Source organism: Papaver somniferum, chromosome 7, assembly GCF_003573695.1.
Source record: "Papaver somniferum cultivar HN1 chromosome 7, ASM357369v1, whole genome shotgun sequence".
NCBI lineage: Eukaryota > Viridiplantae > Streptophyta > Magnoliopsida > Ranunculales > Papaveraceae > Papaver > Papaver somniferum.
Genome location: NC_039364.1, coordinates 149,625,106 through 149,697,194, shown reverse-complemented (window position 1 = coordinate 149,697,194; position 72,089 = coordinate 149,625,106). Strand labels below are relative to the sequence as shown.

Genomic DNA, 72,089 nt, shown 5'->3' with positions numbered 1-72,089 from the left:
GTTGGAAATAGCATGTTTGCCCGTCCCTAGCACAGTTCATTTTGAGCTAGACCTTGTGCATGATGAACCCCCAAAACTGCGCGATTTTGTTTTCAAAATTATATCTTCTGTAAAATCCAGGTTTGGGGTAGCTCATTTTGTTCACAGTTTCACTTGCGTTTCTTTCCTGTTATTATTGTGTGAAGCTGTTGAAATGTCTACACTTCGTCTTTGGGTTGATCCTCAACTCTTTAGATTGTTAGTGTATGGTGAATTTTTTGTATGAATCCAGTAGATAAAATTTTAAAAAACCCTTTGTTCCTTTTGTATATATTTTGCTAATCCAATATGATCTCGGTTGAAATATGTTGGATTTTTGCCTTGAATAACGGAGTTTTATTCTGCTTTCGCCGAAATCGGGTATTCTCTCTCCTTTTACTCTACTCAGCATGTCCCTTTCCATATGTTGCATTTTAATTCTTTCCATATTTTGAAACATTGAGGACAATGTTTAGTTTAGGTTTGGGGTTATAGAGTAGATACCACGATAATATGCTATAATTAAAAACGAACTCCTTCCTTCTTCTTTTTGAAAAAAGTGAAAATTCCAAAAAAATTAAAAAACTCAAATTCAAAAAAATTAAAAAATGAAAAAATCATAAAAAAATGGAGCTCATTTACCTGAAATGTTGACTCTTGTGCAAATATGTATTATTAGGAGTCTTAGTCTAGATATTTAGGCACCCTGATTCTAGCACAATTCACATATGATAAGAAATTGCACGCGCACGATCTACCAATACATGTATGGCCTCGATCTTCAAGGTGTTGGATAGGAAGTTACGATTGCCAATCACTTTAGAATACTGAACGAAACTGGACTAGCTTGTTCTTTGGTTGGTTGGGATAGAAGGTGGAGGTTACATTAAGAAAGACAACCATCGAATTTAACTGGGTGCATCAAAAAGGGCTACCTCTTGCAAAGTGTCATGTAATTTTTTGTTTCTCTTGTTATGTATCAAAAGTGTTCCTTGTTCAAAAAAAAAAAAAAAAAAAAAAAAAAAAAAAAAAAAAAAAAAAAAAAAAAAAAAAAACGATGTATATATTCAGAAAAAAAAAAAAAAAAAAAAATCAGAAAAAACCAAAAAAATCAAGTATTTATCAATTCCATCATCTCTTGTTCCAAAAATAAAAGAGATTTGTCAATGTAAATAAGAGTCATGTAAATAGTCATCTTTTGTTGTTTCTTTTGTAATAAGCAAGGAGGGTGTATGCCATTGATGTACAACGCGAGAAATTGTGAAATACCTCCAACTCATTCACAATTCTCGTAACGTCCGGACAGCTAGCTAGATTTCGACCTCAGTTCTTAGCCTGAGAAACTATCTCTTGGTGATTAGTAGTCATAACTTCAGATCTTTCTTTACACATGTGTAGATACACTTTACACTCTTATCACATGTCCTTATTTGTTATCAGTGCTAGGATTGTGCCTTCGATAGCTAGATTGACATCTCCATTTTGCTGTGAGCTTAACTGTTTTGCACATGTCACGTTTGATGGAATATGAGCTTATATTTTGTCCTTAGGTTTTGTAGGCACACCTCTGGTAAACCTTCACGAGACTTCAACTCGTCCACTAGGGACACTTAGTGGTTTAAAAGGCTTAGTGCATACGCTAAATGCATTCGAGAGACCAGCGACAGTGGTATAGGTAGGTTTCCTTAGTTTGTTTTTACTTGAGGACAAGTAAAATTCAGGTTTGGGGGTATTTGATGAGTGCTAAATAGTGCATATTTATATATTTTTGTTGGCATTTAACTCATCTTTTGTGCATTAATTCTACATTTTATCCCATATTCTGTATTTTCATTGTTTTCAAGAATAAATATTTTTCTTACTTAATTTGCATTCTTAGGTAACAAATAAAATCTGGATGAAGTGCGGAGCAAAAGAGCAGAAAAGTAGTGAAAAGCCGGAGGAATTACGCAAGGAAGCCGCGAAGAATGTTGCGCGCAAGACCAAAAAGCTAGGAATGGGCTCAAGAAGGAAGAATTGTTCTTAAAGAAGATATGGGCTTGGCATACCCAAGGCCCAAAACCCTTACCCAAATCCATTTCCTTTATCCTACCCATTTCCATGAGAGCCGTCAGATTGGATCCATTTTGTCATCCAGCGGTCACCTCATCACTGTGCATCAAATCCCGATGATTCCGCCCAACACACACAGCACCTAACCTAATCTAGCACCGTTGACTTCGTTGTGTTACACATCCAACGGTCGCTACAAACTGCTTCTCTCTTAGCCGTCCGATCTACCTACCATCTCCATATCCACCAGCAGCTCAGCTCGCCAAACATCGAACCAGATGCTCCCGCTTCACACCCTAGCACCAAACCCTATACTACCACCCAAACACTCCCTCCTTCCCAAAACATCGAACTCATCTTCTCCACCCGACCATTTCCAGAACCACCATCGCCTGCAACTCCACTGCCACCACCAGACCTCGAGCTCCACCACCACCACACAACCAGCCGACCAAGAGACCTATCGAACCCCCTAGTCTATCTCTCTCCCTCGTAGCGTCTTCTCACATAGGTGCTAAGATTAAGAGAGGCAGGCTTAGGGTTTCGCTCCAAGATAGGGTTGCAGTGCAAAGAAGACGAAGAATAGGGGATTTCGAGCAGCGTAAAGCCAGTACAAAGCATGGGTTGGGTCGAAATTATCCAATTGGTATGTCAAATTTGATTTTCCCCAAAATCAATTTAGGGTTATCAACATTAGGGTTTGTAGAATTTTAGGGATTTGTAAAACTATAAAAGGGGATGTGTAGGAGATGTAAAAACTGTTCTTGGACTAGCCAAGTTTCCACCCAATTTGGGTTAGGTTAATTCCAATGTTAATTGCACTGTTAGTTTTTAATGTGATGCTCCTGTTAACTTTCATTGCTCCTGTTAGTTGCATTTTCACTCTTAATTGCATTTGTTGTCATGTTAGTTTGCCATGTTATGTTAGTTTGCCATGTTACTCAATGTTACTCACTGTTACTCACTGTTATGCTCACTGTCAATTCTTGCACTGTTAATTTGTCATGTTAGCTCACTGTGTGTTGTCACTGTTAGTTAAATGTTCATTTGTTGTTCCAATTCACTGTCTTGTGATGATTAGTTTGATGGAATGCTAGGCTAGAAGCCTTTAAAGCACTGTTTTGATTGAGCAGTGGGGAGAAATTAGTGCTCATAGCAAGCTAATTTTCTTCCCAATCCATGTAATTGCTTAACTCTATTGCATTGTGTTATTTGAGTAGTGGGGAGAAACTAGTGCTCACTAGTGACAATGAGCAAGCTAGCTCTCTTCCCACTCTAAAAGAGTGCCTTAGTTTAGCTCCATGTTAGCTTAACCATTTCCCCTGCCTTTGTGTCATTTTTACTTTGCTCCTTTGTGTTGTGTTCACTGTTTAGTTTTCATTAGCTTTGTTTTCTTGTTTTGCATTGTTTTTGCCTTGTTATTTGCTTCCCCTCCTGTTGCTGCCAATCCACTTCTGTGACTGTTGCATTGCTGCTGCTTGCTTGGCTCTCCAAGGCCTAACCAACTGAGCCCAAGGATCAGTTCACTTCCAAGAGCCCAGAGCACAATTTGAGCCCAAAGCTCAGACCAGTTTCTAGAACCAAAGCCCATTTACACTTCAAAGATAACTGAGCCCAAGCTCAGTTCATTTTATTTTTGACAAATCCACTAAGCCCAATTCATTCAAAGGGCATTCAAACCCATTAGTACTCAAAGCCCAATTTAAGCCAAAAGGCTTCTAAGCCCAAAGCAAACTAGAAACCCAATTAGCTAAAACACTTCCGAAACACACCCAATCTCTGTGGATCGACCCGTACTTGCACGAGCTATAACTGACGACCGTGCACTTGCGGTATTACTGTAGGCCCGCGTTTCATTACGCTCAATTTTATACACATCTCCGGGCCCACCAGCTTTGAGTGTGAAAAGGAATGATCTTCCAGAAAATTCTGTGACTATGGAGAAGGCAGTATCCATGATTTTGGAACTTAACAAGTTTTTTGGAAAAATGGAATTGGATGTGAAAGGCTCTAAAAGTGATCCCTTTCATGATAATCCAAAGGTAAATTGTGGTGAACAAGACATTGTTCACCCCAACACAACTTGATTGTGTTGTAAGTGCATCCTCACCAAGGAATGCCCTGCTATGTATACGGTGAGGGAAGCACGAAAATTGGGGAGCATAGATTATGTTCGGTAAGGCTGTAGAATTCAATTGGATTCATCTAAAAAGGTATGTCTATAAACTTGAGCAAGATTTGTGCTTTTATTCGTTTAGAGAACTTATAATGATTCACGTACCTTTCTTATCGTTCTTTTCTACCTAACTTGATCTGTGTTTAAGGTTCTTAAACGTTTAGGTTTGAAAATAGTAGTTCGGGATGTTTGGACTTCATGATACACCTACCAGGTATGCATGACATCTTTTAAAATCAAAATCCAGGGGTTTAAGTTCGCGGACTTGAAAATTCGTTTGCAAACCCGTATGCATACTTGACGTCGATATTCGGTAAACTTGTTTTGGCCGTAACTTCTTCGTCCGAACTCGGAATGACCTCATTCTTTTTGAATTCTCTTCATCTTTGAATTCTCTTAAAAATGGATATGAGAACTATTATATTTGGATGAGTTAAGATTGGAATTTTTCCTGTCTCTTGTTTTGAGTTTTTTGCTCAGTTTCGTTGCTCTTGTTCCACTTCTCTTGGACTTGGCACTTGTATTATTGGAGCACTACTATTCTAAGATCATTTGTAGATTTTACAAGAATGTTGTTGGTGAATCACAAAGAAGGAACTTCAAGAATAGGCAGTAGTACGCATTACTATGGGATTCTTGAATGTTCACAATCATTTTATGTGAACTATGGTGCATGGTATTTAATGACTTTGTATGTTCTTCTTTAAAGATATTTTTATACGCCTTTGGTAGCTATTCTGGGTATAAATCCGGGCGAAAAAGATTGATTCTACTCTCTAAGGACAAATCATTTGTGCATTACGAGTTTGTCTTGATGCCTAGGAAACTTCTTATGAGAATTTATTCTTGTTTTTGAGAAGGATTAATAGAGTTTGGAATAGCAATTATTGCGATTACACATAGCTATGTCCTACGTTTTCATCTTCATGTTTTTAGATTTATTGGTTTAAATTCTAAATTTATTTCGAAGATGATCTTTGCAGTATTAATCCTTATGTTTTCGTATATTGCAATTCTTATGGGATATGTGTGTTTGCGTCCGTGAACTATGATTGTCCCATACCTTGTCAAAACTAAAGTCTTTCGTATGTCGATATGCATGTATTGATAAAAGAGTGAGTAGACTTTTGACAAATACAAAAGTTAAGCCTATATTGTCAATTCTTTGATGGAAGATAGGTTAAAATCTTTTGTTTTCAAGGGTTATGTCTATTAATATCGTTATGCAAATAGTGGTGGAAGATAGAATGAATCCTTGTGTATTCTGCAGTATTGATCATCCCTGATCCATATTTTATGTATTACTGTGAGGCTCCGTAATATATCTTATGTTGAGCATTATACAACCAAGTTGATTTTCTTAGCTTAGTTGTTGTTCCGTGAGATATGTTATGTCGATCATATTGAACTAAATTAATCATCTTGTTTTGTTATTTAGTTATTGCTCCGTAAGTTTTCTTATGTCGAGCAAAAAAAATGACAATTAAATTGATTACTTTCGTGATTAGTTTGGTTGTGTATTCCAATTAGATTAATTATGGGTTCTCTTGTAATTAATCTATTTCAGTATTTTCATGTCTCCATAAGTTCTCTTATGTTGAGCATAATCAATTGAATTGATCACTTTTTGTGTTTAATTTGGTTGTGTATTCCGATTAAATTAATCATTGGTTTACTTGTGATTAATATGATTGAGTTTTTGGATATAGAAAATCATTCTCATGGTTTTTGGTTTCCAATAAAAATCCTTCTTTTCTTTCGAAATTAAGGTCGCTCTTGTTATTCTTTCGGGAATGACATCAAATGGGGGAGAGTTCTTTTGAACTTGTGCTAAATGGTCATATCTTAAGGGGTGTGCGGCTGTGGAATTTTAGAGGGGTTATCTTGTATCTTTAAACTCCTTGATGAATGCATTTAGCATCGTCTTTATGATTGCATCTAAATTAGTTGGTATTGATTTTTCCTTTTGTCATGAAATGTCTCTCTCAGAAATTTCATTATGATCCCGTTCTTGTACCTTTGCTAATTTTATTGACAAAAAGGGGGAGAATTAATATGTAATTCACACTACAAATATATATGGTTTTCGGATCATTGTGTAAGGGGGAGTGGTTTCCATGTGAGATGGAGTATTGACTAAGGGGGAGTGATACATATCACCATAGTATTATTGTTGAAGTTATGATACAATTGGACTTTGACACTGTGTAATAGTACTTTGACACTGTATAACAATGATCGAGACCGATGCTTTCTCATTGTTATAGATACGAAACTTCAACAACGGTGATGCTAAACTTACAACCTTTGGGATCATTGGAGTACTTGGAAGTGACGAAGATTTCGAGGAATGATGAAGATTATACATGTGGAATAGGAGCTACTAAAGTTTCTTTATCTTTTTTGTATTTCATATTTATTGATAGTTTTGTCACTAAAAGTGACAAAGGGGGAGATTGTTAGAGCATTTCTCGGTCGAACTCGCATGCGTTGCTATCTCAAGCATGTATGTCAATGTTAGTGATCAAAACTATAAGTCTTGATTTCTAGTCTATTATAGCTAAATCTCGGACTAGGATAGAAAGTGTAGTTGAGCTCAAGTACCGATGTGATTTGTAGATAGTGGTAAAAGTTGTTCGATTCTCATACTTGTGAAGGATATTAATTAGACTTAAATTCTAATATTAAAATAGAAAACTCACTAAAAATTATAGCAAACTCAATCAAAGATGATATCAATACTAAAAGAAACATTGAGGCTAAGATTCCACTATTTTCCAAGTTCAAAGTGATTAAACCAATACTTACATTTATGCAATTTTCTTGTTTAATTTGATTCTAAAATATTGCAACAAGTAGATTTTCAAAAGTAATAATTATAAATACCAAGTATGAAGCATCAAAAGTCTTAAAACTAAGCATACTCCATCAAAATAGATCACAATCACTCAAAAAAAAATCATATTCAATAATAGTTCAAGGCAAATAATCATATAATTATTGCAAATAAAAAGATAAAATAGAATATACCACTTTTTGTTGGAAAAATAGCTTCCTCTATCGCCTCAGCAATGGGGTTTAACTCCTCATATTAATCATGATCTCAAAATATGTGTTTGTTGCTCAAAAGATGATTAAAAGAGTGAAAAGTAATAACACAGACTGTTTGCAACAGTGTATTGGTGTTGCAAAACAGCTGTTACAATGGAACTGTTACAGAAAAACTGTTGCTTTGTCGCTGATTTTAAGACCCTAGAATACGACTGCCCTGACAGCTTAATGTTCTTCAGCTGTTAAACAACACTGTTCTGCGACTGTTTCCGAGCGTCAATGTTCTTCGCGTTCTTCTCTTCAGCAGCAGCAGCAGCAAAACAGAGTTTGGTAAAGCTCTGATTTCTTCTTCTCTCTCTCTCTTAGGTTCCCAAACTCTCGACACCTCTTCTATATGACCCAAGACATCTATTTATATCAAAAATACCGATTAAATCTCTCCCAAATCTTCCAAAATCTCTTTCCTTCTCTTCACGGCCAAGTTGCGGCAATTTCTTGTTTTAGGATTTCTACGCGTTTCTGAGCTTTCCTTTTTATTCTAAACTCTTCCTTAGATAGATACAAATCTTTGGGAAGGTTTACAGCGTTTTAATCTCTCTAAAATTCCCTAAAACAGGTCACACACGTGACTTTCCATATTTTCTGTTGTGAGAAAAATCCGTCGATTGAGCCCAGTCTAATCGATTTAAACACCCATATCAGATTCCTAGACCCATAAGGAGTCTATCCTATGAAAATCAGAGGTTTAATCGACCTCAAACTCCTCTCAAATCACGATTGCCAAAACTGTTCTTCACTGCACTATTTTCCCGCCAAAACCTTTTTTGAATGTTGAAGATGGTTGCCCCTTATCCAGAGTAGGGGTGCGATTAGCAACTGCCTGGAAATGGGATGCCCCTTAGTAATTAGGTTACCCCTTATCCAAAGTGAGAGTCCGAATAGCAAATGTCCTCCGGGTGCTTTCCGACAACTTTTCGAGCCAATTTTTTCCAAAAATGTTTATTGCCAAAAACCTACAAATAAATAAAACACCATAATAAGTACAAAAATGAGCCCTAACAATATAGAATCGAGACAAATCGGACACAAAAATGTGTCTATCAAATACCCCCAAACCTATTATTTGCTAGTCCTCGAGCAAAAATAAAATAGAAATAAAATCCTAACTCACTGTCGCAGGCATCGTCGATTGCATTTAGCGTATGCAATAAGCCTTTAAACCCCTAGGTGTCCCTAGTGGCGGAGTGTTGTCTCCGGAGGGCTTACCAGAGGTATACCCACAAAACCTTTATACTCCAGACCCTAGCTATCTACACAGAACCTTGGAAGGCACTAAAGAATCTCCTTGGTTGGCATACTTATTGACTACAGGAGGAAGTACCCTGATGCGAAATTCCAATTGTTGTACACGAGTTTGCACTCAAGCATACTAAAATTCATATGAAGTGACAGAGCTCTACTCAGATAGTCGCACTATGGACATCAATATCCGGAGTCAAAACTAATCACATGGATAGATCAAGAAGATGGATATAGAAAAACATAGATGGTTTTGATGTTTACTAGGTGAACGGTGTTTCTCATATCTGTCTGAAGGCCTCCGCCAAAATGAACCTATCCTAATGGACTGAGATACGTCTGACTAATATCAACACACTGGCATATACAAGGGAACCAGTGATTGATAATCCTAACTCTAGGTCAACACAACTGGCATATACAAGGGTTCCAGTGGTCGACTTTATTGAATTTATTCCAGTTGGTCTGATGGTCTGGTCCTTTTTTTTTTTTTTTTTGTATCTCAATCACTCTAATTCACCCTAGCATTGGTAACAACTTGAATCGTGAGCCCCACCTAATCACTTAGAGAAACATAGTTTAAAAACAAAACAAAATAAAAACAGAAGTGAAAAGGACTCAACGAGATATGGTGAAACTATCATGTTATTTCTAACACCTGAGCTCTGTGCTTTTATGAATAGACTCTTTAGATGTTGCCATCTAGTCAGATTGGTTCCTCAACTCCTACAACCAAAATGCTTCCATCCACTTAGATTGGTTAGTGCCATCCTTAATAGGGATAAATTTCTAGGCTCTGGAGTTTATTTATTGCAACGAAAAGGTAACAAAAAGTTCTACCCCACCCCCAAACTTAAATCTAACATTGTCCTCAATGTTTCTAATCAAAGAACAGTACCAAAAATATAAGTAACATGAGGAAATAGTAAAGAGAGAAGTCGGAAAGATAGTACCTGGGTGAAGTGTAACCAAAAACCTACAAAAATATTATACAACATACAAAATCGCCTCGATGGTCAATCAAGGTAAACAGGGTCCTCCAGAGGGACCTCCTCAACATCACCTGTAGGAAAAGGCTCTAAAAAGGCTTCAATCGCTGACCGTTAACCTTCGAAGAACTACTACCATCTGGTGTCTCAATCTCAACAGCGCCATGAGGAAAAACAGTACGGACCACAAAAGGACCGGTCCACCGAGAGCGCAACTTCCCGGGGAATAGATGCAAACGAGTGTCATACAGAAGAACTTTTTGACCTGGAGAAAATGACTTTCGTAAAATATTCCTATCATGCACAAGTTTCATTTTGTTCTTATACTCCTTAGCACTATCGTATGCATCTCTACGAATCTCGTCCAACTCATTGAGCTGGAGCTTTCTTTGAGCTCCTGCCTTGTCAAGTGAAAAGTTTAAGTTCTTAATAGCCCAATAGGCTCGATGCTCTAACTCAACAGGCAGGTGACATGCCTTGCCAAACACTAAACGATAAGGTGACATTCCAATGGGTGTCTTAAACGCAGTACGGTAAGCCCATAAGGCATCAGTAAGCCTCGACGACCAGTCTTTCCTATTTGGATTAACTGTTTTCTCTAGAATACGTTTAATTTCCCTATTGGAAACCTCTACCTGACCACTAGTCTGAGGGTGATATGGGGTTGCTACTTTATGGGTAATACCGTATTGTTTCATTAAAAGAGAAACGGTCTATTACAAAAGTGTGAACCTCCATCACTAATTATAGCTCGCGGCGTACGCTCTTTCAAAAACTGGACTACGACCCTGTGGTCATTCGTTTACACGGAACCGCCTCAACCCACTTAGACACATAGTCTACAGCGACAAGTATGTAAAGATAACCAAACGAAATAGGAAATGGACCCATAAAATCAATGCCCCACATATCAAAGACCTCAATCACTAAAATAGGGTTCAAAGGCATCATATTTCTACGGGAAATGGTTCCTAACTTCTGGCAACGCTCACAAGAAACACAATGACTATGGGAATCTTTAAACAACGAAGGCCAGTAAAATCCACACTGCAAAATCTTAGCAGCAGTCTTCTTAGCACTAAAATGACCCCCACATGCATGTTCATGACAAAAGGAGATAATACTAGACTGGTCACTCTCAGATACACATCTCCTAATAATCTGGTCCGGACAATACTTAAACAGATAAGGATCGTCCCAAAAGAAATGCTTAACCTCGGCTAAAAACCTAGAACGATCTTGCTTACCCCAATGTTGAGGGGTTCGACCAGTAACAAGATAATTCACTATATTTGCATACCAAGGTGATTGGGAAACAGAGAACAATTGTTCATCAGGAAAGCTATCCCTTATAGGAAGGGAATCACTAGGGGAACTAACAACTAGCCTAGACAAGTGGTCTGCTACTACATTTTTGCACCCTTTTTGTCTCTAATGTCTGGGGAAAATTCCTGTAACAATAGGATCCATCTAATCAATCTAGGTTTGGTATCCTTCTTAGATAAAAGGTATTTCAAAGCAGCATGATCTGTATAGATTATGATCTTAGAACCTAATAGGTAGGACCTAAACTTATCCAAGGCAAACACGATGGCTAAAAGTTCCTTCTCGGTAGTTGTGTAGTTCATTTGGGCATCATTCAGAGTTTTGCTAGCATAATAAATCACATGAAGTAATTTGTTTTCTCGTTGTCCTAAAACGACGCCTATAGCATAATCTGAAGAATCACACATAATCTCAAAGGGTAGGTTCCAGTTAGGTGCCTGGACTATCGGGGCAGTAGTGAGTAAAGTTTTAAGCTTCTCAAAAGCCTCTAAACAAGCATCATCAAAGACAAACTTAACATCTTTTGCAAGCAAATTGCAAAGAGGTCTAGAAATCAAGCTAAAATCCTTAATGAATCGACGGTAAAAACCTGCATGCCCTAGGAATGACCTAATATCTTTTACGGTTTTTGGGACCTGTAAAGTCTTAATAAGGTCAACTTTGGCTTTGTCTACCTCTATACCCTTTGAAGAGACGATGTGCCCTAATACAATTCCTGATTTAACCATGAAATGGCATTTTTCCCAATTAAGCACTAAATTTTTTTCCTTACACCTAGTCAACACTAATGTCAAATGATGCAAGCACTCATCGAAAGATGAACCAAACACTGAAAAATCATCCATAAAGACCTCTAAGAACCGTTCTACCATATCAGAAAATATGCTCATCATACAACGCTGAAAAGTTGCAGGGGCATTACATAGCCCGAAAGGCATGCGTCTATACGCAAAGGTACCAAAGGGACAGGTAAAAGTGGTTTTCTCTTGGTCTTCTGGGGCAATAACGATCTGATTATAACCGGAGTAGCCATCTAAGAAGCAATAGTGACTATGTCCAGCTAATCGCTCTAGCATTTGGTCGATAAAAGGAAGGGGAAAGTGATCCTTCCTTGTGACCTTGTTCAATTTCCTATAGTCAATACACACACGCCATCCCGTGGTCACTCGGGTTGGGATTAATTCATTATTATCATTCTGGACTACAGTGATACCTGATTTCTTGGGGACAACCTGAACAGGGCTGACCCACTTACTGTCTGAAATTGGGTAAATAATACCCGCATCTAACAACTTAAGCACCTCTTTTCGAACTACCTCTTTCATGTTAGGGTTCAGTCGACGTTGCATCTCCCTAGAAGGTTTGGAGTCTTCCTCTAAATGAATCTGATGCATACACACAGTAGGACTTATACCCTTAATGTCTGCTATAGTCCACCCTAAAGCTTCCTTATTGTCTTGAAGTACATTTACTAGCCTACTTTCCTGATCACTATCCAAATTGGAAGCTACAATCACAGGTAAAGTCTCAGATGGGCCTAAAAACACATACTTTAGAGTATCGGGTAGTGGTTTAAGGTCCAACTTTGGGGGCTCTTCTAAAGAAGGAATTAGGGTAGTCTCAGAAACTGGTAACGGTTCGAACCTAGCTTTCCATCTATCAGTGTCTAACACAGGGGTAGAATCTAATAGAGCATTCACCTGTTCAATAGTGCTATCGTCGTCAAAATCTAAACCAAAATGGGATAGACAACTTTCTAATGGGTCTTCAGACAAGATGTTTGGTAATGACTCCTGAACTAAGGCTTCTATCATGTTCACCTCCTCAACACATGTGTCATCTAGCTCATGAGGTTGCTTACTGACATTAAAAATGTTCATCTCCATAGTCATATTACCAAAAGATAAACTCATCACACCATTTCGACAGTTAATGATCGCATTAGACGTAGCTAAAAATGGGCGACCTAAAATCACAGGTATCTGGTTCTCTGGGTCAGGGACAGGTTGGGTATCTAGGACCACGAAATCCACTGGATAAATAAACTTGTCGACCTCAATAAGAACATCCTCGATAACACCTCGAGGGATTTTAACAGACCTATCAGCTAACTGCAGTGTCATCTGAGTAGGTTTCATTTCACCAAGTCCTAGCTGTAAGTATACATGGAATGGCAGTAAGTTCACACTGGCTCCTAAGTCAAGTAAAGCTTTTTCTACCCGGAAGTTACCTATTGTGCAAGCAATGGTAGGAGAACCTGGGTCTTTGTACTTTGGAGTTGTGGTGTTCTGAATGATTGAACTTACGTGACTAGCTAAAAAGGCTTTCTTATGGACGCTAAGTTTTCGCTTTCGCGTACACATATCCTTAAGGAACTTGGCATAAGCAGGAATTTGCCTAATTGCATCTAATAAGGGAAGGTTTATGGTAACTTGCTTAAAAACCTCCACTATGTCATTAAAGTTCGATTCCTTCTTTGTTGGTACTAATAGCTGAGGAAATGGGGCTCTAGGCCTAAAATCAGACCTTTCAGGAACCGAATTCACATCATCAGAAACTTTATCAGTCTCTTCAGCTACTGGTCCTGAGAGGTGAGATCCTGAGGGGTGAACTACAGTATGTTCACTATCGGGCATGGTTACCTTATTGTCTACAACTCTACCACTTCTAAGGGTTCTAACAACATTCAATTGATTCGATGGTTTTGCACCTAATTCATGAACTCCTCTAGGGTTGGGTTGTGTTTGACTAGGAAACTTACCTTTTTCTCTCAAAGAATCACTTATCAGACCAACCTGGGTTTTTAACTCGGAAATAGCCTGACTATTTTCTTGTCCTATCCTGTTACTAGCTTGTAGACTCTGTTCTACGGATAACTGGAATTTTGCAGTTTGCTGAGTTAACAAGGCGAGAGATTCCTCTAAACTTAGGATTTTCTTATCTGACTGATTCTGAAACTGAGCTAGTCCTGAAGGATTCTTAGTATAGCCAAAACCTGGGGGAGCATTAGAATTACTAAACTGACCTTGACTTTGGCCCTTAGACCACGAAAGGTTCGGATGGTTTCTCCAACCAGGATTATAGGTTTCTGAATATGGGTCAATCTTTTGACGGTTATCAAATCTAGTGTTATTATAAAGAGCATTGGCCTGCTCTTCAATATTCTGGCCTTCCCAAAAAGGCTCCACTCTACCACTAGTCTGGCCCACTTCTAAGGCTTCTAACCTTTTTGCTATAGCAGCAATTTTGGCATCTGATTCATAGCCTCCTTCTACCCTATTAACGTTTCCTCTACTTAAAAGAATTGTTTTCTGGGGTGCCCTACTATTTTCCCATTGCTGGGTTTTTTCGGCGATTTCATTAAAAAATTCCATCGCCATCAACAGTTTGGTTTTCAAATCCACCAGTGCATAGAGACTCAACCATGGTCGTTGTGGAATAATCTAAACCCTCATAAAGGATCTGAACTAGCCTAACCTTTTCTAAACCATGATGAGGACACTGGGATAATAAATCATTGAACCTTTCCAAATACCTATATAAAGATTCTCCCTCTTGTTGTGAAAATGTGCATATTTGCGTCCTAATAGACGATGTTTTGTGCCTAGGGAAAAACTTATTGAAAAAGGCAGATGTAAGTTGTTCATATGTCTCAATTGACTCGGAGTCCAAACTATACAGCCACGACTTGGCCTTATCTTACAGGGAAAATGGGAACAACCTAAGTTTCAAAGCATCATCATCTAAGCCTCTAATTCTTAGAGTACTACAAATTTCCTCAAAATCCCTAACATGGTAATAAGGGTTTTCATTTTCTTTCCCTAAAAACATTGGGAGCATCTGTAAGGTCCCAGATTTCAGTTCATAGGGTGCCTCCGCTTCAGCTAACTTAATATACGAAGGACGGGTAATCCTAGTTGGATTCAACAAAGCTTTCAAAGTTGCCATTTCTGGCGCTATCGGAGCAACAAGGATTCTCTCCTCAGTCAAAGGACGTTCAAAAACAGACTCTTCAAAAGCCGGACTTTCTAGATTAAGGTAATCGAGACGCTTCGAACTACTAGGTTTCTCTTTAACAAATCTACCTAGTGCGTCTCTTTTACGTTCAGGCATACAATAGAATTTCTAAATTGGAAGGGTAAGCAAACACAGATTAAGGCCGACTCAACCAAATCAAACCTATTGTTTTCTAGCAAACAAAAAGCATGATGGCTCCACTTAGATTGTTTCTAGACCATCTTCTAATCCTTCGAGCGGGAATTCGTTACAATTTAAGCAAACCCCTCTGGAATAAATCCGAGTTAATGTAAGTTGAATAGAGGCGAGGGAAACTCGGTGGAGCTTTGATACCCAAGGCCTCACCGGTATTACAAGGCGGCGCAGTCACGCATTCAACTTACAGAAACCGTCTAGAACTTCGAAGTATGCTTAAAAGAGTAACCAATATTTTTCGAATGACTTTCCTGTTAAGCTCGTTACCCTATCGGTCTCGTTCTAGTCAAAATTTTAGGCTTAGGTTCGCGTAGGTTACGTGTTCCTAAAGCGGACAAGAAGAGAACGGTGATGAAATCCGAACCCTTATCTTGTATGGCCAGGCCTTGCCCTTTACTAGAAAAATAAATGTCCGTATTCAGTCCTCAACATATATGCATACGAAGGAGTCCAGTAACTCGCTGACAGGGGACTCGTGAGTGTTTATAATCTTACCTCCCGTTCCAGACGGGGGATGAATCGGTTGTAGTCGACTCGGGCCACTGACTCCGATGTCTAGTGTACGAACCCAAGGTGCAGAGACAATATCATAATTGTCCTCCTTCTCTGCAAACAGTTTATATTTAAAGTACCCTTCCGTAGGGTAAAAAATAATAATGTCCCAAAGTCCAAAAGTCTAAAAGTCCAAAAAAAATAAAGAAAAATTACAAAAATAATAAACCCTAATACAATTTTGTTTGTTTTTTTTTTAAAATAAAATAAACAAACCCTAAACTAAAATTGTCTAAAATAAAATTGTCTTCTTTTCTGTTCTTTTTGCTTTAATCTTTAGCTCCAAGTCTTTATGAAATCACCAAACTCCTTGGCTCAATTTTCTTTATGATCCAGAACCTGTAGACACAAGATAAATACCCAAAAACATAAAAAAGGACAACAATAATAATAAATAAATAAATAAATAAATCTAAAACCCTAAAAACAAGTCCGAGTCGGCGGCGCCAAAAATTGATGTGATTTGTAGATAGTGGTAAAAGTGGTTCGATTCTCAGACTTGTGAAGGATATTAATTAGACTTAAATTCTAATATTAAAACAGAAAACTCACTAAAAATTATAGCAAATTCAATCAAAGATGATACCAATACTAAAAGAAACAATGAGGCTAAGATTCCACTATTTTCCAAGTTCAAAGTGATTAAACCAATACTTATATTTATGCAATTTTCTTGTTTAATTTGATTCTAAAATATTGCAACAAGTAGATTTTCAAAAGTAATAATTGTAAATACCAAGTATGAAGCATCAAAAGTCTTAAAACTAAGCATACTCCATCAAAATAGATCACAATCACTCAAATAAAAATCATATAATAGTTCAAGGAAAATAATCATATAATTATTGCAAATAAAAAGATAAAATAGAATATACCACTTTTTGTTGGAAAAATAGCTTCCTCTATCGCCTCAGCAATGGGGTTTAGCTCCTCATATTAATCATGATCTCAAAATATATGTTTGTTGCTCGAAAGATGATTAAAAGAGTGAAAAGTAATAACACAGACTGTTTGCAACAGTGTATTGGTGTTGCAAAGTAGCTGTTACAATGAAACTGTTACAGAAACATTGTTGCTTTGTCGCTGATTTTAAGACCCTAGAATACGACTGCCCTGCACAACTTAATGTTCTTTAGCTGTTAAACAACGACACTGTTCTGCGACTGTTTCCTGTGCGTCAATGTTCTTCGTGTTCTTCCTCTTCAACAGCAGCAGCAGCAGAAACAGAGTTTGGTAAAGCTCTGATTTCTTCTTCTCTGGCTCTCCTTAGGTTCCCAAAATCTCGACACCTCTTCTATATGACCCAAGACATCTATTTATATCAAAAATACCGATTAAATCTCTCCCAAATCTTCCAAAATCTCTTTCCTTCTCTTCACGGCCAAGTTGCGGCAATTTATTGTTTTAGAATTTCTACGCATTTCTGAGCTTTCCTTTTTATTCTAAACTCTTCCTTAGATAGATACAAAACTTTGGGAAGGTTTACAGCGCTTTAATCTCTCTAAAATTCCCTAAAACAGGTCACACACGTGGCTTTCCATATTTTCTGTTGTGAGAAAAATCCGTCGATTGAGCCTAGTCTAATCGATTTAAACACCCATATCATATTCCTAGACCCATAAGGAGTCTATCCTATGAAAATCAGAGGTTTAATCGACCTCAAACTTCTCCAAATCACGATTGCCAAAACTGTTCTTCACTGCACCTATTTTCCCGCCAAAAACCTGGTTTTTGAAATGTTGAAGATGGTTGCCCCTTATCCAGAGTAGGGGTGCGATTAGAAACTGCCTGGAAATGGGGTGCCACTTAGTAATTAGGTTACCCCTTATCCAAAATGAGAGTCCGAATAGCAAATGTCCTCCGGGTGCTTTCCGACAACTTTCCGAGCCAATTTTTTTCAAAAATGTTTATTGGCCAAAAATACCTACAAATAAATAAAACACCATAATAAGTACAAATGAGCCCTAACAATATATAGAATCGAGACAAATCGGACACAAAAATGTGTCTATCAAGGAATTCATGGCGATTCATCATACAAGTATAAGAACTACTCAAGTAACCGGTGGAACTTCTCGACAAAAAGGTATGTGAAGACTTAAACTTATCTGTCACTCAAAAGTCTATCTACTCTATCTCCTACTCTTTGAGACAAGAAGTCGTATGCTATATATATAGACTTGGATTATACACATTTGGTATTTTGAGCCGAGTATACCTCGCCTATCGATATCTCGAAATATGTGTTGGTAAGCTTTTCTCTTTAACCAAGTTTATCTTTACCATGTGACGAAAGTCATAATATGTTTCAATCATCTTGAAAATTGCTTTGACGAGAAATGGTGTAACAACTATATAACGTCCTCTAAGAATGTTTCAATTATTGGAATGAGAGTTTAGATTACATAACCAATGGTGGAAATAAGCATTATTGTGGAAACACATTTATGTATAAGTCATATTCCTTGAACCAAAGTTTGCGAACTTTGTTGATCAAGGGAACCGGAAGAATGTCGTGAGCCAAGTACGCGAACTGCCTAAGTTCTCAAACCCGCGAATTTCTGCTGGAGTTGACAAACTACTTGCGTGAAGCTAAGTCCGTGAACCCAGTCCGCGAACCGGCGAAGTTTTCAAACCTGAGAATTTCTGCTGGAGTTTGTAAACTCTATCCGGTAACTAAAGTCCGCGAACCTAGTATGCGAACTTGAGAAGGTTATATATCTGAAGATGATTTCTGAACTTAAACTTAAAAAGGCCAAGGAATGCAGTTTGCAAACCGTGGCTATAAAAGTTCATGAACCGATTCAAATGAATCAAATCATCTTTTCTTCAATTGTGTCTTGTGTAGTACATGAGATTTCCTTGAAATTGAACAACTCTCTAACTAGTTCATTTGAAGTCATTTGAACTAGTTATGGTGAAGAAGAACATGGTTGATATGAAATGCTCATATGGCTAACCATTTGGTTAACTATTATTGAACCAACAAGTGCATACGTTTGGGTACGGTTAACAAACCTAGAAGCATGCATTGTCAAGTGTATATAACAAGATAAGTTTTCTTTCTAACGGTTGAGAAATATTAGCTTGAATCTAAATCAGGTTTTCATCTAACGGTGGATATTGATTGCTTTGTTACCAAGGTAACCTGATTGCAAACCCTGATTTGAAAGACTATATAAAGGAGACATCTAGTATTGTGCAAAACTAATCCCCACACCTTACTTGTGATACTAGTTTGCATACTAGAGTCGGTTCTCCTTTAACCTTTGGTTTTCTTCTTCAAAAACCAGGTTAACGACTTAAAGACTTCATTGGGATTGTGAAGCCAGACCGATACTACTTTTATCGTAGTTGTATGATCTGATCTTGCATCTTCTATCGTACGAGTAAAATCAGATTGATTGGATTGAGATTGATATCTCCGAAAGGCAAGATATAAAAAGTAATCACAAACATCTTTGTCTTATTGTTTGTGATTCCGCAACATCTTGTTTTGCTACCATACGATTAAGATTGTTGTGAGGTGATTGATAACTCTAGGTTGTTCTTCGGGAATATAAGACCGGATTATCAATTGGTTCCTGTTCACCTTGATTATTATCAAAAGATGGAACAAAACCTTTAGGGTTTATCTGTGGGAGACAGATTGATCCTTTGATAGACTTGTTTGTGGGAGACATATTTGTTTATTGTCGAAGCCTGCGATTTTGGGTCGTAGCAACTCTTAGTTGTGGGTGAAATCAGCTAAGGGAATCAAGTGCGCAGTATCCTGTTGGGATCAGAGGCGTAGGGAGTACAACTGTACCTTGGATCAGTGGGAGACTGATTGTGGTTCAACTACAGTCCATTCCGAAGTTAGCTTAGAGTAGGCTAGTGTCTGTAGCGGCTTAATACAGTGTGTGTTCAATCTGGACTAGGTCCCGGGGTTTTTCTGCATTTGCTTTTTCCTCGTTAACAAAATTTCTGGTGTCTGTATTATTTCTATTTCCGCATTTTATTTTTTTATATAATTGAAATAATACAGGTTGTGTGTTTGAGTCAATCAATTGGCAATCCGACCTTTGGTTGTTGATTGATATCGATTGATCCTTGGATATTGGTCTTTGGTACCATCCAAGTTATTCCTTGTATTTGATTAGAACTCCTAGTTCTTGCTTGAGTAAATCAAATCAAGAAGATAGATATAAACTCGTTGATATACTTTTAATTGATTGAGTCTAGTTGATTGTCTTAAAAGTATATTCGAGTTTGTCCATACAGATTGCTAAGTGAAATATTGGGTGGTGTTGTTAGACCCCCGTTTTTTTATTTACTTTTGTCAAGTAATTTTGTGTCCTTTAGTGCTTTGAAAGCAACATCCTTAGATTTGGGTGAATGCTCGTGATCAAAGATCTTAAGCTTCCCAACCAGCGTATTTCTGGAGAGATTATCAAGGTTATTTCCCTCAACGATGGCATGCTTCTTAGAGTCGTATCTAGATGGCAGCGATGTGAGAATTTTCATCACAATGTCCTTTTCAGGAATAGTCTTACCCAATGCAAAAGATGCGTTAACAATTTCATACACTCTGTGATTAAACTCATCAAATGTATCTTCATCTGTCTTACGAAGGTTTTCCCAATCGGAATTAAGGTTTTGAAGCCTAGCTTCCTTTTCACTGGAGTTACCTTCGAATACGGTTTCTAAAATATCCCACGCATCTTTAGACCTGGTGAAATTAGACACATGGTGCTGAAGATTTGTGGTAATGACATGTATAATAGTATTCAAACCTTCAGAATTTTTCTTTGCAGCAAGTATCTCGGCAGGGCTGTATTCACCAATGTCCTTGGGAACGTTTACATCTCCAACTGCCACAACCGGAGCATTATAGCCATTAACTACATATACCCATGATTGAAAATCACGTGCTTGAAGAAAAGCTCGCATAGCAATTTTCCACCATAAGTAATTAGAGCCATCGAAGACTGGTGGTACGTTAATAGAGATGGCATCTCTGTCCATAGAGTCAGATCTCTACAAAAACAGACTTGAAAGGTCTTTAAACGTGTTTGCCTGCTCTGATACCAATTGAAAAAGCGGGGGTACAACAACCACACCCAATATTTCGCTTAGCAATCAGCATGGACTAACTCCAATATACTTTCTAGAGAATCAACTAGACAGTCAGACTCGATCTAGATAAAATTATATTAAATGAGTTAATATCTCAATCTCTCGATTTGATCTATACTCAAGCAAATAGAAATCTGCGAGTCTTTATCAAATACTAGAGAGATAACCTGGATGGTATCAATATCCAAGTGTCAATCAATTTAAATCAACAACCAAAGATCGTATATTCTAATTGATTGAACTAACTGCACAACATGTGATATCTCAATTATAAAGATAAACGATATAATGCGGAAATAGAAATAACACAGACACCAGAATTTTGTTAACGAGGAAACCGCAAATGCATAAAAACCCCGGGACCTAGTCCAGATTCAACACACACTGTATTAAGACACAACAAACACTAGACTACTATAAAATAACTTATGTCTGGACTGTAGTTAAACCCCAATCAATCTCACACTGATCCAAGGTACAGTTGCGCTCCTTACGTCTCTGATCCCAGTAGGATACTAAGCGCTTTATTCCCTTAGCTGATCTCACCCACAACTAAGAGTTGCTACGACCCAAAGTCGAAGACTTTAAATAAACAAATCTGTATCACACAGAAAAGTCTACGGTAATAGATAAATCCGTCTCCCACAGAATTACCTACAAGTTTTGTTCCGTCTTTTGATAAATCAAGGTGAACAGGAACAAATTGATAACCCGAACTTTTATTCCCGAATAATAGCCTAGTATTATCAATCACCTCACAATAATATTAATCGACGCGGCGAAAGAAGATATTATGGAATCTCAAACGATGAGATGAAGATGTTTGTGGCTACTTTTATATCTTTCCTATCGGAGATATCAATCTCAAGCCAATCTTTGCGATTGTACTCGTACGATAGAAACAACAAGATCATATCACACAACTACAAGAAAGTAGTATCGGTCTGGCTTCACAATCCCAAAGAAGTCTTTAAGTCGTTAACCTGGTTTTAGAGAAGAAACCAAAGGTTAAAGGAGAATCGACTCTAGCTTACACAACTAGTATCACACGTAAGGTGTGGGGATTAGGTTTCCCATTTCCTAGAGTTCTCCCTTATATAGTCTTTCAAATCAAGGTTAGCAATCAATGTTAACTTGGTAACAAAGCATTCAATATTCACCGTTAGATGAAAAACCTGATTAGATTCAAGCTAATATCTTTCAACCGTTAGATAGAAAACCTAGCTTGTTACACACAAATGAAACGCACGTTTCTAGGTTTGTGTAACCGTACCCAAACATGTACATTTGTTGGTTCATCAATAGTTAACCAAATGATTAGCTATGTGAGCACTTTCATATCAACCATATTCTTCTTCACCATAACTAGTTCAAATGACTCAAATGAACTAGTTAGAGAGTTGTTCAATTACAAGGAAATTTTATGTAACTACACAAGACACAATCGAAGCAAAAACGATTTGATTAACTTGAAAGGGTTCATGAACTTTATAGCCACGGTTTGCAATTAACATTCTTTAGTTTATATATACATAAGTTCACAAACAATCGTCTTTAGATATAACCAATTTAATTTCGCGGACTGGATTCGCGGACTTAATTACCTGGAAGGAGTTCTCAAACTCCAACAGATTTTCTCGGGTCGAGAACTTCCGCCAGTTCACAGACTGGGTTCGCAGACTGAGTTCACGGATCTTGTTCTGGTTCTCTTGATCAACAAAGTTCGCAAACTTCGGTTCAAGGAATAAGGACTTATACATATATGTGTTTCCACAACAATGCTTATATCCATCATTGGTTATATAATCTAAACTCTCATTTCAATCATTGAAACATTTTTAGAGGACGTTATATAGTTGTTATTCACAAACCATTTTTTGTCAAAGCCATTTTCAAAGTGATTGAAACATAACATGACTTTCGTCATTAGGTAAATATGAACTTGGCTAAAGTGAAAGCTTACCAACACATATTTCGAAAAATAGATAGGCGAGATAAACTCAGCTCGAAATAACAAATGTGTATAATCAAAGTCTATATAGCAAAACGACTTTTGTCTCAAGATAGGAGATAGAGTAGATAGACTTTTGAGTGATAGATAAGTTTAATTCTCCACATACCTTTTAGTCGATGAAGTTCCACAAGTTCCTTGAGTAGTTCTTCGTCTTATATGATGATCCTCCATGGAGTTATTGAGCTTAACTACACTTTCTTTCCTAGTCCGAGACTTAGATATAGTAGACTAGAAATCAAGACTTATAGTTTTGATCACTAACATTGACAAACATGCTTGAGATAGAAATGCATGCGATTTCGACCGAGCAATGCTCTAACACTATGCACATGTGCAACAAGTTCTTAGTATTGAGGGGAACCGATCCTATGCACATGTGCACCAAATTACAGGTAGTTACCATAATATGTGGGGAACCGATCCTAGTACCTAGTCAACCGAATTTTGCTAACTAGTGTGATTATGCAAAGTACTCACATGGAGGTAGAACCGAAACTTTTTTTGGTAGAACCGTGATACCCATGATTGGTGATTTTATAGGAAGATCAATCACATGGTTCTTGTAAATCGAATGCTTTCGTTTCCAAGATTGTAATTATGAAAGAGGACTTACAAAGTAAGGATGTCTTCATTCTTTAAACACGAGTTGTAACTCTTATCATTAATTGTTCAAAGATATTCCTTGATAACTAAGAAGAATTCCAGGATCGAAATTAATTGAGAATCTTTTTTATTAAAGGTTTATGGATTTTATATGGTATTTAATATCCAACAATTAAAAACATATCTTTGGAGAATAATAATTAATAATGTGCATTTACTGATTATAGATTTTTCTAAGTGAATTTCGGTCAATATTTGGACAAAGCATTTCCAGGAATTATGAAAACCGATTATGTGTTTACTACATATCTTTGAGAATATTCGGTTTTGGAAATTCCTTGGTGTCCAATCTTCCTTGTAAATAAATACTGAATTTTGCTTCTCTTGCAAACTAATCCTCAGAGCCATCAAAACTACCTCAGTTGTGTTTTTACTGGTGGATCCTCCTACTGGAGTGGAGAGTACCCTAATTAGGAGACATCGCTTATGGCCGATCGGTTTAAAGACTTCTTTGGGATTGAGAAGGTCTATTAGTACCGTTGGTGGGAAACTAGATAATTGTGGTTCATTATTAGTTTTCAATTGATTTGATTTACTAACGGTGGTTGAACTTTGATTGCACCTAGTTTGTTTATTCTTGAGAATCTTCTCTTCTGATATAATATTCACTCAAACTAGATCGAAGTTTCGACGGGGATCTTTAGAACTGTTTGTAGATCTAAAGACGTCTTGTGATAATCCAACGTTAACAGACTTCGTTCTGTGTGTGATTGATCACAAGAGATTCAAGTTGATTGTGTGCAGGTGTTTATTGAAGATCAAAGAAGATTTGGAGACAAGAAGACCTTTTGGGTTCATAATCTTTGGTGCGCACAATACTTGTTTCGGCTGGAAAGGGATCCGACTACAATCCGATTTATCCTTGTGATAATCGATTGATAAGATAGTTGTGTAGATCGGCAACAACAAACTTCTTTGTGATTAAAATTGTTGATTGCTTAAGTCTTACAATCACTGTGGTGATTGGTAAGAAAGAGATCTAAGGACCCGACAAAGGTGTTTATGTGATAAACGAGAGAGCCTTTGTCAGACTCATATCACTTGGTTGAAAAGAGTTGTTACCTAAAAGATTTGTTGTTCCTTTACTGTCTGGAATACGAACCAAAGGAATTGTTCCACGTGTGTGACTTATTGGAAGTTGGAGGCGCAGGGATACTGAGGAAACTAAGTGAAATATAGGGTTAGTTGATTGGTCTCAACTATACGAAGTTGGTTTAGATTTTATATATCGGCTTAATTCTGAGAGTATTCAATCTGGACTAGGTCCCGGGGTTTTTCTGCATTTGCGGTTTCCTCATTAACAAAATCTTGCTGTGTGTTTTACTTTTCTACTTCCGCAATTATAATTTTTATAATTAGAAGTAAAATACACAAACGTTAATTCCTATTTACTTGATAAGTTATTCCTTAGAGTTTGGTTAAGTCCGAACCTAATATCAAGTAAACACACTTCTTTGATTGTATTGTATCGATCTCGTATCCATAGAGGATCACTCGAAGTGTGATACGATTAGTTGTACTGTCTCGACTCAGTCCATAGACAATCACTTCGGAAGAAAAGACTAATAGGTGGAAAAGTTTTAGATTGAGGTATATTTGGGTACCCTCGTCTTTTCAAGTGCTAAAATAATAATAGATATTTTCTAATGAGAGATTTCGGAATTACAGGTTGGATATTACTTGAAAATATGAAAACTGAATCAGGTAATAATTCAATATCTTGAGAATATTTTCGGTTTTGGAATTTCCTTTTTGTCCAAACAACCTTGGTCTATAAATAGTTGAGTTTGTATTTCTATCAAACTATAAGAGCCAGACAAATTTCATTCGTGTTGTTTCTGGTGGAGTCGTCTATCCGGAGAGGAAAGTACCCTAATTAGGTGAAATCTCTTACGACCGCTCATTTAGAGACTTCTGTGGGATCAAGAAGCTCTACGAGTACCGTTGGTGGATCTTAGCACCTATAAATTACTTCCAGGTAAACCAAATGCACCGTTGTGGTACTTTCTGTGCAGGTTCTAAAATCAAAATCGAATAGGACAAGCCTAAACCACGATAGTAGCCGTTACATCCTGCTTCGGTCACAATGGAGAGGAAGATGGGTTGATCTTAGGGGAAGGAAGCAGAAAAGTTTGAGAAATTAGCAATGGCATTGAACTATGTGTGTTGGGTATTGAAAACTAATAACACTGCAATTATCTACTTTCCCACCAATGGTACTCGTAGAGCCTCTTGATCCCACAGAAGTCTTTAAACGAGCGGTCGTAAGAGATTTCACCTAATTAGGATACTTTCCTCTCCGGATAGACGGCTTCACCAAAAACAACGAGAAATAAAGTTTGCCCGGCTCTAGGATAGTTTGCTAGAAATGAAAACTTAGATATTTATAGACCAAGGATGTTTGGACACCAAAGGAAGTTCGAAAAAATACTCTCACGATATGCAATGAATGGCAAAATTCGATTTTCCAATAAATGTTGGTCTAATATATTCCAAAATCTCTCATAGAAAATCTCCAATTAATAAATGCACATTACTAATTTTTATTCTCTAAAGCTATGCATTAATTGCTGGTAATTAAAGCATATAAAACCAAAAACCTTGATTAAAAGATTCTTAATTTATTTCGGTTACAGGATCACCTTGAGTACCAAGGAATATCTTTGAACGATAAATGATAAGATTTACTGCTCGTGTTCAAAGTATGTTGACATCTTTACACTGCAAATCCTTATTTCGTATTTACATTGATTTTCATCTTGGAATCGGTTCTACCACACTTCCAAACAAGTTTAGAATTGGTTCTATCAGACTTCCAAGACTACTATGTGATCGGTCATACCAAGTCACAATGGTTAGTTGTGATCGAACTTACCAAGTCACATAATGGGTTCAGATCGGTTATACCAATCACTAGGATCGGTTCTACCTATACATGGTATCTGCTTGTGATCGGTCACACCAATCACTAGGATTGGTTATACTAATTACAAGGATCGGTCATACAACCACTTATGATCGGTCACACCAAGAATCAGTCACACCAATTACAAGGATCGATCACACCATCTCATGGTGATTCCTTAGGATCGGTTACACCAATTACCAGGACTGGTCATACCAAATCACAAGTCTAGGTATTGTGATTGGTTATACCAAGATGCATAACTGGATTTAAGATCGTTCTACCAACTCACACATATTGGTCATCAAAGAATATGCAATGAATAACCAGACCAATAAACCTATTGATTTCCCTTTCGATTCATGAAACAAGCTCATGAATGTACTTCCTTTAAACATATGTAAACATTGTTTACTTTGATGAAATATTCACCATACACCCATACACATAATCATAAAACTATATCAAGATTATGTCGATGCCATATCAATGAAGTTCAAAAGATAAGAGCTATACTTCATAGTCTAATTCCTTACTATTAGATCATGTCTCTCCACTAGAGAATAATATACAATATATACAACTTCGCATGTTATGTTTTTAATATAGCACGTCTTCAAATATACTTTAGGAATTGAAACAAGTTCAAGTCAATATTACTAACCTCAAGTGGAAGGATGATGTCGTCATTGTAGTCCTTACTTCTTCTCATTCTTCAGGTCTTTAGAGTAATGCTTGTATGTCTCAACATTCCTAGACTTTCTAGTCTAACCTAAACAAAGTTGACTCTAGTATTTAATCAAGAGACTCTAGATGAGTTTTTTATACTAAAACATGACAAACAAACTTGACATACCAACGCTTGGTAAGTTCAACCGAGCCATACTATAACACATTGTATATTTGGGTACCTCGTAATTTCAATTGGTATCAGAGCAGACAAACACGAAAAAATCTAACAATCTGTGTTTGGTGCGATCCAGCCTATTAAACATGGGTCAAGCAAAGACTAAGCGAAAGCGAAAAATATCAAAAGACTCAGTTAATGTACTACAAGATTCTTATTCGAAAGAAACTTTCTCTTCGAAATTCTAGTTGCTCAATTGAAGATATCTCTGATTAGATATCATTGAGTTCTATACTTGAGATTAATGACTCAGAATCTGGTAATTCACCCATGACGGTTGAAATCATTGCAGAGCGCTTAAGTATAAAAACTTTTAAACTAGAAGAATTGACCAAAAAATTTCTTAAATGTTCCAATGAACTATGTTTAGCACTTGAAAGAGAAAAACTCTTAACTATCATGTATGAAAAACTTGGTAAAGAATATGAATTGTTGAGAGAAAGTGTTTCACAACAAGTAAAATGTCTTGAAAAAAAATTAAATGCTGAACTATATCGAGCAAAAAGTGTAGAGAAAGAATGTGATGAAGGTCTCAAACGGATATCTCTTGGAATAAGAACTTGCTAATTCAAATGCAAGATCCAATTCTCAACAAGAAAGCTTTAAGGAGAAAGACATTGATATTCTATCTCAAGTAAAGCTTCTAGAGGCTGATCTAATCTCTGCTCTTGATAAAAACACGTTATTGGAAGAAAAAAATTACAAAGTTGGAAAAACTCAATGATAACACAAACAATTTGTGCTCATTGTTAAAGTAGGAAGAAATCATTGTGGTCCATAAGGATTGGGATATCAAGGAAGTGATACTTCAAACTATGACAAAGAAATAAAGTTTGTTAAAGCTGCGAACCACTTTGTGCAAGAGGACTCCTCTAATATCAAGGGTACCTCAAGCTGCTGTGAAGACACTAAGAGTGTCGAAACTACAAATAATGATCAGTTGAACTCTTCAAGCATGGTACATAAAAGAGATCAATCCTGCAAATAAAAAGAAACTAAAGCCTCCAAAAATTAGAAAATGCAAAGCATCATCTCAAGTACATCCACAAAGAGGTAACAATAAAAACCATAAGTTTCATGGCACTAGATGCTGTTATTTTTGTGGTAATAAAGCCTTCCTAATTTGGGGCCTAGGGAATTTATTTGGGGCCTGTTACTAAATAACAAAAAGGGTCATTAGAAAATAATTTCACACAACCCCTTATCCGACTATTATTTTTCTACCTATTTTACCCCTGATTAATTATTGTTAACTACTCGTTTTAGATATTAATTAACCGTTTTAGATGTGAGATCAACTAATGTAAATTGATCTTCAAAACATCAAACAACTAAAAACTTTTGATTTTTTTCGAAAACACTACCCAGAATGGGTTTACGTTCATGCACTCGTAAACCGATTATGAGTTGGTGTTTCGCTATTCACGAAGGATATCCAGAATCGATTAAAGTATGTATAGATAAAGTTTAATTCTAGCAATCTGGGTTTTCCTAGTCACATATAAACTAATTGTTTCACATAATCGGTTTATGCGAACATCCACATAAGCCGATTCTAACAAAAAACACATACAGAAAACTTGACAGGAAAAACAATTCAGGACAATTGGTTGAGGTGTTCATGAACATCGACCGATTGTCATAGGAATCGGGTAAATATGGACATGGACGTCGACCGATTATTGTTTGTAGTTTTCAATCTTGAATAGATAAATCAATCACAAGTATAATAAAGAGATATGGATTGCAATCAACGATGTTTTTTTTTGTTTTTTTCTAAAGAAAAAGATGGATGAAGAAATTTCTTTTAAATCGATCGATGTTGTTAGAATCGATGGATGAATTTGAGTTTGAGTTTTAATTTGTGAGAGAAATGATTTGAATAGGTTTTGATTTTGAAATAGTTTTAAATTTAAAAGTATAAAGATAAGGATTGAATTTTAGAAATGAGGGTACCTTAGTACTTTTACCTAATTTTATCACGTAGTGATAGACCTCAAATAATTCCTATAGTCTCCAAATTAGACAAGGAATAAAGGTGCTTGCAAATAGGATGTAAGATTCACAAGATGCAAAATGCACTTATTTTTGTATCAAATGAATTGACGAAAATCGTATTTTCAAAAACCTCTGATCATCTTTGCTTAAAATCGCCCTCCTTAATCATTAAATATCGGAAATAGATTGGAATAAAAAATAACATCGATCACATAGCGCTTAGCGAATAATTGGCAAGGGCAATTTACTATAGGAATCTTAGCATCTCTATTCGAAAAAGGCATTTTCCATCCGGTAAGAAGTCTTTTCCATGATGTTTGTTAAAGGGAGAGCAAAAACGGATCGGAGGAGAGCAAAAATCGTAATTGACTAGCTAACCAGGACTGATTTAAATTATTTGTCCGAGTCGGACAAAATTACCCATAAACCTAATCCCCTATCCACCGTTACTAACAACAGTTTCGTTTTTGCAAACCTAAATTTTTCTTCTCCGATTTGGTTAGGAACCGATGGTGTTCACAATCAACAGAACATCATCAGATTCTGTTTTACAAAATTCATACGTATCCCGTATGTAACTCCCCCATATCTGTTCCCCCACCGCTGTTCCACCACCATCATCATCTTCACGTTTTAGTCCCTTATTAGATTTAGTTCGGTGTATAGAACTGGTTTAATTCAAACAGTTCAATTGCGGAAGACAAAAAAAAACCCATGTATTTTTTTTTAGTTTCCTTCATTTAATCCAAGATGAAGATCCTGGATTTTTATTTAGAACGAGGGCTTCGTCTTTATCTATTCTATATGGGTTTTCTTGTGATCCATTTGGTTTCGTTTGAATTCAATATAATTTTAGATTTTAAATGATTTGTTAGGCTTTGAGTATCCAAGATTTGTGGTGCTTACGCTTGGAATCAATTGGTCATGGAGAGACTTTATAAACCCTTCTCCAATATTATATGTTTGTAATGGGACTTATAGAAAATTACGGCGCCAACAGAGAGAAACCCACACTATATCTCTGGATCTTATTCAACTCACTACCAGAATTTCAAGCCATTAAAATCCTAAATATAATTAGGAGATTTAAAAAAAATAAAATCATATCAATGTCTACTTGGTGGTGGAATTGATGGTGATTGAGGATAATAAATGTATTTAATGGGGATATATATATCCCGAGTTAGAAAAAATGAACGGAATCGGTCCAAGCTAACGAGTTAGCTACGATTTTTGTAATCCTCAAATCTTTTTTTTTGCTCTCCCTCCCTCTAACAAAAATCTTTTTTCATTCGGAAAGCTTTGAGTTAAACTTATCAATCAAATAGATTTTGCCCACCAAAAAAGTATTGAAAATGATTTAGTCCAAAATCCAGTGGGATAGACGGAATAGTTCCTAGTCCTACTCAATCCAGCGACGTGCATATCAGTTTTGGAATTATTCAAACGAAAAAGAAAAAAAATGGACTTCGCATGCTTCTAGGTGATGCCACGATGGAGAATATGAACCGTCATGTTTCGTCAAAAACGCCAATAGAACAACTGAATTGGAGAATAAACAAATAAAACAAGGAAAATGATTCATACACAACGTTGTGTGTACCGTACGAGGGAGGGATGGGGCTCATTTCTGCCCAACTCTATCCCAATGTAAAGAGGGTGACTTTTTTTTGCTGTTGGATCCCACTCGGTGCAGACAACGTTGTGTGCGTAGCAAAACCGATAAAACAAACAAAATCAAAACCCTCTCTCCTTTTCGCCTCATCGGTTGGTACTACTCTGTCTTGTGCTCAGTGACTTTTCTTTATTTTCGGGGAAAAAGTTACTCAACTCTTCCTTCTCGAAAACAAACATCACAAGATTCGATTCTTCTGGAAAAAGGTTTGGTTTCTCTTGATTTTTTTCTTTTATAGAAGTAATCTTTAACTATTTTTTCCTAAAATCTTTTTAGTTTGTAAAACCCTAGTTTTGATTTTATCTCTGAAAATCGTCTATTTCACAGATGGATATAGAGATTCTAATAAGGGATTTCGAAGGTAGAATAAGAACGGCAGTGGAAAGTAGTGAATATTGGAAGCATCGTTTCTTACAAATGCAGAATGATTTAATACAAATGCAGACAAAATGTAAGGATTTTGAGGTTCAAGCAGCCGCGAGACCGAAATATGAACTTGAACTGTTGAAAACATCGCAAGAATATAAAACTAAGTATGAGCAATTATCTGTTGAGTTTCAAAAGAAGAAATTAGAGTGGGGTGTAATTGAGGGTAAGTATCAAGACCTAAATATCAGTAAGATATCTGTTGAAAACGAGGTCAAGGAGTTCAAGATTACATGCAATCAGTTAGAAACACAGAATAAGCATTTAATGGAGGAACTCAAAGCGATATGCCAAAGAGTGACTGGAGAACGACTAAGAATTAAGATTCTGGAAGATGAATGTGATCAATATAGGGAAAAGTGTTCTCAACTCAGTGGTGAGATCAAGGGTTTGGAAGAGGAAAGGGATCAATTTAGGGAAAAGTGTGTTCAACACAGTGATGAGACCAAGGGTTTCAAAGAGGAAAGGGATCAAATTAGGGGAAAATGTGTTCAGCTAAGTGTTGAGATTAAGAAAATGGAAGACGAAAGGGATCAGTTCAGGGAAAAGTGTGTTCAACACAGTGGTGAGATTAAGGGTTTGGAGTGCGGGAAGACGAAATTAAATGATGAAATTGGAGTTTTGAAGGAGAAGTTAAAGGAATCTGAGAGTCAATCAGCCAAGCGGCTGATATGTGGTGTTGAATTGGGGAAAGATCTGGAGGTTAATAAAATCAAGTGCCGTGGTCTGTCTACGGAGCTTAAGGAGAAGGAAATGGAGTGTGTTGGGCTTGAGGATAAGCTGAAGAACCTAATGTTAGTGAAGGTTGCTGTAGAAGACGAGCTTAACAAGTACAAGACAGCATTCTGTGAAATGCAAGCGAAAATTACTAGTCTAGAAAGAGAGCGAGATGTTATGACTGATAGAGAGAGGATGGCTCGGGAAAGAAATGCTTACTTGGAAGGTCTAGTTAAGAAGATGGAAAATGATGAAAGGGAAACTCTGAGGATCACACAGGAAAGAAATGCTTACTTGGAAGGTGTAGTTAAGAAGATGGAAAATGATGAAAGGGAGACTTTGAGGATCGCACAGGAAAGAAATGCTTACCTGGAAGGTGTAGTTAAGAAGATGGAAAATGATGAAAGGGAGACGCTGAGGATCGCATATGAAAGAAATGCTTACTTGGAAGGTCTAGTTAAGAAGATGGAGAATGATGAAAAGGAGACTCTGAGGATGGCTCAGGAAAGAAATGCTTACTTGGAAGGTCTAGTTAAGAAGATGGAAAATGATGAAAGGGAGACTGTTGTTCAGCTTAAGACACAGAACAGGGATTTGGAGCATGGGAAACAAAGCGCAGAATGTGAAATCGAGACTTGGAAGAAGAGGTTTTCAGCGTTGGAAACAGAGGTCTTAAGGTTTAAAGAACAAAATGCAACTTTGAGAGGCTTACAGAATGAAGTTTGTCAAGATGATAAATATAAGACATTTATGAATAAAGAAACTTGCAGGAAAATGGATGGTGAGGTCAATGTTGCTACGGTGGATCACTCAAGAATGAAAGATAATATGTTGAATAAAACTGCAACTATTCTTAATTCTGCTCTTCCACCCAACCCTTCTTCACTAAAAGAAAATATAAGAGAAGTACATAGATCAGGTATCAACAATATTCCCTTGTTTGACTTTTGTTTTGTTTGTTTAATTTTTCCATTATATCCCCTATAATATATTGTCATATGAGTTGCTGCTTTTTAATAGAGTCGATAAGCCACCTCTTTCTTGGTGTTACCTTAACTGGTAAAACATACAGGGAACAACCAGTTGGAGGTTTTAGTAATTAGTTACCCAGAAGTTAACCTGAATAGAGGGTTTGATAGTTTGGTAACAGTTAGAGTTAGTGCAAATACTTGTTCATCTTTGTTATGCATGGTGTCTGCCACAAAAAAGCTTATTTAACTAATTTTCTGCGTGGTAAAAATGGATTTACTAAAACAAATAGCCAACCATTTTCTCTTATAATGACATCATTCATATTCTGTACGTCTCCGTTTTTCTTGGGTTACACGTGTTTGTTGAATCTCTTTCGCAATCTAATGCATCTTTGCTGCTGGGGAGATCCACTTCTCCAACAACTTGGAGAACCAATGAATCTTATAAGGCAGAGAGGACTTGTCTTATGTTGACACTCGGAGAATTGTGTTTTCATTTCCCAATATGGATAATCTTTCCTGGTTAGGATTGTTACACCTTATTAAGCAGCTGCAATTTATGTCCTCTTGGTGCATCATTGGCAAGCTAATGGTCAAAACACTGAATTTTTGATTAATCTAATTATTAGTAGATGGGTAACCCGGGCCTAAAGTATATGCTCTGTGATACGAAGAACCAGTAATTCTTCACGCTATACGGCTATAGCTTTACTCCATAATTACTTTATCTCTGTCTTATATTATTGAGTTCAAAACTCAAAAGAATTCCTTTACCTAACTGCTTATGTATATCACTGCCCAATTTCATTAGAAGCTGATAATGTTATATCTTGATATATCCTACTTTGTTTGTTGTTTTGCAGGCCCACCTTTTATCAGTAACCAATCTGAGCCTTCAGAAGCTATCAAGGATAAGCAGAAGAATATTCGGTTAGATTCTAAGGTGGAATCTGTCATTGCAGTTAAAAAGCAGCTAAGTTTTGAGAGAGAAGGGAGCTCCAGAGAAAAGCTAGTTTTGATCAATCAAGGTACTGTAGCAACGTCATCTACAGGTATTATTGAGATCGACGACAGTGGGGATGAAAAGGAGATTGATGAAACCTTGAAAAGTTCTTCAGGTAATGGAAATAATCTGAGAGCCAAGAAGTATTTAAAGAGGCCATTATCAGCTAAGAAAAATGAGGAGTGTGAAAGGAATTTCGACGAGGATGTCACTTCAATCCCATTATCTTCAACTACAAAAAGAAGTAGGATATGTGGAAGTAAGAGTCAAGATGATGACAAGATTCCAATAGGTAAGCTTCTGAATTTGTGCAATGGAGATGAGAAAGTCGAAAGACGGGAATCCTCTTCCAAGAGATCCTTTTTGCTGAAACAGTGCCAAAAGAAGAAGAATATGGTGAAAGGAACATCAAGAAATGAGAGTGCAACACTAAATGATTCACAAATGAGTAGGATGTCATATCAGAAAGCAGCCAAGCCAACTTTTGCTAATGGACGAAAGAATGTGTTGGGAGAATTTGGTTCTAATACAGAAGGTGAACATTTCGGTGGGATGATTGTAAAACCCTCTGAAAGTGCAGATAGCGGAGATAGTTCTAGTGATTCAGAAGATTTAGGAGATAATGATTTTTCTTTTAAGCAGGTTGCAAAAATTATAAGATCGAGACAATCAAAATGGCAGTTTGAGGCAGACTTGTTCTCTTCATTACAAAAGGACCCTGAACTCTGTATGAGGGCTATTTGTGCTCTTTATCGACAGCAAATATCTAAAGAAAAATATACGAGGGGTTCATTGGATTCCAATGAGCGAGGCTTTAACGTGAATGATGCCCTCAGGTATGGTTATCAAGGCTCTTTCTTTTATTATAATTGAATCCAACGAGAAAGTGGGTGGAGCCTTCCAAACACTCATGGCTGTGTATGATTTGGCTGGGAAGCATTTTTCGTATATGCTCTTTTAGTTCGTTTTAGGTTATGAAATTATTTGGATTCCCTGTAAAGATGTAGTTAACTTGCAGACTATGAGCAACTGGGATATTGTGTAGTCTGAAGATTAGGATTACCTGACATGAAATTATTCGTATGCATGTCACTTTAACCTAATTTATTTGCATGAAGTCGAGCCTTAGCTAAAAAATGTTCATGCATGGTATCTAGGGTACAGCCTTATCTCTCCTTAACAAAACATGCACGATTCACACAAAACACTGATAGGTGGACTGGTTGAAGTATTAGAAACATCAAACATATCCCGAGCCCCTTAGATATGTGTTGCGTATACGTCTTAGACAATCCTTCAGTTGCAAGACTGTTTTCCAGGAGAATTAGGTGTGACACAAAGTTGCTGTATCGTTAGCTTCTATTATTTTCTTACCTGATGCGTAGCTCATAGGTATGGTATTAATTTGGAAACAGGACCTGCTATTGTAAAAATACTATTGAACAGGTCTAGCTACCTTTAAAATAGCTAGACCTGGTTACTGTTGCTGTGATAAAGTATTTTCTTTCTTCTCTGAGACTAATTCAAAATTGGTGGCACTGGTACACTGGATTATGTTCCCTTCAGATATCAGAATGTGATGTAAGCTTCTGATAGTAACCCTAGCGCTTGTATCGCATTGACAGCTTTCACATTTTTTCTTCTTAGTTGTCTGTAAAGGAAAATCTTCTTAAATTATTGCAAAGATGGAGAAATAACTGTTATCGTAGTATACATTTAGGGTAATATGCTTGAACACAGAATGGCTAGTTTTTTTGTAATTTTCTTTAGGCTCTAAACCATTGTGGTGAAGATCTTGCAACAGTTTATGTATTTACCAGCATAGGTTGAATTTGTGTAGCTATCCTATATATACATTTTGGAGTGGATTCTACGTTTAAATGTTTTATTGAACTAAAAGATGTGCTTGATGACAAGTTGGCAATGTTGCTGCTTCATTATTGTACAAAGTTTCTAGCTTTTATTAATACCTGTCTTCTACATTTACTTCAGGGGAACCACTTTGGCCGAGTTTCTGATGGATGGGAACCACGAAGGTGACTTGAAGAAGTCCATAAAGGAGTTGGAGATGTTCGACTCGAAAGCACTTGAGGATTGCAAAAAACTATCTATGTACTACTCGACGCAGTTATTCAGCATATATCAGAGCAAAGATGATCCTTTCTTCCTTCCCTCCTAGTTCAACTGGTAGTTAAGAGATCAACTCGCAAACTCTTGTATATTTTTTGTGTCTGTGAACCTGTTAATCTCCCCAAAGAGGTATCACAGTCATTCCCTCCCTTTTTTGCTGTTGGTATGCATGTTATATGTGCACGGTATCAGATAGAGAAGGGTCCTTTTGTTACTTCCTAGATATGTCAATCAGTTAATAGAGATCAGACTTCAGGCACCGTTAGGTGATTTGGAAGTTGCTTTTGCTAATTTCTTTTTCATGTGTCATTTATTCGACTCTGACCATAGATATACCAAATCACACTGTTAGTCCCCAAATGCGAATGTCCTATCTTGCCCTATCCATACATTCTTGAAGCAGTACAGGATGGAAAACATCTCTAACTTAAAGTTAATTCATGTTGTAAACTCTCCAGGAATATAAATTTTGAACCACATTGAAAGATTGCTAAGAAAAAAATTATACAGAGAAACTGAATTTGCATACAATATTGTTAGAGCAGTTCCTACGGAATGTTCATTTTGCTCCCACTATGAACTCAACAAACATGAAAAATGGATGTTCAAACCAACTAATTTGTTGGTTTGTTCACTGAGTTGGAGGATGTAGCGAGCGTTTGATGATAGGTAGGGCGAGCTGCCTAAAACGCTGGCGTTTGAGACAAAAGTGTTGGCGCTTTTCTTTCCAGCGCGTGGTTTTTACTAAAGCGCCAGAGCTTGTCCTTCCAACGCCTCGTTTTTCATAGAAGCGCCAACGGCTGAATCTGGACGGCTGAATCTGGACGGCTGAAAACTCTTGTGATCTAACAACTATAATTTTTGAGTTCTATAATACTCCTCATTTCAACTTCAAATTCACATTCGCATTCACACATCTAGTCTTTTTTACTCTTCTCTGAACTTAAAAAAAATTCTTCAACTTCAACAAATATTTCAACTTCTTGAACATGTCTCGGCCCTTTTTAGTTCGGCGCGCTCCGTATATTAAAGAAGAAGATGAATCATTTGCAGAAACTATGTTTTTTTATTTACTCAGCTTGCTTCAGCAAACTATCCATGGGTGAATTTCTGGGCGGTTATTCACGACGGGTTCTGCAGTGGCACCCGTAATCCGAGTCGTCGTGCTATATGCGACATAGAAAATCGTTTTCGTACAATTAAGAAAGAAGTAAGTGAGTTTGTAGGTTTAACCATACAATCCAATCGATATAGACTGAGAGGTGAAACTGATGCTGAGATGGTAACAAGATCTTTGGCTGAATGGCGAAGATGGAAAATGTGGCTTTTCCTTTCGAAAAATGTTTCGAAATCCTTAAGGTGTTGAACAGTTTCAACCCCTTCTTTGAAGCTATTGTAGTCCGTCGTAAATCAGCGAAGCTAATGTAAAACACTTAATTTTAAACATATGTAATTTTATTTAATTAAGACCGTCGTACTTTTAAAACTAAAATTACAAATATACAAGAATTAAAAATTACAAACAGTCTCTCTAACGTCGCTCATCGCTAGCTCTCCTATTGTTATCTTGTGGAGTCAAGAATTCTCCAAGACATGGGGATAGACTTGCGATATCCCCACTTGCCAACATATTAAATAAATTTCCATAAGGAGATAAAGATGGTTGAAGAACATTAGGAGATTGGAAAGCACTCGGTGCACTCAGTCCTCCAAGCATATAAGATGTTTGTGGTTGTGGTGGTGGTGGTGTATAACAATCATTTGGGTTGTAGGGCGAGAATGATGATGAAATGCGCCTAGGATCTAGCCGAAATACTTGAGGATGAGATACAGGCACAGTTTGTGGCGAAGAAGTATTGTGCCGTATGTGTGGTGAAGAAGAACTCTGTCATACTTGTGTTTCTCCCATCACTGTATCATCATTTTCTTCTTTTGATAATAATCAAGGTGAACATGAACCAAAATCGCAGGATTTGACAATAAACAAATCTGTCTCACACATACAAGTCTATCAAAGGATCAATCTGTCTCCCATAGATAAACCCCAAAGGTTTTGTTCCGTCTTTTGATAATAATCAAGGTGAACAAGAACCAATTCATAATCCGATCTTATATTCCCGAAGAACAGCCTAGAGTTATCAATCACCTCACAACAATCTTAATTGTATGGTAGCGAAACAAGATGTTGCGAAATCACAAACAATGAGACGAAGATGTTTGTGATTACTTTTTATATCTTGCCTATCGGAGATATTAATCTCAAGCCAATCAATCTGATTGTACTCGTACGATAGAAGATGCAAGATCAGATCACACAACTACGATAAAAGTAGTATCGGCCTGGCTTCACAATCCTAATGAAGTCTTTAAGTCGTTAACCCGGTTTTAGAAGAAGAAAACCAAAGGTTAAAGGAGAAACGACTCTAGCACGCAAACTAGTATCACACGTAATATGTAGGGATTAGTTTTGCACAATACTAGATGTCTCCTTTATATAGTCTTTCAAATCAGGGTTTGCAATTAGGTTACCTTGGTAACAAAGCAATCAATATCCACCGTTAGATGAAAACCTGATTTATATTCAAGCTAATATTTATCAACCGTTAGATCGAAAACTTAGCTTGTTACACACACTTGACAATGCACGTTTCTAGGTTTGTTAACCGTACCCAAACGTATGCACTTGTTGGTTCAACAATAGTTAACCAAATGGTTAGCCATATGAGCATTTCATATCAACCATGTTCTTCTTCACCATAACTAGTTCAAATGACTTCAAATGAACTAGTTAGAGAGTTGTTCAATTGCAAGGAAATCTTATGTACTACACAAGACACAATTGAAGCAAAGATGATTTGATTCACTCGAATTGGTTCATGAACTTTTATAGCCACGGTTTGCAAACTGCATTCCTTAGTCTTTTTAAGTTTAAGTTCAGAAATCATCTTCAGATATATAACCTTCTCAAGTTTGCAGACTAGGTTCGCGGACTTAAGTTACCGGGCAGAGTTAACAAACTCCAGCAGAAATTCCCGGGGTTTGAGAACTTCGCCGATTCGCGGACTGGGTTCGCGGACTGAGCTTCACGCAAGTAGTTTGTCAACTCCAGCAGAAATTCTCGGGTTTGAGAACTTCGGCAGTTCGCGGACTTGGCTCACGCCATTCTTCCGGTTCTCTTGATCAAGAAAGTTCGCAAACTTTGGTTCAAGGAATAGGACTTATACATAAATGTGTTTCCACAACAATGCTTATGTCCACCATTGGTTATGTAATCTAAACTCTCATTTCAATGATTGAAACATTCTTAGAGGACGTTATATAGTTGTTACACCATTTCCCGTCCAAGCAATTTTCAAGATGATTGAAACATATCATGACTTTCGTCACATGGTAAAGATAAACTTGATCGAAGCGAAAATCTTACCAACACATATTTCGAGATATAGATAGGCGAGGTATACTCGGCTCGAAATACCAAATGTGTATAATCCAAGTCTATATATAGCATACGAATTCTTGTCTCAAAGAGTAGAAGATAGCGTAGATAGACTTTTGAGTGACAGATAAGTTCAAGTCTTTACATACCTTTTTATCCTAGTCAGAGACTTAGCTACACTTTCTATCCTAGTCAGAGACTTAGCTATAGTAAACTAGAAATCAAGACTTATAGTTTTGATCACTAAGATTGACAAACATGCTTGAGATAAAAACGCATGCGAGTTCGACCGAGGAATGCTCCAACAATCTCTCCCTTTGTCAATTTTAGTGACAAAACTATCAATACATATGGAATACAAAAAAGATAAAGAAACTTTAGTAGCTCCTATTCCATATGTCTAATCTTCAATATTCCTCGAAATCTTCGTCACTTCCAAGTACTCCAATGATCCCAAAGGTCGTAAGTTTAGCATCACCGTTGTTGAAGATCCGTAGCTATAAAAATGAGAAAACATAGTTCTCGATCATTGTTACAGTGTCATAGTATTATTACACAGTGTCAAAGTCCAATTGTATCACAACTTCAACAATAATACTATGGTGATATGTATCACTCCCCCTTAGTCAATACTCCATCTCACATGGAAACCACTCCCCCTTACACAATGATTCGAAAACCATATGTATTTGTGGTGTGAACTACATATTAATTCTCCCCCTTTTTGTCAATAAAATTGGCAAAGGTACAAGAACGGGATCGTAATTAAATTTCCGAGAGAGACATTTCATGACAAAAGGAAAAAGTACATACCATCTAATTTAGATGCAATCATAAAGCCGAAGCTAAATGCATTCATCAAGGAGTTTAAAGAAACAAGATAACGCCTCTAAAATTTCACAGCCGCACACCCCTCAAGATATGACCATTAAGCACAAGTTCAAAAGAACTCTCCCCCATTTGATGTCATTCCCGAAAGAACAACAAGAGCGACCTTAATTTCAAAAGAAAAGAAGGATTTTATTGGACACCAAAAAAACCATGAGAATGATTTTCTATATCCAAAAACTCAATCAAATTAATCACAAGTAAACCCATGATTAATTTAACCGGAATACACAACCAAATTAAACAAAAAAAATGATCAATTTAATGATTATGCTCGACATAAGTAAGCTTACGGAGCTACGACAAAGTTAACCATTCGAGAAAGATTAGCTTAATCGTCCATATACTCAACACAAGAAAAACTTATGGAGTAATGCAGTATTCACAAAAAATATGGATCAGGGATGATCAATACTGCGGAATATACAAGGATTCATTCTATCTTCAATCACTATTTGCATAACGAGAATCGATAGACATAATCCTTGTTCACAAAAGATTTTAACCTATCTTCCATCAAAAATTGACATAATAGGCTTAACTTTTGTATTTGTCAAAAGTTCATTCATTCTTTTATCAATATATGAATATCGACTTACGAAAGACTTTACTTTTGACAAGATTTGGGACAATCATAGTTCACGGACGCAAACACACATATCCCATAAGCAATTGCAATGTATAAAACCATAAGATTAATACTGCAAAATCATCTTCCAAACACCTTTAGAATTTAAACAAATAAATCTAAAAACATGAAGATGAAAACATTGGACATAGCCATGTGTAGTCACAATAATTTATGTTCCAAACTCTAGTAATCCTTCTCAAAAACAAGAATAAATTCTCATAAGAAGTTTCCTAGGCATCAAGACAAACTCGTAATGCACATATAAGATGATTTGTCCTTAGAGAGTAGAATCAATCTTTTTCGCCCGGATTTATACCAAGAATAGCTACCAAAAGCATAAGAAAGATTTTCAAAGAACATACAAAGTCATTAATGACCATGCACCATAGTTCACATAAAATGATTGTGAACATTCAAGAATCCCATAGTAATGCGTACCACTATCCATTCTTGAACTTACTTCTTTGTGATTCACTAACAACATTCTTGTAAAAGCTACAAATGATCTTAGAAGAGTACTACTCCATGAATCCAAGTGCCCAAGTCCAAGAGAAGTGGAACAAGTGCAACGAAACGGAGCAAAACACTCAAAAACAAGAGACAGGACAAATACCAATCTTAACTCATCCAAAATCAATAATTCTCATCTTCATTCTGAATATAATTCAAAGAGGAATAGAATGCAAAAAGAATGAGTTCATTCTGATTTCGTACGAAGAAGTTACGGCCAAAACAAGTCGACCGAATATTGACGTCTACATGCAAATATGCATAACGGGTTCGCAAACGAATTTTCAAGTCTGCGAACTTAAACCCCTGGATTTTGTTTTTAAAAGATGTTATGCATATCTGGTAGGTGTACCATGAAGTCCAAACATCCGAACTACTATTTTCAAACCTAAACGTTTAAGAACCTTAAACACAGATCAAGTTAGGTAGAAATGAACAATAAGCAAGGTACATGGATCATTATAAAAACACAAATCTTGCTCAGATTTATAGACATACCTTTTTATAAGAATCCAGTTGAAATCTATAGCCTTATCGAACATAATCTGTATGCCTGAATTCTCGTGCTTCCCTCACTGTATACATAACAGGGCATTCCTTGGTGAGGATGCACTTACAACACAATCAAGTTGTGTTGGGGTGAACAACGTCTTGCTCACTACAAGTGACCTTTGGATTATTATAAAAGAGATCACTTTTAGAACCTTTCACATCCAATTCCATTTTCCCAAAAAACTTGTTAAGTTCCAACATCATGGATATTGCCTTCTCCATAGTCATGGAATTTTCTGGAAGATCATTCCTTTTCACACTCGAAGCATCATTGGATTTATTTGGTACCCACTTCTGAGTGCATTTAGGAACAACCGGAACCTTCTTCCCATTACTCTCTTCTAGAATTCTCGGAAGAGAATTGGATTGACTATTCTTTTGCAAGTTAGTCTTTCTCCAACTGGGATCATCGGATCTTGTCTTCGTCTTTACAAAGTTATCCTTTTGATAACCATTACGATTGTGAAAAGGATTCGTATGACGTTTATAGGCAAAACTATGATTATCACAGCACTGATTCCTTTGCCTAAAGGTTGGACAGTTACAACCTGTAACGTTAAGGGGATTACTCTTAACATATGATCTTGGTTTCACAACTTCTTGTGATGCCCAAACAAGAACATCATGAAGTTTCTCATTCCTTATACGGAAACGACATCTCCTTTCCAGGTAACCTTTATTTCCACAATAGTGTCAAACATAAGGAATGTTCTTACCTCGATCCGTGTGTGTTGACTTGGGAGGTGGATATACTTTGCTCTTCCGAACTTTAACTTCTGGTGAAGGTATTTCACTTTTGCCATCAGTGGAAACCTTTTGTTGAGAAGAATCACTAGCCTTAACAAATTTTACCTCTTTGTTAATACTTGGAGCATCTATTCTCTTATAGCCCAATCCTCGTGTATCATGATGATTTTTACTTGTTCCTAGCATAGTGGTTAATTTGCTTGAACTAGTATTGAACTTTTTCAAGTCATCTTCCAATATCTTGATTTTATCAAGAGCAGCAGCTAAATCAGCCTCAAGGCGTTTTTCTCGAGTGAGACAAGCACTTTCTCTGTCAAGTTTCTCTTCCAACAAAAAGTACTTTTGATAAAGATTATCACATTCAAGTGACTTCGTACGTAGGTTTTCCTCAGAATCCTTGAGGATCGATTCGTTAGAACGATTCGAAAAATAAACACTTGCATAACATCTTCTCAATTTCTTGTTTTCTCGACAGAGAGGAGTCAGAAGAGGTGTGACATGAGAAGTTTTAATCTTCTTCATTTTCCATGAATCCAAAAACTTTAAATACTCCGAGACTTCCTCATCAACATCTCTATCAATATCTGAATCACCTTCATCAGAAAGTTAGCTATAATAGACTAGAAATCAAGACTTATAGTTTTGATCACTAACATTGACAAACATGCTTGAGATAGCAATGCATGCGAGTTCGACCGAGCAATGCTCTAACAAAGATAATCACGTTCCATACCTTGGGAAACAATGGGGGATCATGGTTGGATCACCTTGTGAAGTAATACTTGGCATCTCCCAACGAATTTCGGGAAAATTTGATGAAGATGATGAAGAACTTTCACCCGTGGTGCGGTAAGTCATAAAGCATGGCTCTTTTGGAGGTGGCTGGCTAGGAACGATATTTGCATCATGGGACAGGCGTGATAACGCTGGGATATCAAACCCATAGATGTGAGTGTTGTGTGTCCCAATTACAGGATGCGAAATCGATGCGTACCATTTGACATACTCTGCTTCACGAATATCCCTCCGTGTATTTAGTTCATACCTCGCCCAATTGGTTCTTCTCAGCCGTTCAAAATCTGATCCAGAGGTTTGCATCTGTTGTGGCGGGTTAATTGCAATTGCATATATACCTTGCATTTGGTATTGTAGTCTTTCTCTCAGGTACAAAACCCCTCTATCCAATGGTGGAGTGTAAAAAACAACTCTACGCAGAGAATAATCAAGAATACTTCGTCCAACATCAACATCATACTCAAGAAAATCAATGTAAGGGTGAACAACGACGTTGTTGTGCTCTGAGTCATCTGATTAAACCTCTGAACAAAACTGGAACCTGAGATGGCGCTGCCAGTGCCCTTTGCTAAGTTGGTCGAGATGTACATATTCAACATTGGAAATTTTAGGGTATGTTAAGGATTGGTTTACCAACACAGAAGTAGGTATACCACCAATACTGCAAATTACTCCATAATTTTAGTATTTTGACTTAATCTACATTTGCTCATTAAAATTATTTAAATTTTAAAACAATAATTTTGATATTTACCTCTATGATGCCCCAGAAACCAGTGAACTTATCTTCGCCCACGGACGCATGATCCAGCCCATAGTACAATTCTGCTAAAATTGCAGATCTCTAGTCATAATCTGGTGCTTTGTCAAGATCTTCCAACGCTTGAAGACAACCAACACGAGCAACAGAAGTTGAGTTTGGAAATAACGTCTGACCCAGTACCCATAAGATAAACATCCTTTCGAGTTCATGATAGTCATCTACATGCTCTGGGTTTCTTGGTTGGTTAAGGAAAAACTTCAACGCTGAACATTTAATCCCACCTCCTTTCAATTGTTTATAACCTTCAAGTATTTCTGGATCTATAAACGATGGAAAAAGCGTCTTCCATTTACTATTTGATATCCATTTTTCTTGGTTGAACGGTGGCGACTCTCCTATTCCACTTGGGATTTCACAAATGAAATACAAATCAAGGGGTGTAATTCCTATTACAAGTATAATATCAACTATGATTAATTCTTTTGATTATTTAATAATTATTTAAAAATATGAACAAGCTTATCAATTTCAAAATCAATGAAATGGAATGTGTGCGTCGTCGCCCACCACCTTTCTACCACTGTTATCGGAATTTTGTTGTTTTGTCTTCTAAGCTTCACATTATAAAGCGCACGCCAGGGATATCTGTCAACCCTTTCTCGGACTTGAGGGGGTAAAACTTCATAAATAGCCTTTAAGTATGAAAATCCACCTCTCATATAAAAATAACTATCAGACCGATCTTGATGCTCCGACACATGACCTTGGACTAATGGTGGACCAACAACGACACTCGACGCAGAAAACTCTGCTTCCCGATTTTGAGAAAAATCTACATCTGTGGCAGGCAGCGGTGCCAGTTTATTTCTTCGATCTCTTTTCTTCTTTATACTATTGACCGATTTTCTTATAAGACCTCTCGTATTGTATCTAAAATTTTTGATTTAGAAGAAGGAAAGTACTGGTGTGACAAAAATGAAGTGAGTTTAATCCAATTTATAGGTTATGAAAATATAGACGTTGCAATTATGGCCGTTGGAGATATGAACGTTGGATATTTTGTATCTCACGCCCGCGTTGATAGGACCAACGCGCGTTGATAGGTCCGACGCCCGAGTTTGTCTGTCCGACGCCCGAGTATTTCTGTTCAACGCCCACACTTTTTCTTAAACTCCAGCGTTTGTCTCAAGGACGCGCGCTTAGTTATCTAACGCCCAGTGTTTTACCATAGTAGAAAAACCAGTTTGGCCATCCACCTGGTTCAACAAAAAATGGATTTGGCCATTGCCATACGAATTGCCCTTAGTTGCTAAAATAACTGGACGATTGTCTATGACGGAGTTCTGTTTTCAACTGATCTTGGAAAGCCACTATGAATCTTGTACTCAACTCTTACACCTATTGGAAAAGCATGCACCGTCCCAAGAGAGTCAAGACTCCCAACAGATCTGTTATTAGCTAGATAGGGAAAGGGGAGATACAAGTGCTCTAAAACTCCAAACCACATCATTTCCTCTGTTTTTTTATCTTAGTGATCAAGATCTAAGGACAAAATCCCTCATTTCCTCGTATGCTGTTAAGAATTTAGCAGTTACACACACCCGCCATAAGAAATCCTAAAGTCGGAAGTGTCCTGTGCAAGTCTAACCGCACTGGCACAAAAGATGTTTTAAAGAACGGCCACAAAATAGGTTATTAAAAGACTGAAAGAAGTCATTCAAGGGCAATTGGTCTAGTGGTATGATTCTCCCTTAGGGGTGCGAGAGGTCCCGAGTTCAATTTTCGAGTTGCCCCAAAAACTTTTTTTTTCCCTTCCCCCTGTTTTTTTTTTTTTTCTTTTGTCATCTCTTGTTGGTGCAGCTTGGAGGACAGACTGGTTGCTATTAGTGTATGATAGAACATAGTCTTACTATTTCTAGCTTCCGAGCCAATCAAGCCTACGAGTATTTTTTTTAGAAACTCCATCAGGGTGATCACGATCATTTCATAGGGTGAGACTGTGAGTAGTTTACTTAGTCAATTGACAGCCATGCTTTTTCTTGCTCTGGAGAATGAGCCTTCGAATATTTTAAACATCATCTCTGGAGGTGCGCGAGTACTTGGAGCAACCGATTGACTTGGTCAAACCGGAGGAGTTTTTATCTCCTTTTATTAAGTATCTATAACTTGGGATTTTGACACACATTTGATGGTGCACTTCATCCCCAGATCCAGTACTTCGACGCATATATCAATGGCGTGACATCAACACTTGTGGCGTAATGTGTCATGGATTAGAAATGGTAAACTTAAGAAACAGGCCGGAATTAAACTCAAATAATGAATTTTACAACGGTTGCAATTACTATGTTCCACCAGGTAAGCCGAGGAGACCGGAGTAATGGCACCCTTGTCTACGGATATAGGGGTGCTTAGTCGATGATGCAAACCAAAAAATGCTGACGGCCGATGTATATGGATTACTCTTCTTCTCTTACGCGGACCGCATCGATCCTCCGAGTCATACCTTGTCTTCCACTCAGTATTATTTAACAAACATAAATTAGACTTTTTGATTAAGCAGGTACATTAATTTGTTGCAACCTTGACTTATACTTACTTAGTCTAGGGGTTACCGATAAAGGTAGCGGACTATAACAATATGCGGAAACAAAAAATAACTAAGTTCATATCTGGCGCAGCGTATCAACGGTAATTCAGCTCAATCTAGTAATTTAGGTTAAAATTTTTAGAGACCTGACTTCTTGAATCGAAGAGTTGAATCAAATTCGATGCAAGGCTCTTGAATTGATGACAGAATCAAATCAATGCAAGGCTTTAGAGAAAACTCTAGTTTATTATCTCTTAAACTAAATGAATAAAACTATCTTACAATCCCCTATTTATATTAACCTATCTTTCCTAAAAATCGAACATCTAAAAAAAAGAAATTATAAAAGAAAAGGAAATCTAAAAAAAAAGACCAAAATTAGGAAAGGTATCAAGATGCTGCATCAGGTCCCGCCGGGGTAGAAGGATTCGACCACGAATCTGGAACTGGGTCTGGTGGAACAAAACGTGATAAATAACGAACATTGAAGACATCCGAAGTGTTGATGTTTGCTGGAAGTTGTAGGCGATAAGCATTGTCATTAATTCGTTCCACAACTGTGAGAGGACCTATTTTCTTTGCCTTGAGTTTATTATAAGCATGAGCCGGCATTCGATCTTTAGTGAGAAATACCCAAACTTGATCACCTACTTCGAAGAGAACACGACGGCGACGAGAATCAGACGCAGCTTTGTACTTTGAGGAAGATGACTCGAGATTGGTAATAACCTGCGTATGAATTTTATGAATGTTGTCTACAAAATCATCAGCTACACCATGAAGACGTGTACGGTCTGGAAGAGTAGATAAATCCAAAGGACCACGAGGGAGAAGACCATAAACGACCTGAAATGGACTGAACCCCGAACTTCTATTTAGTGAATGATTATGAGCAAACTCTGCTTGAGGAAGTTTTGAATCCCAAGTTTTAATAGAATCACCCACAAGGCAGCGAAGCAAATTCCCCAAAGATCTATTGGTCACTTCTGTTTGACCGTCCGTTTGAGGATGATAAGCGGAGCTCATGTCAAGGCTGGTTCCTAGTAATTTCCATAAAGACCTCCAAAAATGTCCTAAGAACCGAGAATCCCGATCAGAAACGATGGAAGTTGGCAATCCATGGAGTCTGTAAACCTCTCGAAAAAAAGTGTTGCGACTTGGACTGCATCTGAGTCTTTTTACATGGAATGAAGTGCACCATCTTGGAGAAACGATCAACAATGACAAAGATTGAATCGAAACCCTTTTGTGTACGAGGAAGACCCATCACAAAGTCCATACTGATGTCCGTCCATGGTTGTGTTGGAATAGGGAGAGGAAGGTAGAGACCGGCATTCGTGGAATGACCTTTTGATGTCTGACACACTGTACACGTTCGACAAAACGCTCAACATCACGTCTCAATGCAGGCCAAAAATAAGACTGAGAAAGTAAATACAACGTCCGGTCGCGACCAATGTGACCTTCATTATGTGTTTCAGCAACAAGTTTAAGACGGAGGCTGCAGTCTGGAATGCAAAGACGACTGTCTCGAAAAAGAAAGCCATCGTGCATAGTGAAATCTCGAGAAAGACCATTCTGAACGTCAAGAAGAACTCGACCAAAGAAGTCATCAGACTCATACAAATCAGCAAAGGTGGAAAATCCCGGAACTGAGACATGAAGAACACTCAGCAAAGAATGGCGACGACTCAGGGCATCAGCAACTCGATTGGAAACACCTGACGTGTGTTTGATAACAAACGTAAATTGTTGCAAGTAAGATATCCATGATGCGTGACGAGCTGAGATTTTATCTTGACTGTTCAGGTGTTTTAAAGCATCATGATCTGTGTAGAGAACAAATTCTTTATGGAAAAGATAATGTCTCCAGTGTTTGATTGCTTGAACCACTGCATAAAATTCCACATCGTAAGTACTATAACGTAGACGAGCTCCAGCCAGTTTTTCACTGAAGAAGGCGATAGGTGTTGCGTTGGCTCAAGACAGCACCAATGCCCAACTTAGAAGCATCACTATGAAGTTCAAAAACTTGAGTAAAATCTGGAAGAGCTAGTATAGGTGCTGATAACAATTTCGTTTAATGATCTCAAAAGCTGTAGTTGCTTCGGTAGTCCAAGTGAAGACACTATCATGACGAATACAATCAGTGATAGGTGCCATCAAACTGCTAAATTGCGGCACAAATCTTCGATAAAAAGATGCTAGACCATGAAAACTTCGAGTTTCAGATAAAGTAGTAGGAGTAGGCCAAGATTTGATTGCTTCTACCTTGCTCGGATCGACGGCTAGACCTTTGCTGAGACGATGTATCCAAGGAAGTGAACCTCAGGAGAGCCGAACTCACACTTTTTGTGTGGCAAATAGTTGATCTCGACGGAGAACAAGAAGTACTTCTCTAAGTGTGCAAGATGTTCTGTGAAGGACTTACTAAATATGAGAATATCATCAAAATAAACAACTACAAACTTACCTATGAAGGGCCGAAGAGATTGATTCATAACACGCATGAAAGTGCTTGGTGCATTGGACAAGCCAAAGGGCATGACAAGCCATTCAAAAAGTCCTTCGAGTTTTAAAAGCCGTCTTCCATTCATCTCCTGGGCGGATTCGTATCTGATGATAACCACTTCGAAGATCCAGTTTAGAGAAAATCGTTGCAGCTCCAATTTGATCTAATAGATCGTCGAGACGGGGAATGGGAAATCTATAGCGTACTGTAATTTTATTTATAGCACGGCTGTCGACACACATCCTCCAAGATCCATCCTTCTTTGGTATAAGCAAAGCTGGGACTGCACACGGACTCAGCTTTCACGTAAATATCCCTTCAACACAAGTTCCTCAACCTGACGTCTAAGTTCTTCATGCTCACTCGGACTCATACGATAATGAGCTCGATTAGGAAGAACACATCTGGAATTAGATCAATATGGTGTTGAATATCTCTGAGGGAGGAAGGCCGGGTGGTAACTCATTAGGAAAAACATCCTGAAACTCTTCCAATAGTCTTTGAAAATGTTCTGGAGGTGACGGCAAAGACTCTCTGACAACCGAATTGATCAATATTAGAAACATATTTTCTCGAAGTGTTTGTTCAAAAGCCTTTTGCTGCAAGAAAAGGACTGGAGCTGATGGTGTATGTTGTTTCTCGGGCAAAGAAGGTGTAGAGTGAAATTGCGATTATTGTAACGAAAACTGTAGGTATTACGATAGCCATCGTGTTGTACTCGAAGATCAAATAACCAAGGACGTCCTAAAAGTAGATGGCAAGCATCCATTGGAGCAATATCACAATGAATGATCCTTATATGAATCACCCACCGAAAAAGAAATCAATGCTCGTCGAGTTATGAGTACATCGGTATTCCGATCCAACCATGCCAACTTGTAGGGGTTAGGATGTAGTTCTGTTGATAATTGAAGTTTGGTTACAACTCCTCAGCAATGACGTTTTCACTACTACCAGAATCAATTATGAAGTTGCACACCTTGCCTCCAATAGTACACTTTGATGAAAAAGATTATGTCGTTGAGGGTTGATATCTGTTCCACGGGAGCTAAACACACACGTCGCAACATTAATGCTGGTCCACTATCAGCTTTAAGAACCTCTACTTCATCTTGTGGCTCTGTAGTTTCCTCATCGTAAATTACTTCAACGTCATTACCAGCAGTGTCAAGGAGGAGGCCTCTTCTGTTTCTAGTGGGGCAGTTAGACTGTCGATGACCTAAATCTCCACAAGAAAAGCAACGAATTGAGTTTGGTCGAGTTTGTCGAGTGTCAAGAGCTGGAACAATGGGTGTGTCTGCTTTGACAGAAACAGCGTCATCTGTCGCAGTCGGATTGTGATTTGGTCGAGAAGAACGAACAGTAGACCATGATGAAAGGATAATTTAGTTTGCGCCTCAATAGTAAAGCTTGTTGATGTGCTTCTGACAGTGTTGATGGATGGAAGAGATTGATTGTGTGTTGAATCTGTTGTCGTAATCCTGCTGTAAACCGTGCCACCAGTTGACGCTCAGAGTCTTGTATATCAACTCGATTGAGAAGTAAAAAAAAATTCAGTGGAGTAGTCAGCCACAGATCGATTTCCCTGACGGATGGTATGGAGACGCTGAAACATAAGCTGGTCATAATTGTAAGGCAAGAATGTTTTCTTAAGTTTTGATGAAAGTTTATCCCATGACATGATCTTTGGTTTTCCAAGACGTGCACGAGTTGTCTTCAATTGTGTCCACCATGCAGCTTCTCTTCCACGAAAACGCATTGTTAAAACAGGAACACATTGATCCATTGGAGCTCGTTTGAATTCTAGGATTTCTTCTACCGTGACTATCCAATCGAGCAGTTCTTCAGCTGAAGAATTTCCATGAAACTCTGGTATCTCGGTTTTGAAACCCGGTTCCCAATGAATATGAGCTGCTGCGTTTTGTACGTTATCTGGTGCTAGGGTACGGTTGGTGTGTAGAGGAGCAAAGGGATTAACGTCGTCTGCAAACGGGTTTTCTTCGTTATCAACATCGTCTCTGTTACTGTTAACGTGAGCAACATGTTCGCGTACGGCTGGTGTTGGTTGCTGAACCATAAGGGCTTGTAGGGCAGTTGTGATGGAAGCCATCTGGGCTTGTAGCTCAGCAATGGCGTCACGAGTGATGTCTGCCTCAGTACGAACTGGTGCTCGACGAGGTCTTACCATTGTAGTGACAGAAAAAAAAAAAGAACGTAGCCTGTATCTGATACCAACCTGGCGCAGCGTATCAACGGTAATTCAGCTCAATCTAGTAATTTAGGTTAAAATTTCTAGAGACCTGACTTCTTGAATCGAAGAGTTGAATCAAATTCGATGCAAGGCTCTTGAATTGATGACAGAATCAAATCAATGCAAGGCTTTAGAGAAAACTCTAGTTTATTATCTCTTAAACTGAATGAATAAAACTATCTTACAATCCCCTATTTATATTAACCTATCTTTCCTAAAAATCGAACATCTAAAAAAAAGAAATTATAAAAGAAAAGGAAATCTAAAAAAAAAGACCAAAATTAGGAAAGGTATCAAGATGCTGCATCAATATCATTTGAGAAGAGACAGTCAGAGAGAAACCAGAGCAGAAACGCTGAGTTTAGTGTGCGATATTCCAATTTTTATCTTTATCATTTTGTCTAAGCTGTGTTCCTTCTAATCAATCCATTGAAGCAATCATGGAAGAAGAAGCTCAATTTCTAAGAGACGATGCGGAAATTAAATTCAAGGCTCAAGATTTTGCTGGAGCATTATGGTTAGCTAACATGGCTCAAGATTTGGATCCTAACCTCCAAGGTATACAACAGTATATCGCGGCTTACAGTGTTCACGTTGCTGCTTATGAAAGCAGTATAACTACTTTTGTAACCAGCAGACAGCCCAAAATACTGTGAAGTACACCAAGGGTTAAAGTACCAGATTGGTACACAATGTTGGAAATTTTCGATGATTCGGCTGATTCAGATACTATAAAGAAACAATACAAAAGAATGGCACTGTTGGTCCATCCTGATAAAAATGGTTCAATTGCGGCAGAGAGTGCTTTCAAACTCATCCAAGACGCAAATGAAATATTATCTGACCCTATTACGAGAATGGGTTTTGAGTTGAAACGAAACCGATCAAAACCGGCGTCGCCAACACCGACGGCATCTACATCATCAACAAAAGTAAGTGCGAAACCCTCTGTAAACCGGCATGACGACAAATCTAAATACAAGACTGGACAGTCAAGTTCTTATTATTATGATGATTGCGAGTATGACGAGGATACTTGGCCTGATGAAGAGGAGGATGAAGAAGACGTAAAGTCCGAAATCAAACCATGCCCAACTTGTTGTTATCCTTGTTATGCGCAGACTTATGAAAGAATGTGCTCTTCCATACTTACTTGCAAACACTGCGACAGGAAATTCATGTTCTCCCAAACAAGTTAAACTCAATTACGTGTTTTATAATATAGATGTTGTTTCTTAACTTTTAACTTCTGTAGTTTGGTTTGAAAGGTCTTAAATTACTGTATTCAATTTTCATTCATATGCAAGTATTTTTGTATATGTGTGTTAATCTATTAAGTACTCTGTACTCTACTTTTATTTTTAGCTATTGTTGTCGCTCGGATCTTTTAAAAAATGGTTGATTAGCTGAATACCCAAGATGAATATCATGAATTTAAGCCAAAACATCAAGATTAAGTATATCTGTGTATGCTTGTTTGGTAACCGTTACAAACTTATTTTCGAGTGTGGAACTATAGTTTTTTTTTTTTTTTTTTTTTTATGGTGTTTGTCTAAGCCCATTGTTCTTAATTGGCTGATACTATTAACGTACCTTGATTTAACAGCATGGGCTATCATTAGCCCACCAATTTAGGTTTAGCACGCCAATTGTAGGCAGTCTCGACTCTCGAGTATGAGCCGGTATGGACCGCTTTTCATCTCAGCCACATCCAATCTAATTCTTAACGGATTTTAAATTTGACATTCGCGTCGAGTTCAAAACGCAATGGATATGCATTAGTGGATGCACGGATTGACGGATTGGATGCTGATAATCCAATAGATTTGTATTATAATTAAATTTTAAATTTGAAAAAAAAAAAAAAACAAACAAAAATGACTCGATCATACAACGACCAATCAAGCAAAAAGAAAAAAAAACTTTTGCATCTCAATCTCAAGACCTAAATGTTTGATGGAAGAAAATGATGAAGAGATAAATTTGTTATATAGTGGACTATCAAAAAACTAAACTATCTATATATTTTTTTAAAATACCATAAATATTTTTAATTTAATGGGGGTGTCCAATGGATTTTTAATAGTGTATCCGTACCCAATTCAAAATTCGTTGAATTTCAAAAATTGCATCTGCACTGATGCACAATGCATTGAACGGTTTGACAACTATCACAAAAATTCGATTGGTTCGGATCGAGCCGGCAGATTCCGCACCAAATGCTCACCCCTAGTATCAACTAGATGTAGAAGACATGGAGATTTTCATTACTATCTAGAACCAAACAAATGGTTCTAGTATATGTATACTAGGGTAAGTTAAAAAGAAATGACAGCTCATCACCCCTTATGTATGAGACAGAATGGTCCAATGCAAGCACCTATACTAAGAGCAACTACAGTGGTACGATCAAAACCAAAGACCAAATATCAAAAAAAGGACCAAATTTTGGGTTTAGTCCGTGTTGCTACGCTACGGTGCACGAGTAAAATTTAGTCGAGCGTACATTATACCCCCGCCTGATCCAGACGCACATATAATATCCGCCCCACCATCAGGCTCACATATAATGTCCGCCCCATTTTATTCAGGATCACATATAATGTGATCCCACCATCAGGATCACATATAATGTTCGCCCCACCATCAGGCTCACATATAACATCCGCCCCACCATCAGGCTCACATATAATGTCCGCCCCCCATTTTGAAACCATCAGGCGCACTTTATACTTACGCCCCACTCCAAACGGTTATTATACCAACGCCCCACGCTAGACGGATTTTTAATCTCCGCTCGACCAAATTTGGTTTTGGTCTTGGTCCCAGACCAAATATAGTCTGGAATTTGAGTTTAGTCTGGTTTTTGATCTTTACTCTCTTCCACTACGTCATGTATTTGGACCAAATATTTGGGTTTAGTCGTCCATTGTGGACGCTCTAACAGACTATAACTAACACAAATATAAATCAAAAATAAACTTTTATTGCACTTACAATACTCTCCTTCAAATCAGGTGATTGCAGTCACATGAAGTTTGTTTTTAGGAAAACTAAATTTTGGAGTTGTCAAACCCTTGGTAAAACACCGACTACTTGATGAATAGTGGAAATGTACTTAACCTGCAAAGTGTTGTCGTGAACAAGTTTTCCTGGCAAAATGAAAGTCAATGACTACGTACGTGTTTTATACGACTATGAAACACTGGATTAAATGCGATGAAGCCTTTATTATCAAAGAGAACAGTTGGAGCACGAGGTACAAATATGTGCAAGTCTCTAAGCAATTGACATACCTAAACTACCTCAGCAGCGGTAGATGCAAGTGATCATGTTCAGCTTCAGCACTAGATCTAGCAATACTCGGTTTCTTCTTAGCTGACCAAGATATAAAACCTTACTAAAAAACAAAAAATATCCACTAGTAGATCTTATACTATCAGGGTCAGGCCCCAACAACAGTGCTCCTAATGTATCTAAGATTCTGTTAGCTACAAGAGGATGAGCAGAATTAAGAGAATACATATATTGGCACAGAAAAACAGATTTCTGGCCTAGTCCAAGTAAGGTATTAAAGAGCATTGAAATCAGTTGGATTAACAAGTAAACCGATGTCATCTTCCTGAGATCGAAAGATGCGGGATAAGTAGTAAAACATGGTTTAATACCAAATAAATTTGTCTTCTAAAGTAGTTCAAGAGCATATTTAGTCTGAAATAGAAAAACACCAACAAAAGACTTTTTGACTACTAAGCCAAAGTACATAGTGTGATGGTCCTAAGTATTTGATAGGAGAATGTTTTGAAATTAAGATAAGTAGTGATATATGAAAATATGAACTGCCAGTATTGGTAATTTCATTAACATAGACTAACATTATTGTAAGTTGATCCCCCGTACTGTGAATGAATAATTAAGAATCAATAAGAGATGGTTGGAAATCAAATTCCATAAGTACGTTAACTAACTTTTCACACCATGCACTAGGAGTTGGGTAAGGCCATGTAAGGATTTTTTCAATTTGCAAATATAATCTGGATGAACAACATCTATGAATGATACATGTGTATCTTCCTCTTTTCGGGGACTAATGATCCTCAATACGGATTGAGGAAGAATCTGATATTAGGAAGGATTACTTATTTGGGCAGAATTCCTAGTTAGGAAAGAGTTATGTTTTAAGCAATAAACTTAGTTTAGGAAAATAGATTCCTAATAGAAGTCTTTGATCGGCTAAGTACGACAGGAAGCTATAAATAGAGATGTTTAGCTCATAGCTACAAAAATATCAGTAGTGTGGTTTGACACCTAGGAAAGGAGGTTAAACACAGAGCTAAAGAAATCTTGTAGACAAATACTTGTGTTATTGTCAAAGGCGAGCTTAGCAAACAGTTTAGGTTTAACTACTTTTTAGAGAGATTGTGAGCGTAACAAAGAGAGAATTGTAAACCGTTTTCTTGTTCATAATCTAGAGAAGATATATTTCTTCGAATTACTACTTTGTGCCATGTTTTCTAGTTTTCGTCTATTATTATTCTGAATTCCGCCTCTATAATAATAGTCACCAAAGTACAGAGATCATACATATCAAGTTGGCATCAAGAGCAAGGTTAGTTTCTAGGGTAGATCCCTGTGGTTTATGGTTTTCACTAGATCTCTCTACATAAAGCTTGGTGAGGTATACTCGAGAAGCTATAAGACATTAGGAAAACAAGGGTATCAAGGATGACAAAGTCAGATGATGAACCTAAGCAATGCAAACCACAAACTATGGAAGAAAAGGTGGCTACGCTACAAATAGACACAAAGTCGATTTAAAACACCCTTGAAGAATTGACTGAATGTATTCGTTCTCATACATCTAATACGAATACGAAGAAAAGGATTACATCTTCACCTGAAGCTTCGGAAGAAGAGGACGAGGAAGAAGAAGAAGAGGATGAGGACGAATAAGATGAGGACGAAGAAAAGAAGAAAAACGAGTTTCTTAAAAGTCCTACATCAACTAAACTTCATGGTAAGAATCTGAAAATTGATTTTCGTGTTGATATTCCACTTTACGATGGGAGTGTCGATGTAGAAAAATTGGATGATTGGATTGAACGTCTAGAGACGTATTTTTTTTCTTTGAATATGGTTCAAAGGAAAAGATTTCTTTCACGACATTGAAGCTACAAAAGCATTCTCTAACCTGGTGGAAATATTATCAAAGACAAAACATAGGTAAGGGAGTATTGACGTGGAAAAGATTCAAGGAAGTTGTAAGGAAACAATTTTATCCGGTTGGCTACCTTGAGGAGAGATGGTTCAAGTGATACAACTTGAAGCAGTCCTACAACCAAACCGTGCAAAAATATACTTCGGATTTTCAGAATCAAGCTATGATTTTGGATTTAAACTTGGGAGATTATGTTATCTATATGAAGTATATCTCCGGGTTCCATGAGTATATACGGGAGGAGTTGAAGATGTTTTCGGTGGATACTATCTCCGAAGAAAGTATAAAAGCTAATGCCATCGAAGGAAGGCTTAAGAAATCAGATGTTGATGGAAACACCAAGGGAAAGTCTGGAAGTTTTGTCACTAAAGGAGATGAAAGGAGCAAAGAGGATACGAAGTCTAACAACAAAGAAGGTTTGATTTGCATTCATTGCAAACAAACATGACATGTTGTGGACAAGTGTTGGATGAAGTATCCTAATATAAAACCAAAAGGGTTACATAAGAGAGAAGCCATGATGGCAGCACTAGTCGCACAAGCTCCAAAAGAAATCCAAGGACTAACAGAACCAAATCAAAAGCTCTCTCTAATGGCAGGAGGCGTAGAAGAACAAACAAAATACGATCCTAGAGAACGACTCTTTACAATTAAGATGCAGGTTAATATAACACTTATAGATGTTGTCATTGACCCGGGAAGTCAAAATAATTTACTTCCACATTCTTTGGTACAGAAGTTGGGTTTGAAAACTTTCAAACATCCGAAACGCTATCCTTTAGGGTGGCTTCAAAAGGAAGGTGGGCTACAAGTTGCGGAGCAGTGTACGTTCAAAGAATTACTTACTTGGGAAGATTTCCTATTTAGAAAACAATTTTTTTAAAGCAATACTCTTAGTTTAGGAAAATAGATTCCTAATAGAAGTCTCTGATCGGCTAAGTACGACAGGAAGCTATAAATAGAGATGTTTAGCTCATAGCTAAAAAAATCTCAGTAGTGTGGTTTGACACCTAGGAAAGGAGGATAGACACATACCTAGAGAAAGATTGTAGACAAATACTTGTGTTATTGTCAAAGGCAAGCTTAGAAAATAGTTTAGGTTTAACTACTGTTTAGAGAGATTGTGAGCGTAACAAAGAGAGAATTGAAAATCATTTTCTTGTTCATAATCTAGAGAAGATATATTTCTTCGAATTACTACTTTGTGTCTTGTTTTCTAGTTTTCGTATATTATTATTCTGAATTTCGCCTCTATAATAATAGTCACCAAGGTACAGAGATCATACATATCAATGAAGCCTGGTGGATGTGACATTTAAATATCCTCCTTGATATTGTCATGTAAAAATGCATTGCTAAATGGTTGAGAGTCCAATTTGAGTTAGCGATAAATGAAATAACAAGTTTGATAGTAATTAGTTTAACAACATGTCTAAAGGTGTCCGTCTAATTTAAAAGTTTCCATGAATTAAAAAAGTCTTGAAACATAAAACTCACCAGAAGAAATATTTAAACATCTTTATCCTTCATGTTGATTATTATAACTAAGAAAAACAAAGCTTTGCTCTTAGGTTCTAGCTAATTTCTCCTTGGTATATGGTTTTAACCAAGGGAAAAAAAAGGCATCCAATACCCTAAGAAACTTATAATGTGGTGACTTTTGTAATAAAAATGCATAAGGAAAATTCATGTGTAAAAACTTAATTAGTAATTTGTTTATTACATAGTTAGAAAAAGATAGTGCTTTAACTCAGAGTGTGTCAGGTACACCAGATTGGATGAAAAGAGTTCCAGTGATTTCAACGAGATGTTTATTCTTTGATTCTGCCATAAAATTTTAACTTGTTTATGAAAAGTTATCTCATGACCAATACCATGTGCTGAAATAAAAGAGCCTAACTCATTGGTCACAAATTTGTCCCTATCATATGTTCTCAACATTTTGATTTTGCAAGAAAATAGATTTTCAACTACTTAAGGTCTTAAGATGAAAGAAAATAACTTTGAAATCTGAGTTAGCATCAAGAAGATATACCAAACAAAATTTTGTGATATCATTTATTATATTGACATGGTAATTTTAAGTAGATACAAAATAAACAAGCGTATGACCCCATGCACATCAAGATAAAGTAACTCCAATGAAGTATGAGTTACAGAATCTGACAACATGAATAGTCGTTTATGATACCTAACTAGCTTACACTCAATACAAATTATAGACTCATGTAGAATAAGAGCTAATTGTAATATTATACAAACTTTATTCGTAGTATTAAAAGAATGTTGGGATAATCTTCTGTGCCAAGTATAAGTGGGAACTTTGACACAAGTGTTAGAGCACTGCTCGGTCGAACTCGCAAGCGCTGCTATCTCAAGCTTGTTTGTCAAGTTTAAGTGATCAAAACTATAAGTCTTGATTTCTAGTCTACTTATAGCTATGCCTCGGACTAGGATATAATGTGTAGTTGAGCTTTAGACTTCACGGCGTTCATCGATTGAAGACGAAGATATACCGAGGATAGGTTGGAGGAACTTCATCAACAAAAGGTATGTTGAGACTAAAACTTATCTATCACTCAGAAGTATATTCTATTTTATCTCCTATTGATACTAAGTCGTATAGCTATATAGACTTTACATTATACACATTTGATATTTCTAGATGAGTTTAACTCGCTTATAAATATGTGTTGAAAGACTTCTGCTTTAGCTACGTTTATCATTATTCTTGACGAGTTTAGTTGGAAACAATTTATTTGTTGTAAACTAAATAATTAGTCAAAAGATGATCATGTGAAAATTTCCTTGAAACAATTTACATGATTTGTGTGAGACAGTCATTTGATGTACATAGGGTTAGTCCACGACTGAGTTGGGGGAGTTTAATATATTTTGAATCTTGGGGATTTTGAGGGAGTGTAAGAGAGTATAGGGAGTTTGAGAGAGTTTGGTGTTTTGAGTGTAGGGAGTTTGAGAGACTCTCCCAAAATCTCTACTTTTTTGAGAGATTCAGAGTGAGTCAAAAATACACTGGAAACTCCTTAGAACTCCCCAAAACAAACCAACTCCCTAGCATTCTAGTTTTTACCACTAACATGGAGTTTAAGAGTTTGTTTCAAACTTCCCCACGACTAATGGGGTTTTATAGGGAGTTTGGTAGACTCTTCTAAACTCTCCCACGACTAACGGGGATTTTGAGAGACTCCTTCGAACTCCCCCACGACTTACAGGAGAAAAACCAACTACACCCAAATCCCCCAAGTCCCTTGAGGACTAACACCCTGGTAGACTCGGAATGTTTCGTATTGATCATTCGATCACTCGAAAATTACTTATAAGCTAATAGTTTGTGTGAGACAGCTATTGTCGTCTTCTAAGGATGTTTGAATGATTGAAATGGGAGTTTAGAAAAATTAACCATTGTCTGGATATAGCGCAGTATGCATACCAGTATGCAAACTGTTGTAGTATGATTCAGGTCCGGAAACCAAGTTTGCATACCAGTATGCGGACGGTTTTAACTGTTAAAGTCTGGGAACCAAGTAAGCATACCAGTATGTGAACGGTTCTACCCGAGTTAGGTCTGGGATGACAGTATGCATACCGGTTTGTGAACTGTCGGACAAGACCAAAGTCCGGAACTTAAGTTTGCGTACCCGTTTGCAAACTAAGTTGGTTTAAGTTCGTTTAAATATGATTTCATACTCATGAAAAAAAAATATATATATATATATATATATATATATATATATATATAAATTAAGGAATGCAATCTTTGCAAACCGTGGCTTAATGTTCATGAATTGATTCTCTTGAATCAATCCTATTTTGTTTGAATTGTGTCTTGTATACTTCTATGAGAATATAAACAATTGAACAACTTTATGAGTAACACAATTAGATTCATTTGATTATCATTTGATCTAGAAGTGTCAGATGAATGTGGTTAATAGAAAAGTGCTCATATGGCTAACTTCGATTAACTATTGTTGAGCTAACTCAATATACACGTTTATGTATGGTTACCCATATCTAAATGAAGGTATATTTCATTTGTGTGTAACAAGATAAGACCATCCAACGGTGGAGATATATTTCTTTGGTTTTAAGAAAACTTAGCTTGAATCTTAAATCCGGTTTTCATCTAATGATGGATATTGATTGCTTTGTTTTAAAGCTATCAAACCCTGATTTGAAGACTATATAAAGGAGAACCTCTAGCAACGATGAATAGTTGTGTACTAGAGTCGATTCTCCTTTAACCTAGGTTTTTACTAAAACCTTTATAGATTAAATAATTTAAGACTTCATTGGGATTCTGAAGCCAAACCCAACTATTTTCTCTGTCGTTGCGTGTTCTGATCTTACTTGTTCTATCGTATTGAGTACTATCTTCTCTAAGATTGGCTCGAGATTTATCTCCGATAGAATAGATATAAAAAGTAATCATAAACCTCTTCGTCTCATTCTTTGTGATCCCACAATAACTTGTTCTACTGCCATATAGTTAATTTATTGTGAGGACTACTACCATATAGTTAAGTTATTGTGAGGTGATTGATATTTCTATGCTCTTCTTCAGGAATATATGACCGGATTATCAATTGGTTCATGTTCACCTTGATTTATCAAATGGCGGAACAAAAACTTCGTAGGTATTTCTGTGGAAGACAGATTTATCTATTAGAATAGACTTTTCTGTGGGAGACAGATTTGTTTGTCAAGTCTTCGACTTTGGGTCGTAGCAAATCTTAGTTGTGGATGAGATCAGCTAAGGGAATCAAGTTTGTAGTGTCCTGCTGGGATTCAGAGACGTAAGGAAGGCGATTGTACCTTAATCGATGTGATACTTGATTAGGGCTCAACCACATTCCAGTCCGAAATTAACTTGTAGTAGGTTGGTGTATGTAGCGGCTTAATACAGTGTGGTCCCGGGATTTTTCTGCATTTGCGGTTTCCTCGTTAACAAAACTTCTGGTGTTTGTGTTATTTCTTTTTCACATTATATTTCTATATAATTGAAATATCACAGGTTGTACGTAGTTCAATCAATTGATGAATCCAACCTTTAGTTGTTGATAGAAATTGATTGACACTTGAACATTGGTTTTTGATAGTTCAAATTATTTCTCATATCAATCAGGCTCATAGATTTTTATCTGTTCGATTGCAGATTGTATTGAGAAATTGAGATATAACTCTTGGATATATTTCCTTGATTGAGTCTGACTGTCTAATTGATTTCTTAGTATTATATTTAAGTTAGTTCGTACAGAATGCCGAACGAAATATCGGGTGTGGTCGTTAGACCCCCGCTTTTTCAATTGGTATCAGAGCAGGCAAAAACATTAAAGACCTCATTTAAGTATTTGTTTGTACCAATCTAATTTTTGTGGATAGAAGTTTATCTCGCATTCACACACATAGAGATGTCATCAAAAGTTTTGACTATGCCAAATGTCTTGGTCTTAACTAAAAGGATAACTCCTTAGCTGATTCTTCCTAATCCCGAGGTAGAAAACTAGTGCTATCGGAATCTGATAACATTCCCTCTAAAGTGACAGTTGGCACTATGTCAGAATCTGAAATGGAGCTCACCAGAACTTTGAAAAAATCTGCTGAGATTATTGATGTTCAAGTTTCAAAAATTAGGTCGGTTGAAGAAAAATATGCTCACTCACTGATGAACTTGATAAGTCTATTGATAGAGAACGGGAACTCTATAGTATTGCCGAGTCTTTTTCAAACAATATCGAAAATCTTATTCAAGAAACTACTCTACAACGCGAAAAAAATAGTTTGCTTGAAGATGTTGTTAAAGAAGATTCCATTAGAGAAAAACTATTAATTGAGACTCATTCATCAGACCTGAACAACCTTTGTGTTGAAAAAGAGAAACTTGTTGAATCTCTTCGTCTAGCCCAGGAACAGTACAACTCTTTGAAAAGGAAAAACTCTGTTTTAATAAGAAAGTCTTCTTCTGTGCCTATCTCTAATACTCATGTGGTATTACCAAGCATGGAGAAACTTTCTTATAAGGAATTTCCTGCTAAGACTATCACGTGTCTTACAAAATTCCAAAAAGGATATGAGTCTGAAACGAGATGCTTCTGACGTTTCTTATCCACAAACTTGTTCATTATGTGGGAAAAGGAATCACAATGTTCTACATTATTTTGCTAGAAAGAAACAGATTTCCGATCTTCAAAATCCACTTCTTTTTACTGTTGACGGAGTAAATCTTTTGACGACGTATACAATGGATTTCATTCCTGCAGGAAACTATTATTCTCATAAAAGAGGTTTCTAAGGTCACTCATCTAGAAATATGTACAGGAATCGTGTCTCTCATTATGGTGCAAGCACTTACGCCACAAATATATACATTCCAAATGTATATGAGAATAATTCTGGTAGAACTAAGTCTAGAAGATGGAATCCTCACAATTCTGATCCTCTGGAACTGAAAAGGCAGGGGTCTAACAACACCACCCAATATTTCGCTTAGTAATTTGTATGGACAAACTCGAATATACTTTTAAGAGAATCAACAAGACTCAATCAATTAAAAGTATATCAAAGAGTTTATATCTCTCTCTTGATTTGATTTACTCAAGGAGGAACTGCGAGTTCTAATCAAATACAAGGAATAACTTGGATGGTACCAAAGACCAATATCCAAGGATCAATCAATGACAATCAACAATCAAAGGTTGGATTACTCTAATTGATGATCTAACGCACGACCTGTATTATTTCAATTGTAAAGATAAAACAATATAATACGGAAATTGAAATAACACAGACACCAGAAATTTTGTTAACGAGGAAACCGCAAACGCAGAAAACCCCCGAGACCTAGTCCAGATTGAACACACATTGTATTAAGCCGCTACAGACACTAGCCTACTCCAAGCTAACTTCGGACTGGATTGTAGTTGAACCCCAATCAGTTTCCCACTGATCCAAGTTACAGTTGTACTCCCAACGCCTCTGATCCCAGCAGGATACTGCGCACTTGATTCCCTTAGCTGATCTCACCCACAACCAAGAGTTGCTACGACCCAAAGTCGAAGACTTGATAATAAACAAATCTGTCTCACACAGACAAGTCTATCAAAGGATCAATCTGTCTCCCACAGATAAACCCTAAAAGGTTTTGTTCTGTATTTTGATAATAATCAAGGTGAACAGGAACCAATTGATAATCCGATCTTATATTCCCGAAGAACAGCCTAGAGTTATCAATCACCTCACAACAATCTTAATCGTATGGTAGCGAAACAAGATGTTGCGGAATCACAAACAATGAGACGAAGATGTTTGTGATTACTTTTTATATCTTGCCTATTGGAGATATCAATCTCAAGCCAATCAATCTGATGGTACTCGTACTATAGAAGATTAAAGATCAGATCATACAACTACGATAAAAGTAGTATCGGTCTGGCTTCACAATCCCAACGAAGTCTTTAAGTCGTTAACCTGGTTTTAGAAGAAGAAAACCAAAGGTTAAAGGAGAACTGACTCTAGCTCGCAAACTAGTATCACATGTAAGGTGTGGGGATTAGTTTTGCACGGAAGCTAGAGTTCCCCTTATATAGTCTTTCAAATCAGGGTTTGCAATTAGGTTACCTTGGTAACAAAACAATCAATATCCACCATTAGATGAAAACCTGATTTAGATTCAAGCTAATATTTCTCAACCGTTAGATCGAAAACTTATCTTGTTATATACACTTGACAATGCACGCTTCTAGGTTTGTTAACCGTACCCAAACGTATGCACTTGTTGGTTCAACAATAGTTTACCAAAAGGTTAGTCATATGAGTATTCCATATTAACCATGTTATTCTTCAGCATAACTAGTTAAAATGATTTCAAATGAACTAGTTAGAGATTTGTTCAATTGCAAGGAAATTTCATGACTACACAAGACACAATTGAAGCAAAGATGATTTAATTCACTTGAATCGGTTCATGAACTTTTATAGCCACGGTTTGCAAACTGCATTCCTTAGTCTTTTTAAGTTTAAGTTCAGAAATCATCTTCAGATATATAACCTTCTCAAGTTCGCAGACTAGGTTCGCGGACTTAAGTTACCTGGCAGAGTTTACAAACTCCAGCAGAAATTCTCAGGTATGAGAACTTCGCCGGTTCGTGGACTGGGTTCGCGGACTTAGTTTCACGCAAGTAGTTTGTCAACTCCAGCTGAAATTCTCGGGTTTGAGAACTTCGACAGTTCGCGGACTTGGCTCACGCTATTCTTCTGGTTCTCTTGATCAACAAAGCTCGCAAACTTTGGTTCAAGGAATAGGACTTATACATAAATGTGTTTCCACAACAATGCTTATGTCCACCATTGGTTATGTAATCTAAACTCTCATTCCAATCATTGAAACATTCTTAGAGGACGTTATAAAGTTGTTACACCATTTCTCGTCAAAGCAATTTTTAAGATGATTTAAACATATCATGACTTTCGTCACATGGTAAAGATAAACTTGGTTAAAGCGAAAAGCTTACCAACTCATATTTCGAGATATAGATAGGCGAGGTATACTCGGCTCGAAATACCAAATGTGTATAATCAAAGTCTATATATATATCATACGACTTATTGTCTCAAAGAGTAGATATAGAGCAGATATACTTTTGAGTGATAGATAAGTTCAAGTCTTCACATACCTTTTTCTCGAGAAGTTCCACCGGTTCCTTGAGCAGTTATTCTACTTGTATGATGAATCTCCATGAAGTCCTTGAGCTAAATTACACTTTCTATCCTAGTCCGAGACTTAGCTATAATAGACTAGAAATTAAGACTTATAGTTTTGATAACTAACATTGACAAACATGCTTGAGATAACAACGCATGCGAGTTCGACCGAGCAATGCTCTAACAATCTCCCTCTTTCTCAATTTTAGTGATTAAAACTATCAATACATATGGAATACAAAAATGATAAAGAAAATTTAGTAGCTCCTATTCCACATGTCTAATCTTCAACATTCCTCGAGATCTTCGTCACTTCTAAGTACTCCAATGATCCCAAAGGTTGTAAGTTTAGCATCACCGATGTTGAAGATCCGTAGCTATAACAATGAGAAATCATCGGTCTCGATCATTTTTATACATTGTCATAGTATTATTACACAGTGTCAAAGTCCAATTATATCACAACTTCAACAATAATACTATGGTGATATGTATCACTCCCCCTTAGTCAATACTCCATCTCACATGGAAACCACTCCCCCTTACACAATGATCCGAAAACCATATGTATTTGTAGTGTGAACTACATATTAATTCTCCCCCTTTTTGTCAATAAAATTGGCAAAGGTACAAGAACGGGATCATAATGATATTTCCGAAAGAGACATTTCATGACTAAAAGAAAAAAAATACATACCAACTAATGTAGATGCAATCATAACCGAAGCTAAATACATTCATCAAGGAGCTTAAAGATACAAGATAACCCCTCTAAAATTCCACAGCCGCACACCCCTCAAGATATGACCATTAAGCACAAGTTCAAAAGAACTCTCCCCCATTTGATGTCATTCCCGAAAGAACAACAAGAGCAACCTTAATTTCGAAGGAAAATAAGGATTTTATTGGACACCAAAAACCATAAGAATGATATTCTATATCCAAAAACTCAATCAAATTAATCACAAGTAAACCCATGATTAATTTAATCGGAACACGCAAAAAAGTGATCAATTCAATTGATTATGCTCAACATAAAATAACTTATGGAGACACGAAAATACTCAACTAGATTAATTACATGAGAACCCATAATTAATCTAATCGGAATACGCAACCAAACTAATCACAAAAGTAATCAATTTAATTGTCATTTGTTTTGCTCGACATAAGAAAACTACAGAGCAATAACTAAATAACCAAACAATATGATTAATTTAGTTCAATATGCTCGACATAACATATCTCACGGAACACCAACTAAGCTAAAAAATTAACTTGGTTGTATAGTGCTCAACATAAGATACATTACGGAGCCTCACAGTAATACATAAAATATGGATCAGGGATGATCAATACTGCGAAATACACAAGGATTCATTCTATTTTCCACCACTATTTGCATAACGATATTAATAGATATAATCCTTGGAAACAAAAGATTTTAACCTGCCTTCCATCAAAAATTTGACACTATAGGCTTAACTTTTGTAATTGTCAAGAGTCCATTCATTCTTTTACCAGTACGTGAATACCGATCACGAACGACTTTACTTTTGACAAAGTATGGGACCTTCAAGTTCGCGGACGCAAAAATACATAAACCATAACAAATTGCAATATATCAAATCAAAAAGATTAATACTGCAAAACATCATCCTCCAAATATTTTTAGAATTTAAACCAATAAGCCTAAAAAAGAACATGAAGATGAAAAATAATAGCTATGTGTAGTCACAATCATTGCTATTCAAAGCACTAGTTATTCTTCCAACTAAACCTAAAAGAAGACATACTAGGAAACAATGTCTTTGAGAAATTATTTATCATTCCCGAACTCCTTGTCGTCAACAGCCATTGGAACATAAGGTTCGTGTAGATAGGAGTTAATATCAACAAACCGTCTTGGCTGATGATGTTGAACCAGGGCTTTCTGAATTTCCAAAGATCTTAAAACGCAAGCCTTTGTGTCACGAATCTCCTTTCTTACTTCCTTCAACTCATCAAGAACATCAGAAAACTTCTGAGAGTTAGAAAGGACAGCCCTTGGCTTTCTTGTGTTCCTCCTCTTTCTTTTCAAGGATGGAGTTACTGGAGATTTTTCTTTTTCCTGTATTGATGGCTTAACAATCATGTTGATATCTTTTTCATCCAAAGACATGATGCTTACAGAACAATTATAAACAACTGGTTTTTGTGAGTGGAATTCACAATCTCATCAAGCAGTCTTAAGATATAAAGGATATCAGAGAGGAAAAAGGAATGTAGGTTTTGCAACCTTTAAACAGGTTCGTGGACGTCCAACTCTAAACCTTATAAAAAGTAAAATTGTCGATAATAACCCTTTATCTGATAGACAGGAAAAACAAACCTGAGAATAAAAAATTTCCTAAAGCCTGAGCCGTACGCAATCTTATCTCTTTTGATCAGGCACATGAGACAAGATATACCAAACAACATAATTAGTTTGTGCTGTGGTGAACGATAATTTGTCCACCATTTTCCTCTTGAGAGGAATCCTTTGACTTCTATCAAAGCGATTTGACCATACCTTCTTCTCTAATGGTCTTATTCTGTCCTTGGAAACCAACTTCTTAGACGAAGATAAAATCCTACATACCTCAGCGGTCTTCTGAGCAAGTTTAAGCTTCCTTGCTAATCGATTTGCTCTTCGTTGAAGTTTGTTCGCGTGCCTCACTTGATGTTTGTACTTGTAACATCTTGATAGTTCATGACCCTTATGAGAATAAAACGAGCACGTCAAACTTGGATAGTATTTAGGAATCTGTGGTGTGAAAGCAGATAGACACATAGTAGATCCTGAAACATTAGAGACAGAGTTTCCAAAGGATGGGTCAATTGATTCTTCCAGCTTGATTGGATTCTCTTCTTCACCAAAACCATCAAGGTTGATATATGTATTGCTACAATTATCAAAATAAATGTTTTCACATAGAAGACCAACACTTGATTTCCTATCTTCATCAGAATCATAGATCTCAGACATCTCATCAAGTGTTACAGCAAGACCTTTGTTCCCAGTGTATTTTCTACAATTTGGGCACTCGTTTGAAAAATGACCAAAACCTTTACACTTAAAGCATTGTGGCATATCCTCGTCATCAGCCTTGTTAGCATCCCTATTTTTAGGACGAACGCGATTGTGAGGTTTATATGACGACCTAGGTTTGTCTCTTGAAAACCGTTTACTTCTCTTCAATAGAAGATCCCTAAACTGTCTTGTGATCAAGGAGACTGATTTGTCAAGATCTTCATCCGAAAAATCATCCCCAGACTGATAATCCTCAGAGACATAAACACTTTTACTTTTATCAAGTAATTTAGTGTTCTTCTGTGCGTTAAAGGAAACATCCTTTCCGATTTTGGATGTGTGCTCATGATCAAAGATCTTTAGCTTTCCAACCAATGTATTTCTGGAAAGATTATCAAGGTTATTTCCCTCAACGATGGCATGCTTCTTAGACTCGTATCTAGATGGCAGCGATCTGAGAATTTTCATCACAATGTCCTTATCAGGAATAGTCTTACCCAATGCAAAAGATGCATTAACAATTTCAGACACTCTGTGAATTAAACTCATCAAATGTATCTTCATCTGCCATACGAAGGTTCTCCCAATCGGAATTAAGGTTTTGAATCCTAGCTTCCTTTTCACTGGAGTTACCTTCAAATACGGTTTCTAAGATATCCCACGCATCTTTAGACCTAGTGCAATTAGACACACGGTGCTGAAAATTTGGGTTAATGGAATGTATGATGGCATTCAAACCGTCGGAATTTCGCTTTGGAGCAAGTATCTCGGCAGGACTGTATTCACCAATATTCTTGGGAACGGTTACATCTCCAACCGCCACAACGGGAGCATCATATCCATTTACAACATATACCCATGATTGAAAATCACGTGCTTGAAGAAAAGCTCGCATAGCAATTTTCCACCATAAGTAATTAGAGCCATCGAAGACTGGTGGTACGTTAATAGAGATATCACCTATGTCCATAGAGTCAGATTGCTACAAACACAAACTTGTAAGGTCTTAAATGTGTTTGCCTGCTCTGATACTGTTGATACATGAAAATGATTAATCATACCCCTTAACCTATCAAGGTTCCCCCTTTTAGGAATAAAGGGACTTGAGGACTAGGCCTAACCCATTAAGATGGGAATCCCTAGTCAACAAGAATACACTAAGGAAGTTGGGCTTTGGATTAAAGAGAAAGGCCCTTTAGGGTTTGATATTAACTTAAGGAGAGGGAAATGGTAGTTTAGTAATATGGTAATCTCATGGGTGTTTATCCATAAGAGGGTCATTATAAAAGGAAAAGAGGGTACACTTCTTAAGATCATCATTAATTCCCCATTACTTGAACCTATCTACCTTGTCCCTGGGGGTACTTTCTGTGATTAAGGCTAGTTTCTCCTTCCCACGTTTCACCCACGAACATTGCAACCACAGTGGGAGGTTCTTAGCCTCTAGTCCAGCATGATACTTCCAGGTGAGAGCCATGAGATGCCAGCAGGCGAAACACTTCCCAACCCAGACCGTGTCACTATGGAAGACATTCAAGGAGAAAGCGATGAAGAAGTACGTATCCGAGCGGTAGTCACTACACCTATTGTGCAAGGAGCAGGAGGATCTCAGAGGAAAGAAGAAGTGCTTAAAGAGAAATCCGCGGCAGAGATCAGCGAGCGAGAGATGTCCGAGTTACAAGAGGAATTAGACGCATCCATTAAGAAGCAGCAAGAGCTACGTGGAAGATTGAAGTGAGCAAGAGAACAAGGCACGACGTCAACTAAGGCTTCCAAGAATACATCTCCGAGCATGACAGAAGATGCAATCGCCAAATAGCTCGAGACAAACTATAGAGTAACGAAACACAACGCCTAAGATTCATTGAAGTCTTCATACTCCGCCGAGGTTGCCGAGTACTCATATCCTGAAGATTACATGTCACCAAAATTCAAGACATATAGAGGAAAGGGAAACGCACGCGATCATGTAAGCCATTTCATATCAGCGATGAACGCATATGCTCAGGACGAAAGCTTTTGTATGAGGGAATTTCCAAAGTCACTTACAGATAATGCTTTTTCTTAGTATGATAATCTGAAACCCGGAAGTATCAGTTCATGGCCCTCCATGATACAACTCTTTTTGAAAAAATTCTATTCCTCCCAGAGGAGAGTCACAGCAATAGATTTGGGAAGATGCACCCAGCGGGTTGGAGAAGAAATCGGGAAGTTCATCACCCGTTTCCTGGATTTCGCACTTGAATGCCATGAGGACATTCCAGAAGAGCATATTGTGGAAATTGTTATTCGAGGAATGGATGTGGTCTTCCGACTAAATTTGAAAATTTTCAAATTCCAAACTTTTGTCGAAGTTGAGGAGGCTGCAGCTCGGATATCTGACTGTGCGAATGTTGTGAACTCCTGAGTAAATGAAAACAGCTGGCAATTACAGTTTGTTAATGCGGCGTCGAATGATCAAGGAGGTGATAGAGGTAAAGGAGGAGTGGCTGCTTTTGGGTCTTATCGAGGAGGACAATCAAATAGGAGAGGAGGAAGAACAGACGGAGGAAGACGAAATCCGCCACCACTACCATGCAGCAGGGAGCAGATAGTAGGAGTTCTGGAGAAATGGTTAGCTAACAAAGAAGAAACTCGGCCACCTGTGATTACGGAACCCACTGCAGCGGATAAGATGCACGAATGGTACTGCCATTATCACAGAAGAGTCCATCATACGACTGTGGAATGTTTTTCTTTACGTTATATAGTGCAAAGGAAGCGAGCCAGAGGAGAGCTAGAAATAGGAGAACAAAGTATTCAGAAGGATCCGCTCCCTCAGCACCAGATCATGATGATCTCCCATGAACCTGCGAAAGAGGAAACCTGGAGACCGTGGGAAGATGAGAATGAAGAAGAGGCATATGAGGCAACTGAGACAGTTACCTTATCGGATACAACCGGAGTCGCTAGAAAATTTGCCCAAACAGTCTTAGCTTAGCAATTCTTTGATTCACTTGGTTTTAGCGAGGATCAAGTCCGCGAAGCATCCAAAGCTATTGCAGCCATTGCATCTGGCAAGGCGTATAATCCGTTGCCGCGAGAAGCTATAACCTTTACTGACGAAGATATATGATATCCGGGAGAGCACCTCCGGCCATTGTACCTCACAGCCCATATCAACAAGCGACCTCTCAAGCGAGCTTTTATAGATGGCGGAGCATCCCTCAACATGATTTCAT

The 72,089-nt window shown here is 37.2% G+C and overlaps 2 protein-coding genes and 1 pseudogene across 3 annotated transcripts; all 3 read left to right on the top strand.

Annotated features, from left to right (window-relative positions):
* The first annotated feature begins 14,395 nt into the window (after positions 1–14,395).
* On the top strand, positions 14,396–14,495 carry LOC113300772 (annotated as a pseudogene).
* A 16,485-nt stretch (positions 14,496–30,980) lies between these two features.
* Positions 30,981–36,493, top strand: LOC113298730 (spindle pole body component 110-like). 2 transcript variants are annotated; one of them, XM_026547549.1, is made up of 5 exons: positions 30,981–31,161; positions 31,283–32,292; positions 32,593–33,017; positions 33,933–34,908; positions 36,065–36,493. In XM_026547549.1, exons 2-5 carry the CDS (start codon positions 31,283–31,285, stop codon positions 36,249–36,251), a joined length of 2,598 nt encoding a protein of 865 aa, XP_026403334.1. In that variant the 5' UTR covers positions 30,981–31,161; the 3' UTR covers positions 36,252–36,493. The 2 variants fall into 2 exon arrangements, with proteins under 2 accessions (XP_026403334.1, XP_026403333.1); XM_026547548.1 differs by having other exon boundaries at positions 30,983–31,161; positions 31,283–33,017.
* A 15,824-nt stretch (positions 36,494–52,317) lies between these two features.
* LOC113295366 (dnaJ homolog subfamily C member 18-like) lies at positions 52,318–56,830 on the top strand. Its single transcript, XM_026543705.1, has 4 exons — positions 52,318–52,489; positions 52,604–52,944; positions 53,133–53,183; positions 56,756–56,830. The coding sequence occupies exons 1-4, from the start codon at positions 52,318–52,320 to the stop codon at positions 56,828–56,830; spliced, it is 639 nt and encodes a 212-aa protein (XP_026399490.1).
* The last annotated feature ends 15,259 nt before the right edge of the window (positions 56,831–72,089 follow it).

Coding starts and splice junctions, on each gene's coding strand:
- LOC113298730 (XM_026547548.1), top strand. CDS start 31,283: ATGGATATAGAGATTCTAATAAGGGATTTCGAAGGTAGAATAAGAACG. Junction 33,018..33,932: donor AAGAGAAGTACATAGATCAG/GTATCAACAATA, acceptor GTTGTTTTGCAG/GCCCACCTTTTATCAGTAAC. Junction 34,909..36,064: donor AACGTGAATGATGCCCTCAG/GTATGGTTATCA, acceptor CATTTACTTCAG/GGGAACCACTTTGGCCGAGT.
- LOC113295366 (XM_026543705.1), top strand. CDS start 52,318: ATGGAAGAAGAAGCTCAATTTCTAAGAGACGATGCGGAAATTAAATTC. Junction 52,490..52,603: donor CGTTGCTGCTTATGAAAGCA/GTATAACTACTT, acceptor CGGCTGATTCAG/ATACTATAAAGAAACAATAC. Junction 53,184..56,755: donor CAATTTTCATTCATATGCAA/GTATTTTTGTAT, acceptor ACGAATACGAAG/AAAAGGATTACATCTTCACC.